This window comes from Alexandromys fortis, unplaced genomic scaffold (assembly GCF_014885135.2).
Source record: "Alexandromys fortis isolate MF-2015 unplaced genomic scaffold, M_Fortis_MF-2015_v1.1 scaffold_97, whole genome shotgun sequence".
NCBI lineage: Eukaryota > Metazoa > Chordata > Mammalia > Rodentia > Cricetidae > Alexandromys > Alexandromys fortis.
The window spans coordinates 5,697,723-5,769,421 of NW_026067981.1; the positions used below are offsets into that span (position 1 = coordinate 5,697,723).

The 71,699-nt window shown below is 46.7% G+C and overlaps 1 protein-coding gene across 2 annotated transcripts; it reads left to right on the plus strand.

Moving 5' to 3' along the window:
- Positions 1-9,730: 9,730 nt before the first annotated feature.
- On the plus strand, positions 9,731-51,397 carry Rxrg (retinoid X receptor gamma). Of its 2 annotated transcripts, XM_050158330.1 has the most exons (10): positions 9,731-10,065; positions 24,768-25,015; positions 35,240-35,384; positions 37,748-37,927; positions 41,285-41,445; positions 41,548-41,677; positions 43,195-43,327; positions 44,645-44,736; positions 46,035-46,140; positions 51,093-51,397. In XM_050158330.1, exons 1-10 carry the CDS (start codon positions 10,017-10,019, stop codon positions 51,238-51,240), a joined length of 1,392 nt encoding a protein of 463 aa, XP_050014287.1. In that variant the 5' UTR covers positions 9,731-10,016; the 3' UTR covers positions 51,241-51,397. The 2 variants fall into 2 exon arrangements, with proteins under 2 accessions (XP_050014287.1, XP_050014286.1); XM_050158329.1 differs by lacking the exons at positions 9,731-10,065; positions 24,768-25,015 and adding an exon at positions 29,139-29,364.
- Positions 51,398-71,699: the final 20,302 nt, after the last annotated feature.

The following is a 71,699-nucleotide window of genomic DNA, read 5'->3' on the forward strand; positions in this document are numbered from 1 at the left end:
ATGCAGTCTCCCCGAAAGGCTTGGGTGCCAGTGAAAGGCTTTGGGGAGTGATCGGGTTAGGAGTGCCCCGACTCTTCAGTAGTTAATCCATTGATGGATTTATAATTTGGTGGCATTACTGGAAGGTGGCAGGGGTTACCTGGAGCGGGAACGTCACTGGTGCTCTGCCTTTAGAGGATGTCTTGCTTGTCCCTGATAGAAAATAGGCGGTGATAGAGGGGGTCATTCAGTGTACGAGGCGGGCTTTGCATCCCAGAGTGAGCTTGTGGTGCTCAGAGGACAGCTGCAGGTGCTGGCCATTGCTACCTTGTTTGAAATGGGCTCTCTCTCTGGTCGATGAGCTCCTGGGGAATCTCTGGTCTCTGCTTCCATTCTTGCCATAGAAACACTAGGATGGCAGCTGTGTACTGTCAATGTCTGGGTCTAGGGAGGTTGTTAGGAGTTGAACTCAGTTCTCCCTCTTGAAGTGCTTTCCCCGCAGAGCCGTCTTGGGTTTTGTTTTTGACAGTAGTTCATACCCTGCCACAGAGAGACAACAATGTCATAGTCTAGACTGTCAAGTGTTAGGCACGTGAACAGTTTCATTACTACTGCTGATAGACTTGCAAACCTTCCTAGGGTGTAACTATCACAGAGCAGAACAGAACGGGCTTTGCCCCCACCCTAGCTTGTGCCATCTACATGAGCTGCCCAGTGGACCTTTAGAGGACTACACCACAGCTTTTCTTGACTCAGAGAGCTCATCTCTACGAGTTCCTAAGTGGAAATCAAGTGTAATAGCCATTTGCCTCCGTGTAAATATAGCTCTACAAGTGATGGGACCTTTGGGCTGTACTGAGGTTAATGGTGGCACTTCTGACGTCGCTGTCTGCCACACCCTGTTCAGCTGCCAGGCGCGGTAATCTGCCTCCTGCAGTCACCGGGTGGTATATTTAGAGCCTCTTCCCCAAGAGTAAGAGGGATCTGAAAATAGACCGCTTTGCTTGTGTGCGATTAGGTTGCAGCCTCCAACCTCCACCTGAGTGTGTGACTACACGCAGTCAGTGGCCAGCACGGGCAGTTCCCCGGAATCTGAGTGCCCACAGCTTCGGCCTAAGAGCGCTGCTGCACTTCAGCCATTCTCCCCGGATTTCAGGGACTTGAAGAAGCTTCTCCGAACTTGCATGTGACATCCACCTCTTTGGCTGAGATCTCTTGTGTCTGGACCCAGGCTGGGTTAGAGCGTTCCAGATTTGCGCCGACGCCCCCCTTTGGAGGGGACCAGATGTTTTCCCCTGGTCTCAGCTCCATTCTTCTCCCAGCCTGCTCACTGCTGCTCTGCGCCCTCAGAGCTGCCACGTGCACTGCAGCTGTGGTTGGGTTGTTTACGACAGGAGAGCTTTGCGACCACTACATGCCTGGGAATCGAGGGAAATAGGAGTTGTTGCAACTGTTCTTTCCACTTTAAAGAATTTACGCCAGCCCCATTTCATTAGGAGTTTCCTAAGACTCGTGGCTTCTAGTGAGATGCAGCAGGGTAAAGCCTGCTCTGTTAATAATTGCCGTCTCAGGCCTCGGAAATGGCTCAGTCCGGAAAGTGCTTGTATAAGCATGAGGGCCCATGTCCCCAGCACCCACATGGAGTACTGTGGTGCATGTCTGTCACACCAGAGCTGGGGGGGGGCAGAGGCAGGAGGATTCTGCGGTGTCTCAGGCTAGCCAGTGTACCCAGTGAGCGAGTTCTATATCCAATGAGAGACTGCATCTCACAAAATAAAGTGGACAGCAATAGAGAAAGACATTCAGTAATCACTTTTGTCCTCCACGTAAGCACATACACACACAAACACACACACACACATCCTTAGACCGCACACACAGAGACACAAAATAATAAAAAGATTATGATGTTAATAAAATTAAGCAAGGTGGAGAGCAATTGAATGGCTTACATAAGCATCTGCACATATATGTATACAAAGATGCACACACACACACACACACACACACTAGACCTAATACTAATAATCCTCACCATCATTTTACCACCACATACTCTATAGGCATTTTTATTAATCTATAAAGCAAAATGGTAGTAATATAAGTGTGAGACCGTCCATGTGTCCAAGAGGACTGCTGTTTAACAACCCGTTAGGGTTCAAGTGTAACTTAGAGCTATAAGGCACTTAACTTTTTTTTTCCAAAGAGCAACAGAAATGTTAAGTACTTTAATGGAAGATTTGACAGAGGAACTGGCCTTTAATGAGTAAGATTTTGACAGCAGAAGGAGTAGATGGGACCACGCCAGGCTGGGGTCATAGAGCCGATGAACTGTGGCTTAGAACCTGCTAAGTCTACACACCCAGTGGCTACAACAAACCACACCTCCCGATCAGCAGGCGTTTCTTGGGTTCTCCAGGCCCCACTATGCATTATGGCAAATAGAGAAAAAAGGAATCCTAGTGCTTTCCCGGGATTATTCCAGGGTGTTCTTTGCCATTTCTGCTGATGGTTTCCTCAGAGTGGATCCCAAACTCAACTGCACAGTAGAGTCCCCTGGGTTCTTGAACAGCTCCGAAACCCTGGCCTTCCCTCATACCAACCATATCATCTCTGGTGGTGAACATGTGCAGTGGTCTTTAGGTTTCCTGGGTGAGTTCAATGGCAGACAAGTGGCAATCCCTTCCTTACATGGGAACAATTCAGTCAGCTCATTTCACTGGTGACTGGGACAGCTGGCTGTGGTACAAACTAATAGCTGGCTTCTAAGCCACTAAAGACATTGTAGCTATAATTTGCACCCTTGGCATATTCAGGGCCTTTACATTTTTTTTGTAACTGAGATGGTTCTAACGAAGCTAATCAGCATTGTGCTGTGGCTACCTGGTATCTGTCTTCAGATTACCTCAGTTACTGAGACGACTGTGCTCCACAGAAGCCTGTGATTCCAGGACAATGAAATCTGGGCTCTAAAATCCGATGCAGCACTGGTGAGAGAGCTCAGTTGGGAAAGTGCTTACAGCGAAAGGATGAGAACCTGAGTTCGGATCCCCAGCCCCTGGGTAGAAAGCTGGGTGTGGTGGCGTATTGGCTCATACTGCTAACACTGGAGGGGTGGGGACAGGTGGATTGGTAGAGCTTGCTGCCCAGCCAGCATAGCCAAATTGGTGAGCTTGGTGTTGTCTCTAACAATAAAGGTGCAAAGGGATGAAGATACAAGAGATCAGGGACAGACCTCCACATGGCATATACATGCATATATGTGCTAACATATATGTACATGTCCATTTAAAAAATCCAACTGGAATCTGAGCATAGCTACACTCACTTCCTCACATTCAGCATCCTCGAGTTGACATCAGGAGATCTTGCTGTACTCAACATATGGTTACGTTGATCATACGGTTACTAGGTTTCTGCTACAAGTAAGTTTATGTTGTGGGGGCTCAGTGAGCTGCAGAAATAACTCAGACTTAGTTGCCAGTTGTCTAGCGTTTGCTATTCATTAAGAGTTTTCAGAGGCGTTTATGATGATGCAAGGAGAAGCGTGCTGATGCAATGGTGGTGCCAGCCACGGCTATGGCAGTCTAGAAGGTGGGGAGGGAGTGGGAGAGAGAGAGAGAGAGAGAGAGAGAGAGAGAGAGAGAGAGAGAGAGAGAGAATTCAGAGGGCCACCCAAAGGACTCAAGTGAATGGCCTTTAGGGACAGTATTTGAACAGAAAGCAGAGGTGGGGACTGCTCTGAACTGAGGGGCAGAAGGAACACATACACGAGGGGATTACGGAGTGTCACTGGAAAATGGCAATTCACTCATCTGACCAGCAGTGGAGGGAGACAGAGGCAGGAAAAGAGATTCTGCGCAGCACTCAACATTGGTGTGGTCCATCTAGCCCAGAACCACGGCGAGACAGCAGGAGAACGGAACTCTGGAACGCTGTCCATTCAACATGGGGGAGAGAATATATTACCCCAGCCTCTGCATCCCACATGTTGATCACTCCCTACTCAGTCATCAGACCTGTGGCGCTCACTGCCTGGCACCCTCCTCCTCACCTTCCTGCTTCTGTTCTGTTGAATCCTACCAATCTTTCAGATATGACTATAGTTCAGAAGTTTGCTATGACCTTTCAGTTTAAATCAGAGTCTTATGCTATAATCACCCATCTCATCCAATTTGTTTTCCTTCCTAGAGCTTACCATGGCTTCTAATGACATACGTGCTTGTGACTATTTGTTTAATATGTACCCCCCCCCCCACTAGACTGCTCAAGCTCCAGGATGTCAGGGACAACATCCAGCTTTTCTATTCATAGATCTCACCTGAAACTAGAAGCCAGTGGGTGTTGAATGAGTGAAGAAAAAAAAAACACAACAATATGTAGGAAGCTCTACTCTGGACCGCACATGTGTAATGGAAACTACTGTGATGGTTCACAGTGATGGTCAACTTGGCAGAATCTAGAATAACCCAAGAGACTGACGTCTGGGCATTTCTGTGGGAGATAATCTCCATCAGATTAATTCAGATGAGAGACCCACCTGGACAGTAGACTGGGCTTCTGAACTGACTAAGAGATAGACAGTGAGCTGAGCATTTATTCCCTTCAGACTATGACTATGGATGCAAAGACTAGTGATACAAGCACCTGCCTCCAGCACTTTCCGCCATGTACTTTCCCTTCAATTGTAAGCCAAAGTAAACCACTTTCCCCTGGAATTGCCTTTGCCGGTGTATTAATCACAGCACCAGGAAACTAAGACATGTATCAATAGTGAGAGGAAGAAGATGGCCTGGAAGAGTCACTCTGGCTAGGAGTCAGAGTTGGGGACATGGATTTTTAAAAAAAGATTTACTTAGTTTCATTTTATGTTTATATGTGTTTTATCTGCATATATGTTTGCGCACCATTTTTGTAGTGGATGAAGAGGCCAGAAAGAGCATCACAGTCCCTGGAACTGAGGTTACAGATGTTGTGAGCTGTCATGTGGGTGCTGGGAACCCAACCTGGGTCTTCTGCAAGAGCAACAAATGTTCTTAGCCTTTAGCCATCTCTCCAGCCCCAGCAATTTGATGTCATATCCACTCTGTCACTGATAGTGATGAAGCCACATTAAAAATGTGTGTCTGTCTGTGTATAATATAGAATATATATTTGAGTAATTGTCTTTTCTTCTCTAATTTCACCACCTCGATGTCAATTTTTTTCATTTATAAAATTGAGATAATAATTCTAGCATTTGGGAACACAAATTGGAACTCAACATGCTGTTATAAAGGTAAAGTTCACCAGCCTACCCCCTCACTATGAGACCAGCACATCTGGTTGCTGTACCTAATGTTTATTGGTAATCATCAAGTGAATGACTGTAGGTTTTCAGCTGTGTTTGCTGCAAAGTATTATTTTATATCACCATTGGTCAAAAGAAAAACAAACTAACCAGAGATAAAACTGTACCCTTTGATTATCAGGCTTTTAAATATAAGATTCATTGGCTGAGTTCACACTTAATGTTACAGGGCAAATGCATATCCTCATTTAATCAAAAGCCCTTCTCAGAGCTCTTTAATACAAGTTCAATGTTATCATTTAAGAGGACCTTTATCCTTGGCAAAAAGTAAACTCAGAATTTTCCTGAATGGATTAGCTAGTTCCTTCTACAGACAAGGAGCGTTTGGCCATTCATTTGACATCTTGATGAGAATTCCCTAACAGATGGAGACACTGGAATGACTGAAGTCCGTGTAGCTGTCTGGGGAGGGCTTCTGTCGGACATGCTGGACAGTCCGGATGCCGTTGTTACACCACTAACGGTTTGGGATGAAACACAGTGGAAGCTGTGAGACTGAAGGGAAAAGAATGCCCACATTTCTTTGAACCTGGCAGGAAGTTTCGGGTGGCCAGTGAGCCTCTGGGAAGGGGTCGCGGGGAAAGAGCCCTTATGTACTAGTGGTACACTGGCACTATTGCAAGTGTGGCAACCACTTTTTGATGCAGCATATTTATTAAATATCTATTAGCATTTGTGTCAGAATCACTCACAAAATCCACTGGCACTGTCTTGGCAGAGTTAACAGTTATGCTGTGACCACAAGGCCCTCAGCTCCACTGTACTGGGGATGTGGCGAGCCCATATCTAGGAAATGTCACCCAACTGCGAATTTTGCCAGACACAGACTAGGGGGAGATTTTCCTATACAGGTATGGGACTGAGCTGGAACTTGAATGATGGGTAAGAATTTGGCAGATGAAAAAAACTAAATGAAAATGAGTAATAAATCATACTGAAGGAACCCACAAAAAAAAAGGATAGAGCAAGAAAAAACAAGAAAGCATTAATTTCTTTGAATTTACTTGACAGTATCCAAGTGGACACATGCCCAGTTCTTGTCATACATGACCTACAAAACAAAAACAAAGTTCAGGAACTCCAATAGAATGGACAGCATGTGTATTCCCCTCCCCACCCAGAGTCCAGCTTGCTCCAGACCAGAAAGATGCCAAGTGGCCGAGCTGTATGGATCCAGGACTTCAGGTCAACTGTCCCATAGTGTTTTCCTCTACCTACCTCAAAGGTTCTATTGAGATACAATGGCGAGGACGCCATGCTAGCTTAAGAAATACGCTTGTTCTGGGAGTAAAGAAATGGTTTGATAGTTAAAAGCACTGGCTGCTCTTCCAGAGAACCTGGATTCAATTCCCAGCACCCAGATGTTTGGTCCATGGGATCCTATGTCCTCTTCTGATCCCTCCTGGTACTAGACACATGGTACACAGACATAACATGCAAGAAAACACCCATACACGTACAAGAATGAAAACATTTTACAAAGTGGCTTGCCTTTTCTGTGAGAAAAAGAAGTTGAAAACATACCTAACAGTGACAAGAGACTAAAACCACCAACAGATTGTCTGACATTAGTGTTGGGCTGGGCTCTCGAGTGGCCATTTTAAAAGACAGTTTCTGAGCATCAGATTACTTAGAAGAACCCTTGCAAGCCTGGAATCATCAAACAGCCAATTGAAACAATGTGTCTCCGTTCTTACAGGCATATCAACAGGCATAGAAAACGCGGTTTGCTCTTGATGGAGACGCTTGCTTCAGACACCACAGTGGAGAAGGCAGACAATTGGGAACAGGTGGTAGGGTAGATTGCGTTCCTGTTTCTCATCGGAGAGGAGAATGGAGGGAGCTTATTTAAAGAAAGTGAACTGAAGGGCCTCACGGAAGGCTTCATGCCATCTTCACTGCCATCATCAAATTAGCTCGTACATGTGGCACACGTGCCATGCTTCTGTCATAGTTTAAGTGGTGGGCATGTGTGGGTTTCCTGCATACTCACAGCCCAGGGAGATTTGGTAATTTACAGTCTCACTGGGCTATAGCAGTAGAGTTGGGATTTGCGGCAAAATTGGCCTCAGACTTGGCACCAAGGGACAGACTTTCTTGTGGTATAAGATGCTATCTTTGTTCTATTCCTCTCAACATTTTGATTAATGTCTTGGATAAGATATGGAAGGCCATCTGTTGTATTTTCCGAAGTCATGAAATGGGGATAGGCACAAGAGATACGCTGGCTAACAGAAGCATATTCCGGAATATCTGGAATGAGGAAGGAATGCCCTGTATTTAGAGGCATACAGGTAGACAAGGTAAGTAGGCCCCCAAACCAGTCATCCAGGAATTGGATGAGGGATGTATAGACAGGTGGGTATTCACGAGTGGGGTGGCTTTATAAAGTTAGTTCTATGGGAATTAACATGTAGAGCCCAGATGCTGGCCCATGTGAGCAAGCGGGCCTCCAGCGAGCTGCCCCGCTCTCCTGACACCAGCCAGCCAGCCCTTGGTTAGTGCTTTAAGACCCAGTGTCCGCCCACAGGGACACCAGACTCCACACAGCTCCTCACTGTCACCGTGTGACCCTCCTTCTTGACTGCTGTTGCTCTGGTCCCCTTCGTGGCTTCCTCTTTTGTCATCTCAATCACATTCTTGCCTCCGGCACTTTTCCCCTTAGTTTTCATTTTGGTTTCTTCTCGAGTTCAAATGTTGGTTTTATTCCATAGTACTCTGGTTTGATTGACCTCCCTGGCCATCTGTGTCCTGCGCAGAATTGGGAGAAGCCTTCGCCCTTCGTGTAAGCCCTCAGTTCTCGTCCTGTGACCCTGGCCTTTGGGGATAGTACTCACAGCGTGCCCATCACCTTCATATCACAGCTCGCAGAACAGTTTGACCCATAGTAGAGTAGTCATGCAAGTCTGACCTCCTTTCTCTTCCTTGAGGGTGTCTATAGAAGTGGCAGTATTGGAAACAAGGTGGTGCGCGTGTGTACACATTGATTGGTGTAGGTCTGTATGAAAGTGCGCATGCCCATGTATGCGAATGCAGAGGCCAGAAAAGAATGTCAGGTATCGTCTATCACTTTCAACCTTGCTCTTCTGAGACAAGGTCTCTCTCTGAATCCAAAGCTCACCATCTCTTCTCCAGCTAGGCTGGTGACTATCAAGCCCCATCAATCAATCTTCCTGTCTCTACCCCCACCCCAGTGCTGGGATTATAGTTGCCCATGGCCACGTTCAGCTTTGTTCCATGGGCACTGGGGATCTGAACAAACACACACCAAGCATCCTTACTCATGGAGCCGTCTCCCCAGCCCCCTGGATGTTTTGAATAGTCGTGAAATCTTCGTGATACATGCATGCAATGTCTGGGAGAACCGAGAGCGTCTAGAGAAGGCATGGCTGTGTTTGGCATGGTCTTTGTCAGAACTTCCAGATGATCCAGCGACAAACCCCATAGGTGTCTCTTCTGTGACTTCAAAGAGTAGCTGAGATCGTGTAGGCCGAAGCTGTGGGGAGAAGTGGGGTGGAGAATGCTAGTGTACCCCAGCACTGAAGGTATTCAAATCTACGCTGGGCAGTGCTTTCTCAGGGAATCAGTACATCAGACCCCAACATCAAAGGTACTTAGACTTCCCTCCGTGGCTTGGCTCTATCTAAGGGACTCTCTGGGTCAGTGAGAGAGCACATAAGATCCCTGAGCAGATAGCACAATGAGGTGCTCAAGGTAAAGTTATCCCTGCCCCCCGCAGTGAAACATCAGTGCAAATACCACTTTGTGGAGGCAACATCCCCTTCCTACCTGTAGAACACCTTCTACCTGTATGCTCCCTGTATGCCCTGGTCTTTTGACTACTCTGTCAGGCTTCTAATGTTAGAGCCCGGACCACTGTGACTGGCCACCCAAGCGGGAGGGGCCCAGCCCGAATCTGAAGGCTGCTCTATTTTAGTTTTTCGTCTTTGGGCATCTAGTCTCATGCTTTTCTAATTTTGTGCTTATGAAAGGGCTCTGTTCTCTCTTGGCCCCCACCCCCGCCCCCTTTCACAGATCAAATAACGAGTGCACTGGACAGAGAGGAGCCAGAGTGAGAAAATGCATTTTAATAAAACCCCATTGATTTTTTGTGGGTGCGAGTCAAGGAAAAGGCACCTAAAGAGTCTTCTATTGGCTGCCACCTCCCCCTCTCTCCTGACCTACTAGGGCACTCACACATCGATTGGTTCCCAGCTAATAGATTGTGCCACCCGGTAGGGACCTCTGGGGACTCGCGGGGAGCTGGAAGAGTCGCTCACAGCAGCCCAGCCCAGAGTTAATCAAACTAGCAACAGGATCTCAGGCGCGGTGGTGGCGGCGGCGACGGCGGCAGCGGCGGCGGCGGCGGCGGCGGCGGCAGCAGCAGCAGCGGCGGCGGTGGCAAGAGGCAAGAAGAGTAGCAGTGGCGGCAGCATTATGCGTGATTACTGACAGGCACCAGCTGCTGCCGCCGCCACAGCCTCTCAACACTATGTGGACTCTCGGATCTAGAGGCAGATTCCTGACTAATCCCAGAGGGCTGGCCCAGCCTGCGCTCCCCCGGCTGCTAGCAAGCGATGGCCACTCTTGTTAGCCCAAGTTGAAGAAAGCCGGGCTGTGCCTGGGAGTCGGGAGAGGCTGTACTACTCTTCAGAAGCGCGGCAGAGGAATGAACTGAGCAGCAAACATGTATGGAAATTATTCCCACTTCATGAAGTTTCCCACCGGCTTTGGTGGTAAGGACCTCACTTGGGCTTCACGATGTGAGTGGGAACCTGCTGGGGAGAGGCAGGGAAGAAACGGGATTAACGTAGCTTGGAATTGGAAGGCGGGCATGTATGTTCATAAGCATGTGCAGTGCGTGTACCGCGTGTTTCGTGGGTGCTTATCCGTGCAGAAGAGGGAATGGTCCCAAGGTGGAGGCATGTTTGCATATCAGAAGAAGGGCCTGGGGTATTCCGACAGTCTAAACCAAACAAAGATAAAAGCGCTCTACTATAACCCCGCACGTCCTGTGGGTGTGATAAGTGAGAGTGAGGGAAATTGCTAAGACGTACCTATTATTAATTTGTAATGAGAAAAAACAAGTGATGGAAAAGGTTTTCCTTGGGCAAAAAGTGCTACAAATACTTCGCAGCACGGGCAAGGTTGTTTTTACCTAAAAGCTGGTTTCTTTACAATTGAATTTTCAAAAAGGAAACATGCCCCTTTAATTTGCCACCCTGCTTCCCCTCCTGCGTTTTCCCCTTTTGATTTGCTAATAGCCTCTTCTCTCCTCCCCTGCTGCTGCCTCCAATTCCACAGCAAGGGTTGCTGTCATCATTTCCGCTCTGGGGGTCGAGATCTAGGGCTGGGGGTAGGGAAGGCCAGGCTCTTAGGAGACAGAACCTGCCAACGGAGGCTCTAGGTAGCCAAGCCAGGCAGGGTTCATGAGCTGCCTGCATGACCAGGCAAAAGTGTCTTGAGGACCCCCTCCCATCAGGGACAGGAGTAGTCCAGCCAGCCATGTGTAAATGCAACCAGCAGTCAAACCAACTGACTTCTCATGTGTCTGGTGGTGGCATGGAGTTCATGTTCCTGGGAACCAAAGTCAGGCTGTGCTGGATGGATTCTGGCAGGCATGGCAAAGCAGACAGATTTCCAAGGTCTTAGCAAGTGGAGGCCCTGCTCTCCTGACCTCCTCTGTGAACAGAGCCGATTTATCCAAAGGCCTGGGAAGAAAGTTTGCCACTGTACTAGACTGAATCCTCAGCGAGGCATTGTGACCCATGACTGTCCCTGGCTTGGAGGCTTTGGGTGAGGAGGTGTCTCATTCCTTCAGAGTGTACCCAGTGACTGTATGAGCCAAGCAGGGGCCAGGCGGTCGGGGTAGGCCCCCTTTGCACTGGGGCAGGCCCCTTAGGTGTGAACAGTCACGCTGTACTGTGTACAGTGGCTGAAGCATTAGAAGATTATTGATTGGGCCCAAAGGCAAGGAACCATGGGAATAGGTTCAAGGTAAAGCACAAGTTACTTAGGCTAGTTTGATGGCTGAGAGTGGTGGCCAATAATATGCCTGACATGTAGCCTCCAGGTTGTGGGCAGGTCCTTCTCCACTCCCATCTCACTTCCCTTCGGGGCTGAGAACAACTTTTCCCTCTGCACTGCGAGCTTGGTTGTTTGAGGGGCATGTTTATCTTCAGCTCGATTCTTGAGATGCTGGCTTCAACAAAGAAGAAGAAAGAGGAACTAGTCTAAGATTCTTTGGGGGCTGCTTGCTGGAACTGTGAAATATTAGCAACTCAAGGACCTTAGGGAAAGCTGAGGATGTCTCATTCGAATAGCCGCCAAGATGAGGCCAAAAAGAAGGCCAAGATTAGTCCAAGGTGACAGAGTGTAGAGTTGCAAAGTGTTTCCAGAGATGTCTCTGACTCAAACTGTAGAAGAATTGATTTGTAGCAAACAGAAGCATGCGTGCATGCACGCACACATACACACACACACACACATTCAGAGAGAGAGAGAGAGTGAGAGAGAAAGGGAGAGAAAGACAGACAGAATGAGACTGCCGACGTTGGTCCTTACTGTTTTATCATTTGTCCGTGTGATCTCAGGCAAGCTACTGAACCTCTCTAGACCTTCCTTCACATCTTCGATCTCTAAAGTGGGATTTGTAATTTCATTCTTAGAGTTTTGTTTTGAGAATTAAATAAGATAGCTAGCACATGAAAAAACAATTATCTGTACATTTGGTACCAAATACAAATAGATATTTCCATCCTTCCCATTTTGCTCAGAAGCCAACATGCAAATCAATTTAAATACCAGATATTATTGTAGAATAATGAATTGGAGATCTGGAGAAAAACGTACAACTAAATCTGCAAAATACCCACACATTTTGCTGGCTTCAATTTTAATAATTGTGGAGGCTCCAGTATTTAGTGTAATTGTTATATCAGATCTGCTATAACATGGGGAAAGGTTTTTTTTTTTTTTAAAGCTTCTAGTGGTACTTCTCATTGTCATCCCTAAGGAAGGAATGACTTATTTTGCTTGTTTCTGTTGATGTTTTTCATTTTTTTTTTTTGCATGAGTCAGTTAAGAGGACGCCTACATTCAGAGCCAAAGGACTCTGTCCCTTCTGTTCTAAGAACCTGCAGTGCAGGAGGGCGATACTGCTACAGGCTCAGGAAACCTGAGGATATCACCTGCGGCCATAATGCCTCTGCCTTCATAATTACAATGCTGGATGACTTTTGCCTTTTCACATAATAGCAAATACAGCCGCAGAAAGTTCTGGGGTCCTGTAAGAATCTCTAGGGCAGCCATGTCAGTGTTGGGAAAGAACATTAATGTCTGGGTCATGCTTATGATGTGGCTGAAGTTCAGTGCTCACAGGGACCTGCAAAGTGCCCACTCTCGTGCTTAGACTCCGACTCGGCTCTGGATGGTAGAAGTGTTTTCTTCTTGGCTAAGTCTTGGGTTTGCCAATGGAGCAGGAAAAGCCTTGTTTTCCCAGTATGCTTCCCCGTAGAAGATTCAAGACAAAGCTTGCAATACCCTACCTAAGTGTGCAGAAATCCCAGGGGAGAGTGACAAGCACCTACAAGACAGGGACCAGCTGTCAGTGTGAGCGCCCTGGCCTGGTCGAGCCTGCTTGCTGCCGGTTGCTGTTCTCTTTCTTTGAGAGAAGAGCAGGTGAAGACTTTGGGAGGTAAAGGACCCTCATAGCTAGAACATGACACAGTTGGCCCTTGCAGCCAGGCGTTTGGGCTGCTGGTCCGTGCTCTGCAGAGGTGCCTCACAGCTTTGGAAGCTGGCTCACTTACTTTGCAAGGATAGGGGCAGCAGTCTGCCTCACTCCAGCCTGGAAAACCAGGCTGATGATGGACGGGTGGCTGCTGGCACAGGGGCCTGACCATTGAGAAGGAAACTGCAGAATAGCTTATGAGCAATAATGAACTCTGGACCATTAACTGTGGCTTCTTAGGAACCCAATCACAGACTGATCTGGTTTTGGAAACTGCCCCCTATCAACTTGAGAATAGCCACAGAGGAGAATCAAGTTGGCAGCGTTTGTATACGTATGTATACACACATGTGTGTTTTCCAGAACACATTCTTTTCCCCTCTGCAGATGTGTGGGTGGTTAATTGAAAGCTATGGGCGTAAGTGGTTAGGGTTTGTGTGGGAGGAAAGACTGTGTATGAGATGCAGGAAGGAGCATATTTAGGATAAACTATTTTCTGAACATTTACAATATTACAAAGAGGTAGATTAATCAATCGTAATGAAGAGAAGAAACTGTGGGAAGAGAAATCTTTCATTTCTCCCAAGTTATAGCTTGAGAGCTGGGCCTTTAGCCCTGGGTGTTTGATGTCATGGCTACTGAAGGGAATGGCTGTTTCCCTTCCTGGGCAAAAGCACACAGAGTTCAGAAAATTGCAGACATTCATTTTTTTAGAATTCCTGGGCTTGTGTGGCTTGAGATGGACCCAATCCTAGCTCAGTCATCCTCACAAAAGTGACAATAATCGCCAGCATTTACCAGACACTTACTGTCTGGGGCCCTACATGCATGCATATGTTAGTGTTCTCTGGGCTCCTAGGAGATAAGACACTATTATCATTTTCCTCATTTTGCAGACAGGAAAGCAGAGCCCTAGAGATCCTGAGCAAACTGTCCAAGGTCATCCATCCTACCAGTGAGGAGCAGAGTTTAGGCAAGATCTGAGTCTAGGTGACTCAGGCCAGGGCCACTGAGCTTAACCTTCCCCTGTGTGACCACGCCCACCTGGGGCTAGAGGGAGGGCGGGCTAGGAGATAGGAAAGAGTCCTAGAAATGAAATGGATGAGTTATTTGTAAGAGCAGCTTACATGCCGATTTTTATTATTTGTAATTTGTTTATAGTTCACAGCTCTTATGTTTTCTCACCTTAGGAAGGAGGCAAATGACCACACAAAGGAACATCCCCTTGGCAGATCGCATTTTATTTAATATGTGCTGGAGTTTTCCATTCTGGGGCAAGGGTTGGCCGGACAGTGAGCAGCATCCACTTCTGCAGGCCACACTGCATCTGTGAGGAGCGCACACATGAGTCCTTGCAGAGAGAAGAGGCTAAAGCTGTGGCTGTGCTCCAGAAAGGCTGCAGATCCCTAGGGGATTTCTCCGGAGAAGTTTTATTACCATTTCTGATTGCTCTTCCATTAGTTGTGATCCCCAAACTCCCAGGTGTAAAATGCTTTCCTTCTGGTTTCTCTGTCACGGAGCTGAGTTCTCACAGTCAGACAGCATCCCATAGGCCATCTGTCCCCACCGTCCAGTGACTGTTGGAGATGCTTAGGAAAGCATATGTAGCTTGGCCAGGATGTAGGGATGGGTGGCATCTTCAAACTCAGTTCTTGAGCAACCCCGAGTGGGCAGGAAGAGGAACGGGAAAGGGAGCTAAACCACGGGGTCCTCCCCTTCCCTGCTATCCACTTTGAGTGGGTAAGCATTGACCTACAGTTGTAAGTTGTTAGTTGTAAGGGGTTTTCTTCTTTTTTTTTTTCCCTTTTAGCATGGAAAATTATAAATACTCTATAGAAGTCTCTTCCCACTTTCCACACAGCGTTTGGAGGCTGGTATTAAATGTGACTGGAATTCTGTATGTACATGTACTCGCCACCCCCTTACAAGAGGGAGGTCTGCCTTAAAGTGCCAGACTGCACACTGGGACATGCTGAAGTAAACACAACCTGGATTTGCTCCCAGAGGAGCATAGGTTCCAGACAGTCACAAGTTAGCACGTCCTTCCCGGGCAGATGCTCATGGGGCTGCCGCGAGCACTGGGCAGGGACCCTGCTAACCCCTAACTCCTGTTTTCTCACCCTGGAGTTAAAGAGCCCCGAGTCGGCTGCAGTGCCTAGAAGAGGACCAGGGGTATGCCCAGCAAGGATTTCAGGCTCAAGGTCACCTCAGGGTCCTGTTAGGATTTCAGAATTAATATTTGAATTCTAAAAATGGAAAAGGCTGTGATCTTTAAATCAAAAGAACATTTACAAGAAGTCAGAAGACTGGCAGGGAAAGTACTTAATAAATATTTTAGGCTGTTTGCCCGAGTTTCATTTCTGGGGCTCAGCATCTTTGCCTCTCTTTTCCATTTTACCAGTCATGAGGGTGATGAGGAAGCAGCCTCACAGAAGGCTTGGGGTACCGAGTACCTGTGTTTCCTCAGCTCCAGCAATGAGGAGAACAGAGCAGACGTCAGAGAGCAGGGAAGTGCTTTCCTTGACAGATGAGTGAATGCCTGCTCGCTCATTCATTCATTCATTCATTCATTCAACTTAAGAGCCACAAACTTGGTGTGCATAGGACATGTCCCCTGTTGGCCTCCTGGAGCATACACATGGGCTGCAAAGCCTTGAAAACATTTGAGGCTCCATTATTTCTGGAAAGTTCTCTCATGCAGAGTTTAAGTGCATGGATCTGAAAAATTTGGATATTTAGAATCCCAGAACAGATGAAGCCAGGGGTAACATTGTATAGAAATATACTTACTGCAATGTAAGATGACTACAGTCTTTAGAAAAGGCTACCCTTATTCAGAGACGGGGAGGAACTGGACAAGAAGCCCAGGGAGATAGAAGCCATGGCCGAAAGAGCTGTGGTGGGCAGAACTAATGTTCTAAGACATCAGCAATGAAAAGTTATTCCGTGGGCACCCTCAGCACCCGCCTCAAACTCCCATTTGCATACCTGGCTAGAAGAGCTTATAGAATACATGGTACCAGAATATGGACCTGGCTTCTGACAGACTTTGTTAGTGGGATTCCCTGGTTCATCTCATTTGTTAGGGGGCAGCACTATACTCTATGGACCAACCAGGCTTATAATTGGTCCTGGGTGGAAAAGTAGTTTGTGAGCAAAACTATCCAAGTAACGGCAGACAGACATGGTGCGAGGTTAGACCCCTGTTCTAAGTTACACGCAGTACTGGCTGCAGTAATTCACAGCAGGCTCTCTTGAAAGAGCCATTTTGTCATCAGGAACCTCTGTTTGCTGATCTGCCTAACGGGGGATAAGTCTTACCTTACAAACCTCTCTGTCCCAGACTGTAGCTGGAACAAAACAGACAGTGGCCTCCAGGGGGAATGGGTCTATCTAAAAGGTTTGTCATGGAGCCTGCAACATAGCACTCTAAAAGGTTTTTTTTTTTTTTTTAAAAAAAAAAGCCAGTAGTTGCTATGGAAATAGCAGCATAGACTCACAAAGAGCGCCATGACTATAGGGATTATTTAATGAGTACCATATGCTTGGTTCGAGGAATCAGAAGGCCTGGAGCCTTGCCCTGCGTGACCCTGAGCAGATCTATCTCTGCACTCATTCCCTCTTTTATAAACCAAGGTGGTTCTTGAAGTCTTATAAGTCTGGTTCCTAATCAAAAGCAATATAGTCTTATCAACTTATGACATAATCAGCCGGGCGGTGGTAGGTAGCACACGCCTTTAATCCCAGCACCCAGGAGGTGGAGGCAAGCGAATCTTTGTGAGTTTGAGGCTAGCCTGGTCTACAAGAGTTAGTTCCAGGATAGGCTCCAAAGCTACAGAGAAACCCTGTCTCGAAAAGCCAAACCAAAACAAACCAAAACAAAAACAAAAAACCATCCAAACAAAACAAAACAGAAAAAAAAAACCAACCTTATGACATAATCAATTAAGAGTGGTGATTAAACGGTCACCAGGCCCTGGGAAGATGGTAGTGGGTACTAGCAACTTTCTTTATGAGGATGAGGATGTGAGTTGGAATCCCCAGAAACCACTTGGACACAGTGTCTACCTGGAGATGGGAGGAGGAGGCAGGAGAGGGAGGCGGAGCCAGGAGAGGAAGCTCCTGGGCTAGCTAACCTGTCAAAACTAATGTAACTGTCATCACTGCTACCACCACCGCCACCGAAGAGAGCTTGCCTCAAATAGGTGAGCTTGAAGACCGACTTGAGGTTGTCCTCTGGCCTTCACACACGTGTACCCTGGCATGTTCTTACCTTCATACACAGTAATCTTTATACATTCACAAGGGATATTTAAAAAAAAAAAACCTGTTCATGGTATGAATTAGTTTGTATTTGCTGATTTACCAAAAAAATAAAGAAGGTTTGTTAAGCAAATAAGCCGGTGAGAGAAGCATTGAGCCTATTTAAGATACATCTGTTTTCAAGTAATTTAAAAAGCATAGTCGGGATGTCATTAGCATATTAACGGGGTGTTAATTACAAAAGAGTCTTTTAGCGCAGGTTTCTAAAATCCCCCACTTAGTAACCATTAGCTTGCAGGCACTTGGAACACAAACTATTCACGTGTGTGACTTAGAAGCAATAAAATCGTAATTTAAAAGTAATCTGCCAACTTGTCAGGAATTTAAACTGATTTTCCTCTCAATTGATCCGAATGAGTGAGGTTTTGCTATAATTATATGTAATGCTGGTAATAATGAGGCTGATTATCAATCTTTCCCTGCTTTTCAGCCCTCCATCATCACAGATTTTAGGGTGGGGAGTGGAGGGAGTCAGGAGAAATGGGGATGGGGAGGGGAAGTGGGGGAAAGAGAAAAAAGATGAAAAAAAAAAGAGCTCCTTCCCTCCCTCTTCAAGCACTGGAAGAAGCCAGCACACAGCCTTATCCTGAGCTGTGTAAGACTCAGCAGAACTCCCTCAGCGGCCAGGAAAGGCTGCCTGCCCCTGCAGCTGGCCTTAGCTGCATAGCCAATTAGCCAGTGCATCTTTTTGGCCTTGCCCTTACTTCCTTCTCAGTGGTTGCAAACAAAATGCAGGACTGAGCACCCCAGAGGCAGAAGCAGGGTCGTTTCTCCACGTTTTCCACTCTGGACAAGTTCTTGTTTCTTTTCTCTTAAAAAAAAAATCCAGGAAAGGTTTTGGTGGCAGAGGAGGTGTCCCCTCTGGGCCTGCTTCTAGGTGGGCCCCACATCAGGGGGAATCTCGTTTCTAATATCTTATTTTCCACACCTGTTAAGACGCCCAGCTCTACTCCAGTCAAATGGATATAAAGAAAAAAATCTTTCCATCTGGCCCAGATATTGATGTGAAAGTGCTTTGAAAAATCATTGCCAATAATGATTCAAATATAAAAGAGGTATTTTAGCAAATCCTAGTGCAGGATGGTTCTCCCGTGGAAGATTGTGCCAGGCAGGGGTCCCACGGAAGGGAACCATGGCTGAGGTTTGGACTATGAAGGGCTGGAGTCAGGACTAGGAGGATCCTGTTAGAAGGATTCAGATCAGGTTTCACATCTACACAAGTAGGGACAATACGAGAACCAGCCTCTAAGTGTACGACACACGTGTACGAGTGTGTCATAAACGAACCTCATCGATTCATGCAGTGAATATGTGCTAATAAGTTTTTTTAATACCAGCCTCCAAGTGCTGTTGGCATGAGGTGAGTTAATATATGTAAAATGTTGAGAACTCTGGCTCATGGCAATTCCTCAATAATCTTAGCTGTTATTGTTATTCAGGAGAGGAGACAACACAAAAGTGTCAATTAAAGCCCTTCATATGGCAGTCCCCTGCCCAACTCGCTGAGCAGCCTGACAGTGCATTCAGAGCCAAGTAGGGAAAGGATGTGTAAGTTTTCCTTAAACAAAGAACAAGCCAGGCATCCAATATTCTGATTGTCAGCTTAGGCACAATATCTTTCTACTGGATGAAAGGAGGGAGACTCGGGTATGGGACTGTCCCCACCGTGGGAGAAACCAGAGTGGGACAGGGTCCCAGGATGCTCCCCCTCACCCCAACTTATTGTGGAGAATCCAATTCTGAGAAACTGTCCCCTTCCCCATGGGTGGGCATTAGTCATTATCAATGGCTCGTGACAAGTCTCCTTGCCCTCCTGAAGAGGGCTGCCAGTGGGAAAACAAACTCTCCAGCCTGGCACAGCACCAAAGGGGTGGACACGCCAAGCCATTTGCTGCCTCGTCTGGCCAGTCAGAAAGACTACAGGCTTGACATTTTACTTTCATTGGCTGAGGACCGGTTGCTAAGCAACTCCTTACCTTGGTAAGAATTCTGTACATCTCAGTACTTCTCTCTTCTGTTTCTCAACAAGTATCTGTCTCTTTCTCTTTTTCCTTCTCTATTTCCCATTCCTTCCCTCCTCTCCCCCGCTCTGTCTCTCTCTTTCGTTTCTATATACACACACTTCATTTGTTGCTTAGAGATTCCACAAGTTTTGGTTTTGATGGATGTTAGGAACATTTATTTCTTATGCAAATAATTTCTGTTGATCTATTCTACGTCTAGTTATATAAAACAGTGAACAAATGCTTCGCTAGTCAATAATTAGTCAACAAATATCAATATCATTTTGAGCCCAGCGCCAGGAACCGCGGCGATTGTTTGCAGCAGGGGTGTTCAGCCCTCTGACATGGTAGCATGATGTTGTGGTCTGCATATGTGCTGGTTCCCATTCAGTTAGTCCAGGACGCATGTGGCCCATGCTGACTGGACAAGCAAAGAGGTGACCGACTGCTGGTCACCAGCAATTCTGAAGGGAAGTCATCAAAGGGGACCTGTGTGTCAGGCTGGATTATGAAACGATATGAGGGGGCCTAAGGATGGTATTGGGGTACCTGGGGTGACAGATGAGTACTTTGGGTAATTTATGAGACAGACATTTGGAAAATCCAATGTTAACAACCATGGTGTGCCTGTATCAATGCTTACTAGCTGAAACCCTTACCTGAGCGTTCACTATTCACTTGGATTGGACTGTTCTGCTTTTCTGTGCTAGATACTGAACTCCAAGGCCTTATGCACTGCAGGCAAGTGCCACCACTGAGGCACGCCCCCTGGCCCCCTGCTGCCCTTTGATCTTCCCCCAAACTAGTCTTTGGTGACTCTCAAGTAGTCCTTCCCCCACCCTCCCTGTGAGCCTGAGCCTTCCAGCTGCTGCCGCCAATGGACCATGGATCTCAGGCATTCTCTCTGGTTCTCTAAGGCAGGCATGGTTCTGTCATCCATACAGTTCAACAGAGAACTCCAGCAAGACTTGGCTTCTAAGGGGAGAAAGAGACCCAGGAGCAAGTACTATGGAGGCTACAGCGAGGAGGGGACCTGCACACCGAGGAGAGTAGACTCAGCCCTGCTGCAACATACAGATGTGGAACTTTCCGTACTCAGAACTCTGATGAAGGAACTCTTGGTTGCTTAAGAAAACAAAGTCCACATAGCTGAAAAGTAGAGCCCGAAGGTCACCCTATGGCATTTTTTCTATGTCAGAGGTTGTGTCTTCCCCTCAATAGGATTGTACCCGAGACCACAGTGCCACAACGTTTTTTGAAAAGTGGCAGTGTTCTTTCTGTAGTCTACATCTTCTTGTCCCTGTTTGGGATCTTGATGATACTCAGCATCTCAGACTAAACTTACCAGACAGCAGGGCCCCCTGAGTCAGTGATTAAACTCAGACCATCCCAGATGCCCATCGCCTGTCCTCTCTCTCCAACGCTTGAAGGCTGTGCTCTGGGCATCCCTCACAGAGCAGGGCAAAATGGAAGGATCATAGGGGTTTTAAGTACCAGCTCCTTGCTGGGAGAAATGAGGCCCGTGGGGGAAAAAATTTTTTTTCCTTGGCCTATTGTGAGGCAAGAAGAGGACCTCCCGAGGAATCTCCCACAGATAAGCCATTTTATAGAAAAAGCTGCTGATTGAAGAAAGAAAATAAACCCCATAGAATAGTCCAAGGACATTTTATAGGTTCCTGGGCACTTGGCATATTATAAGTGATATAAGTTTAAGATGCAGGATAAGGGAGCTAGCAAGGTAGACATGATGCAGAGGCAGGGTCCTCATTCAAAGTGAACCCAAACGAGCAGTTATTCATCTCTATTGCTATAACAAGATACCTCAGTCTGCCTAATTCATAAATAATGACTTTTTTTTTTTTACTTGTAATTCCTGAGGTTTCAAAGTTCAAGATCAAAGCCCTGACAGACTCGGTGTCTAGTGAGGGCTGGCTTTCTGCTCTGATCGTAGCACATGAATTCTGATCGGCTCAGAGGGAAGGAGTGGAAGAGATCTGGAAGGTGTCGTAGCGGGCATCAACCCACTCGTGGGGCGCGTCCTGAGGTGTTCTTCATCTCCTCCCTGCTGTTTGAGTTACAAACTGAGTTTGGGAGGGACATATGCATCCAGGTCATAGGAGAGTTCAACATCTTTGCTACAAGCAAATCTATCGCTGCTAAGAACTACTAGGTCATTGTGAGGGGCAGAGTTCCAAACAAAAAAATTTTTTTTGCAGGATATATTTGTCTTTTTGAATTTGATTTTATTTTTAAAAAATCTGGTTATGAATTGTCTACCCCTTCTGGGATGACCGACACATCAGAAGTAAGCCACATTAATGTTTGCTTAAAAGTAAAAATCGTATTTATTTGTCTGCTTGTGTAAGAGTATGTGTGTGTGTGTGTTTATCTTTTGCTTACACGTGACATGGCATACCTGGGAGATTAGAGGATGGCCTACAGGAGTTCGTTCTCTCCAGTATGTGAGTCCTAGACAAGATCCTCAGGTCATCAGGTTTGCCAGCAAGTGCCCTTACCCACCACAGCCTTGCTGGCCCTGGACACCTCTAAGACAACTGGGCACACGCACTGTTTCCTTCTGTCTCAACAAAGAACCCTTCCCACTACTGCAGTTCATAGTCAAATTGCCTTCATTTTTACTAGCGAAAGCAATAATATGCTTTGATTTTTATAGTGTTTGCATGTTACCATCTTAGTTTAGCTCTCAAACAACTTATACATTTTTCTACTATCTGTTTCTAGTGTTTCTATGCAGGTCAGTCTATCCATCCATCCATCCATCCATCCATCCATCCATCCATCCATCCATCCATCCATCCATCCATTCTTTCTCCCTCCCTCTCTTCCTTGTTTTTTTTTTTTTTTTTTTTTTTTTTTTTTTTTTTTTTTTTTTTTTTTTTTTTTTTTTTNGCCTGGAACTTAGAGAGCTGCCTGTTTCTGTCTCTCACGGGGGAAGTTTAAAGGTCTGCACCACTACATCTGACTATTTCTTTTCTCCTTTTGGGGAGGAGTTGATGTTTCTTAAAAATTGTTTGGTGCTGATTTTCACAGTTTTACGGAAATATGCTTTGTATTTGGTGTATTTGCCTCGTTTCCATGACAATAAACCTGGGAGGAAGCAGCTTGACAGAGAAGGATTGATTTGGGCTCCAGGTTCAGGGCATACAGTCCATCATGGTGGCTGAAGTATTGCAGTGTGACTAACCTCTGTCTGTGGGTGTATTGCAGTGTGACTAGCCTCTGTCTGTGGTGTATTGCAGTGTGACTAGCCTCTGTCTGTGGTGTATTGCAGTGTGACTAGCCTCTGTCTGTGGTGTATTGCAGTGTGACTAGCCTCTGTCTGTGGTGTGGGGCTGTTGGCTCAAAGCTAAGCAGATCAGAAAGCAGAGAACGAGGAATGAGAGAACCCATCTACCCTTGTCTTTTGCCCCCTTTTATTCAGTTCAGAACCCCCATCCATGGGCTTATGATGCTTACATTCAGGGTGGGGTTTCCATCCTCAGTTAAACCTATCTAAAAAAAAAAAAAAGGCTTAGAGCTGGGTGGTGGTGGCGCATGCCTTTAATCCTAGCACTCGGGAGGCAGAGGCAGGCGGATCTCTGTGAGTTCGAGGCCAGCCTGGTCTACAAGAACTAGTTCCAGGACAGGAACCAAAACTGCGGAGAAACCCTGTTTGAAAAAATCAAAAAAAAAAAAAAAAAAAAAAAAAAAAGGCTTACCAACGTGTTTTTCCTAGGAGATTCTAAATCTAGTCAGGTCAACAAGAAGCTTAGCTATTACACTCAGTACTTCTCTAGAATCAATTTATTGCTTTAAAAAAAAGTTTAAATGATTTCTTTCAGAATGATAATTTTAGACAAAAAGTGGGATGTTGGGCCCAGGCAGGAGTGAGTCTTGAGATTGTTCTCTTCATGAAACAATTGTTCTCTCTTTATTTTTTTGCCATTATTTACTTTGTATGTGTGTGTGTGTGTGTGTGTGTGTGTGTGTGTGTGTGTGTGTGTGTGTGTGTGTGTGTGTGTGTGTGTGTGTGTGTGTGTGTGTGTGTGTGTGTGTGTGTGTGTGTGTATGGGAGTCATGTATGGGAATCAGAAGACAGTTTGTGGGAGCCGGTTCTCTCCTTCCACTTTGTGGGTTCCAAGTTTGAGCTCCAATCTCTAGTCCTGGCAGTTGGTGCCTTTACCCACTGAACCATTTGCCAGCCCCTGAGTAGACCTTAACTAAGGAAGCAGAAGGGCCAAGAGAAACTCCAGGCAGACATGTTTAAGACCAATTCCACAGGTCATCTCTGACACTCCCCATTTAACCCCAGAACTTTAAGGAAGAGGTTGGTTCCTGCCTCCTAACCTTAGCATTTGTTGCTCAGAATTCTACTTGGGAGACAGAGTGTCTTCACAGGAGGTGTTCGGAATCGGGCAGCCTCTCCTGCAGGCCATACTCACTAACCCCCAGTTTTCTCCTTTTCTATCCCTATATACAAGGTACCATGGCTGACCTAAGGACAGCAATTTTGCATATTTCTTTGCATCTGGCCTTTCATATTGGCTACTCAGGGACCCAAGGACAGTTTTGGCGGTGGTGGTGGGGTTTCCCCTCGCTCTGTTTTCTAGGCTGCTTTGCAGAGACTGGAGTTTGTAATCCTGCTGGAGAGAATGCTTCATGATGGGCTCTCAAGATGATGGGAGAACACCCACCCATCGCTTTGATCTTTCACTGGTTGTTGGCTACAGGAAACATGGGTTCAACTGAACAGAGATAAATAGTTTATGCTGATCACCCAGCCACTGCTCCCATGCTCTCAGAATGTCTTCCACAGGCCCTTGTGGCATAGCATCCTGTGCCTGGATGTGAAAGTGCCATCCACAAGCCTGTGCGCACTTGTCTTCCTGGGCTCCGGTACCCACAGAGCCACTGAGTCATTCTAATTTGCATATGGGTGAATGAATTTTAGTCTTGCCTCATGCTCGGTTCTCATAGCTGTATGAACGTGGGTAGGGAATCTTAGCGAAGCTCAGGCCTCTCTTCACTCTGATCCTCACATAGGCGTTGACTTGCCCTTCCTGACTGGCCCAGGGACACAGTCCCAGAGATCTGGGGACTTGTGAGCCATGCCATTGCTATGCTCACTGTGCATCTCTTTCAGGCTACAAAGGATGCAGAGAGAAACTCAGAGAACTAAGACATTGATGATCCCCTCTTCTAGGCCAAGCCCTCTCCTATCCCTGTGCTTTGCCTGTCTGAGCAACTAGCATTTGTAGGAGTGGCCAAAAAGAGGGGAAGAACCCAGGAAACAAACCAGGGGTGCGATATGCCTCTGCCTCTCCAGGAGCCCTAGCTTTGCCTCCCTAACCTCTCTTGACCTGTGTTTTTTCTTCCACAGGCTCCCCTGGCCACACTGGCTCCACATCCATGAACCCGTCAGCAGCCTTGACCACAGGGAAGCCAATGGACAGCCACTCCAGCTACACGGACACCCCAGTGAGTGCCCCACGGACACTGAGTGCTGTGGGGACCCCCCTCAACGCCCTCGGTTCACCATACCGAGTCATCACCTCTGCCATGGGTCCACCCTCAGGAGCCTTGGCAGCCCCTCCAGGCATCAACTTGGTGGCTCCACCCAGCTCTCAGGTAGGTGTTATTTCTCCCCAAGGTTAGTTTAGCCATGTACAAGGTCCAAACCTACTCCTAGCATAGGTTGCAGACCAGACTAAGAGCTTGAGCTGGAGTCATAGGCAGATATTCACTGTGGGCTTTCTGAAGTTAGTGAATTGCCTCTATAGACTGCTCTCTTCAGGACCTCACCATCTGAGCCTTCAGCCTGAGGAGTCCCATGGACCGGTAGCAATCTGTGGTTCAAGAGACTGTATGCACAAGGGCACTTCTCTGGTGGCCTTAGTGGATGTGATTTCAGCATCTCTCTGGGGTGTTTGTAGACCCCTTTCAGTTTTCTTACTTCATAACAACTACCTAGGGCAATAGTCCCAACCTGTTAGTTGCTACCCTTTTGAGAGTCCCATATCAGATATCCCATATATAAAATATTTATATTATGATTCAGAACAGCAACAATGCAAATAATTTTATGGTTGTCTATTCTACAACATGGAATTTTAAAGGGCCACAGCATTAGGAAGGCTGAGAACCACTGCTCTAGGGGATTGGAGAAATGGCTCCACCAGTAAGGTGTTTGCCATGCAAGCATGAGGAACTAAGTTCAGATCCCCAGTCCCCACAAGAAGCAGGGTGTGGCATGCGTCTGTAATCCTAGTGCTGAGAAGGTAGAAACAGGAGGATCCATGAAGGCTTCCTGGCCATTTATGCCAGCCTCTGGCCTCAATACATATATGTATACACACATGCATACTTAGGTCCATACACAGAAATGAGTATCTAGGCAATGAGACACCATATGTTAAAGGGAATCCAGAAATGATCAGGGCAAGTCTTTGCTAAGCATTTTCAACTGAGAGGAGAAAAAATAGGCAGGCCCAGCCCCGGGAAAAAGCTAGAACTAGGTATATGCACATTCATATTGGCTCTGAGACTAGGAGGAGTCAAGGAGAAAACATGACCTAGATTCTGAGTATCTCCTGAGACGGTGGAGAAAAGGTGTGTGCACAGCAGACCTGCATCACTGTGGGTATGCATCACTGCATCGCGTGGCCAGATGGCTTTGCTTTTCTCTTAAGACTGGCGGCTTTCCCCTCTTGGAGTGGTTGGACACGGCTATAATAATGCTGTATAAAAATACAATCCCCAGGCTGGAGCGCTTGGTGATTAAGAGCGCTTACTGGTCTTGTAAGATCTTGGGTTTGGTTTTCAGAGCCCTTATGGTGGCTCACAATTGCCTGTCACCTTCGTTTCAGAGGGTTTAATACCCTCTTCTGGCCTCTGCAGACACTTCACGTGTGGAAGTGCAAACATACATGCAGGTAAAACACACATGCACATAAAATAAAAATTAATAGAATTCTTTAAGGAAAAGCAACCCCTAAGTCTTCAAAGCTTACAAAAATAGGAATTTACCTTCCACTCGAAGATGCCCATCCTTCATATGGACCTAACATGCTAGCAGGACTCTGTCCTTTGTGTCTTAGGCTAAAGGGTCAGCAGTTAATTGGGAAATAGTTCTTCCTGGTCTGTCTCGAACGTGCTGTCTCAGTTTCTTTTCCTGTTACTGTGGCAAAATTCCCTGACAAACATAACTCATGGGAGAGAGGGCTTGTTCAGGTGACAGTCCATTTATCTGGGGGAGCTAGCTGAGGCTGTTGGTCACATTATAACCATAGTCGAGAATCTGAGAGCAACATTGCCTTCAAACTTGTGCCCAGTATGCTTTCTCTACTATTGTACAGTCCAGTAACTGTATAATAGTGCCCTGTCTAGGGAATGGTGCTGCCCACAGTGGGCAGGTCTTCTCATCTCAATTAATGCAATGAAATAGACATTGTGGCCAAAGAAGACCATTAAGATGATCTTCGGTGGATGGGGAAATAGGCTGTGCCTATTCTAGTAGGAATTACTACAAGGACAAAGCCCAGAGGATACAGTGCCTTAGAAGTGAAGACCGAGGAACAATAATCCCATTTACTATACCTTCCGTTCTCTCTTAAAGAGCCAGGACCCCCATCTCCTCCTTCTGCTTACTTGCACGGGGCAGAGCAGTATTGATTGACTTTATGATGCTTGGCTTGTATGTATAAACATTATTATGAAAGTTTCTATGACAGTGTTTTTGATGAGGCTAACATTTATAGGTTACTCATAGGGAGAATGAGCAAACCAGTGTACCTACCCTACTTTGGACAGTTATCATCTAGTCACCTGAAGGTCAGCTTAGAAAAAAAGGCTGACAATCCAAATGAGTAGGATAAAACTCTTCTTCCTGATGGTTTATAGTCCTTCAACTGAGTAGGGCAGTGTGTATGCGTGCATGCGCATGTGTGCTCATTCCTGTGGATGGGCAAGTGTAAGGGCCAGAAGTCAGCTTTACATTTCTTCCTCAATCATTTTCAGCCTTCCTTTTTCAGACAGGGTCTTCCACTGAGCCTGCTGTGTAATCTCTTAGTTAGACTGGCTGACCAGTGAGTTCCTAGGACTTGTCCATCTCCATCCCTAGTACTGGGGATTCAGTTACACAACCCCACATCTGGCTTTCATCTGAGCGTCAGGATCCAAACTCATGCTTATACAGCCGGTCCTCATCCCCTGAGCCATCTCTCTGGTCCGGGATTTCTGCCTTTGGTCTTGAACTGAAACATTGGGTCTTCCTGGGCCTTCAGCTTGCTGGTCTTCACACTGTACCATCACCATTCCTGGAGTTTGTTTGCCGACTTAGCCACACAGATTCTGGCACTGGCCCATCTTCATAATCACGTGAGAGAATCTCTTATGCCCCTTTACCCCGACACCCAAGAAATCTTGTACAGGAGGTGCTTGCTACATCATGCAGAGAAACCATAGCATTTGGGTGAACTGCACGTGCAAGAGCAAAACTCAAGAGGAGCAGAGAAGGGACCTGTGTATTGCTGGATCATCAGTGCTAGGGCCTCAGAGACCTTGTGGGGGGTAGTCAGAATGTGGGATATGTGTGCCATTTCCTGCCTTTCAGAATGAGTGTGGTTTGTTTTATTCACTTTCTTTTCTACAAACACATTCAAGGGAGGAGAGTAGTTAGAGAGATATCGTGGTAGTTTGTTGTACGTGACAAAAGCAACTTATGGGAGAAAGGGTTTGTTCTGGTCTTTAGAGAGATACATTGCAGTGTAAAGGCGAAAGCTGGGTTTTGTGAAGGCCATTGCCATTCATTTAAATAAATGAGTCATAGTGGTTTATATCTGTAACCCTAATTCTTGGCCGCTTGAAGCAGAAAGATAGCTATAAGTTCAAGGCCAGCCTGGGAAGCTATATAGTGAGTTCAAGGCCAGCCTGGGCTACAGAATGAAAACCTGTTTCAAAGATACAAGAACAGGACTGGAAGATAGCACTGTTGGTAAAGGATGAGGACCTGGATTTGATCCCCAGAACCTACATATAAAACTGGGTGTGGTCGTGTGCTTATAATCTCAAACACTGCAGAGGCAAAGGTGGGTGGATCCCTGGGTCTCAGTGGCCAACCAGTCTAGACACACCAGTGAGCTCCAGGCCCCAGTGACACACCCTGTCCCAAGACACTAGGTAGATCGCTACTGAGGAATACTATCTGAGGCTGACTTTTGTCTACACACACACACACACACACACACACAATTAGTAAGTTCATAAATAAATACATATGTAGGTAAGAACTGTGAGGGCCTACAGTGCCTGTGTGTTATTTGACTCCACCCTAGTTTGGGGGTATGAAGCTACAAATGTGGCTGAACATTCAAAACAGACAAAAACCTAAGGAATAAACAAGATAATCTTAAATAATAATCACCCGATCTGTGACATATATGAAGACATATAAACCAGTGTCAGTTGAGAGAGTGCAGGACCTGTGGGTAGGGAGCAGGCAGCACTGTTTCTCCGAGGCTGCTTTTATAATAATCACACTTTTTAGTAATGAACACTTCTAATTAAGCCAAACTGGGCCAATAAATTCATCTTCAGAGCTGTGTGTCAGGGCCGCTATTCCTGGACCATATGCCTGTACAGAGGGATCGGGGTTGAAAGGTCAGCTGAGAGCTTTGGTCCTGGCCAACTGGGCTGTGTGCAGAGGCCGGGCCAAGTTTGGCTTTGGAAGCTATATTAAGCTTGCCAAGTGCTGGTGAAGCAGCCTCAGACAGCGAGCCGCGCTCTGGGCTCGGGCTCCGGGGCCACATGCAGCAGAACTTTGCCCAGTTAACCAGGTGACACCCTCAAAAGGTCTCGATGTTAGCTGCAGAGACTTAGGCTCTGGAGCCTTGGCTAGGGCTTGTTCCTACATCCCGTCTTCTCTGCTCAGCACTGAGTATGTGGGAGCTCGCCACTGAAGCATGCTCTTTCCGTGACCTGTGAGTACAATTCGGGAATCTCGCGGGGAGGAAGTGCTTGGTGTGGGAAAGCAGACAGGGTCTCCCACGCTGCTCTGTTATTATGCTCTTTGAACTCCTCTGAGTGCACTCTGGGTTTTCGATCTTGGGGACCGAGGAGAACTGAGCTGGCACGGATCAGACAAGGACCGTGTGACCTTTCACAAGCGACTTTAGCTCCCTTCTGTTTAAGTTTCATTTTCTCTGTGTGGGGCACAAATGCTTGTCCTGGTTTTCCTAAAGGGAGTTTAATGAATGCAAAGGAGATATGGATTTGAAAATGCTTCTTGAGGTCTGTAATGCCCTGTGGCAGCCAGAGGACATTATTATTATTATTATTATTATTATTATTATTATTATTATTATTATCATCATCCCTATTCCTATATCATGTATATATTGTACAAACTGATCCCTGACTCAAGCACACTATGTTGCTGAAAGGGTCTAGAGAACATACACATGATTCATATACATGACTGAATCACACACACAAATATATGATTTATATATATACACGTATATGAATTATACACACCTATATAAATTATATCTATACACACATGCACATACATGAATCATATACCCATGGGTTATATACACATATGTTACATATGAATTATATACATTTGATTTATATGCACATTGAATAGATATGAATTACATATAAGAATTATATATATGTATACCTATATGATTCAGTCCCTTTTGGGAGCATCTTGGTAGAGTGAGCAATTTTTAGATACCAGATCTAGATCTGAGAGGGTACCTGAACACTTTCACATAGTCATCTAGGCTACAGATCTCATTGTATGCGTGTTCATGTGTGTGCTCATGTGTGTGTGCAAAGCGCTGTATATTTGTCAGCATAAATCTGTTGGACAGACTCTGAAAAGGTCCCACAAATATTTGGTGTCTCCCTCCTCTCTCCCCACTGGCCTCTGCTGCCTGACCTGGGTGCTATCCCTATTGATTTGTTGTGGGGGGGAGGGGGCTTGGTACTTTATTGACAATTGAGTTCTTACTCTGTCAAATGTTTACATTTTTATAGAAAATATTTTCATAAAACTGCAAATATTATAGTTGGAATAGACTTAGAGAGCATCCAATCTGATGATAAAAAGAAACCTAACTATAAAATCTTCAAACAAAATTGTATTTGGAAACCTACTATACGTGTCAATTAAAAAAAGACTCGGTTAGCTGAGTATAATGGTGCTCACCTGTAATACCAGTGCTTGGGAGGCAGAGGCAGGAGGATTATTTCAGAGCTAGCTTGGGATACAGAGTGAGACTCTGTCTCAAGCAACATATCAGAGCCAGGCAGTGAGTGGTGGTGCACGCCTTTAATCTCAGCATTTGGAAGGCAGAGACAGGCGGATCTCTGTAAGTTTGAGGACAGGCTGGTCTACAGAGCGAGTTCCGTGGCAGGCTCCAAAGTAACAGGGAAACCCTCACTTGAGAAAGAGAGAGAGTTCAGATTTGGTGAAGCATGTTCAGAATATAAGTAAGCTCAACTTTTTCATGTCTAGGACACACACACACACATACACACACACATACACACACACAGACACACACACACACACACACACACCCCATATGAAAAGCACTGATCTAGTCCAGAGATGAGGAAAACAAATTCTGATAGGACCTGGTCAAGATCTCTAGTGAGAAAGAGTGAGGCCAGACCCACCACAAGATTAGAGATGGGTTCTACACCCCGCAATAGGATCAGAACCCTGAGCCTGGTCTGGATGGAGTAACTGAGGCTGAAGGCAGCTCAGAAGTGGAGCCGATGTTCTGAAATGGCTCCAGAGGTATTCAAAAAGCATCGACCACTGGCCAAATCTGCACAAATGAGACGAGCCAGTGTACTCCTGTCTCATTCTGAGGACGCAGCCAGCCTGTGTGTAGTGGCAGGTCAGACCGCCTGCTGAATTTCAGATCTAAAGTGCTTGTTTCAGCGGGGCTGCCTCTAATGGGATGAGACAGCTAAGGTTCAGGGACTCGGGGGCCAGCCAGCTAATAGGTCTGTATTGACAACAGCTGCCTTCCATACCCTGCACCATTGTCTCAGCCCACACAAATGCCAAGCCAGTCAGAGGGTGAATGGCGGAGAGGACATCAACTCGCTTGTCCTGACCCCTTTGTCCCACCACCACTGGAACTCATGAGAAGTGGGAAAGAGGCTGCTGACTCAGAATGGGGAGAGAATGTGTAAAACTGTCCTGTCCTCTGTGGCTTTCTGCAAGGACAGGAAACTGCAAGGGCAGGTGAGGACCTCATGCCTCCTGCCAGCCCCAGCCAAGTACACAATGGAGGAGGAATGACCCCGGGCACCTAGCTCCCGGTGATTGGCCTTGTGAGGTACCTAAGTATGTCTTTTCCCATCCTTCCTGTCTATTGCACCCCCTGCTTCACTGAGGCTGAGTTTGAAAGCCATAATCCCTCTGCTCAAAATTTCTAGTGGCCTCTAATTCCATCTCCCCAGACAGGCCACTGAGCCTCCGAGACTCTGTCCCTGCCCATTGCTCAATCTCATCTACCACCCACATCTACCCCGTGGGTACAGTTGCTGCACAGGTTCTTGGGTTTCCCTTCAGGCCGCATTCAAAGTCTTCACCTTACCCATCATCAGCCCACCCACCTGCTACCAATTTGGGGGCAGGTTTTATCCCAAGGGCTGTCACCTTCAGGAAGTGTTCCCTGATCTCACAGAGCATAATTTTTTTTCCTTCCTCAACTATCCCACCCAATTTTATTCGGCAATTCCCAGAGGCCGTACCTGCATATTCTTGCTGGTGGAACCTCCACAATGTTACTGAATGAATATAAAAGAAAAACCCATGGCAAGGCTATTGTCTTCATATAAGAAATAGGGCGCTATAGAGATGGTTCACTGTGTGAGAGCACAGGATGTACAAACATGAGGACCTGAGTTCAAATCCCGGGACGCACATACAAACCTAGATATGGTTGCCCATGAGCCTGTAATCCCAGTCTTGTGTGGGATGGAGGAAGGGAGATTGCTGGTGCCTGCTTGCCACCAGCCAAGCTCCAGGCTGAGCAAGCGACTGTCTCAAAAGAATAAAGGTGAATAATGGAAACAGACACTCGACATCTTCTCTGGCCTCTGCATACGCACAGGCGTACACACCTGAATAGCTCACACATGTGTACCCCCTCAACCCTACACGGAATAAAACAGGAAGGCCTCTTTGGGTTGTCGTGAGGACTTTCAGTAGTAGTTAGCATTGATCTGGCTTCCAGAGATGGTCAATGCATTGATTTCCCTTCTGTGGTTACTGCAGGGTGCAGCTGCAGAGCTAGGGGATGAGGTGGGAGGCAAAGGGGTAGTGATGTCTTCTTGAGATGATGATCTTTCTTGTCCACCTGAGGATGTGAGGACAGAGCTGTGACCAGCCATAAGGCTCACTCTTTGGGCTCATCTGATGGAATGGCTTCCATTTATATGGGTCCAAGTGTTAATTGATAGGTCCTTGGGGCACTTAGGAAAAGCCTAGAGCTCACAGTGTCCTGATTCATACCATGCCAGTGGTTCTTTTTAAAATTTTTTTAATTTATATTTTAAAATGGTTTATTTTTATTTTATGTACATTTGTGTTTTGCCTGTATGTGTGTCTATGTGAGGGTGTCAGACAATTGTGAGCTACAGACAATTTTGTAAAAATTTAAGCCCAGGTCCTCTGGAAGAGCAGCTAGTGCTCTTAACCACTGAATCTTTTTTTTTTTTTTTTTTTTTTTTGAGGCAGGGTTTCTCTGTGTAATTCTGGCTGTTCCAGAACTTTTTCTGTAGAACAGGCTGGCCTTGACCTCAAAGAGATCCACCTGCCTCTGCCTCTCTGGTGCTGGGATTAAAGGCATGTGCTAACACTGCCCATGTTAGCGATTTTTTTTTTAAACCTGTAAAGGTACATCCGTGTCATGAGTGAAGTGGTAAAAGTCCCACTGCAAGATCAGTCCTCAGACCCACCATGAGAGAACTTCCAGACACCAACCATGGGCATCATTTTCTTTCAAAGTTCCCAGGTGTGGAACGTGTCTGCACTACACAGACGCAGGGTGAAAGACTGGACATGGGCTCCAGATAGCCTGGCTTTAACCTCGCATAAAAAGTGGGAAAGAATTCTTCCATCACACATTTTCATCCATCATAAAAATTAATAAAATATTCACAGCCTTTAACCCAGAGCCTCTGTCTGTCTCCCATGCTCAATAAATATTTGCTTAGTGAATTGAAAAGCTGGTGGTTTTAAAAGGAACCTAACTTGACGCTATTATCGGCTGTGTTTTACTGGTCTTTCTTTCTCCACTGAAGGCCCAGAATAGGAGAGAAATCGCACCTCTGGTTCAATTTGGACTTCTAGCTACATGGTTAGACAACATAATTAAACTTTCATGGAGATGACAGGAAGTCCGTGGACCCTGTGTCAGCCCTCAGATATTTTCCTGATGTTTCTAGCAGGTTCACATATGCAGACTTGCACCACCTCCCTTCCTTCCAGTTGCCTGTGCATTGTGTGTGCGTGTGTATGTTTGAAGACACACACGTGTGTGAGCTTGCCTATGGAGGCCAGGGGACAACTTCAGTTGTTCTTTGGGTGTTATTTACATCTGTCTTACTGTTTTTGCTTTCTTCTTTCCTTCTCCTCTCCTCCTCCTCCTCAGCCTCTTCCTCCCTCCTTTTCTTCTTTTGATCCTGGTCTTTCATTGGTCCGGAACCTGCTGCTTTGCTTAGGTCAGCCCTCCAGAGAGTCCCAGGGATCCACGTGTCTTCACTTCCCAAGCCCTGGGTTTCTGAGTGCATGCCACCATATTTTAACTTTAAAAAACCTGTAGCTTTGACTCAGGCACTCCCACTGCACAGGAAGTACTTTCCTGACTGAGCCCCTCTAATATCCGTTCATAATTGTGCATATTCTGATTCCTTGAGGAAACCAAACATTTTTTGAGGATGAAGAAACAGACCTTCTAGGTTATATGTCTCTCTTAGTCCTGTTGAGAATGCTGCTGGGTACCCACAGGCTGTTTCTGACTGGATGACTGCCTCAGATTGGTTCAACTTGTTTTCTGATGATGGCAGACACTGAGCTCCAACTTCTTGGACACCTTAAGGGCCCCAGCATAAGTGGGGAGGAATTGTTCAACTTTGACAAGGAATGGGGACCAGGAAAGTCAAGCTGACCTACTCAGACATCCATAAGCACCAGCTCCACGCTGTGAGGGGTGGGGTGGGGAGAGGGGCTTACCAGGCATTGCGGAGACAAAGCATTGGGGCTAGCATCTTCAGTGAGTTCACAGAGATGAGTCAAGCATCTGCCCTTCTCTTCCATTTTTTCATGAACCTAAACTAGTGGTCTTTGTCTCAAAGCCCTGGGGAATGTCCAGTGATTGACTAGTGAGTGGATTTGCATTTTAGGGTAGGAGGAGAAGGCTTGGCTTTTAGCATCTGCATGTCTTGCCCAAGGGCCATAGCTCCTCCTGGTGCCCTGCTGAATTTGCTGTGAGTAGTTGATAAAACATTTAAAATCGCACAGCTGACATCGTCTATGTGTGCAGTACAGTTTAGCTCAAGTGAAACACATGAGTCAAGGGAAAACAGAGGTGTGCTGTGTTGCTCTGGTAATGCTTTAGCTTCTAGAAATGAATTCTTTCATCTTGTGCACCTGTCCCATGGTTTTACATTCATGTCACAGATGAGCAGTTGGGAAACTCTGTACTTGGAAGTTACTTCTTGAAATGGAGCTAAGTGCACGCTCCTCGCAAGAGGCTTGGGGGATTGGGCTTGCCCTGCCTATGTCTTATTCTATGTTTTTGCTTGCATCTCTTGCAGCTAAATGTGGTCAACAGTGTCAGCAGCTCTGAGGACATCAAGCCCTTACCAGGTCTGCCTGGGATTGGAAACATGAACTACCCATCCACCAGCCCTGGGTCTCTGGTGAAACACATCTGTGCCATCTGTGGGGACAGATCCTCAGGTATGGATCCCCTGAAATGGAGTTCCAGAGAAGGGTTCCCTCCTCTGCTCCATGTGTATACAGCACCCAGTGAAATGAAAAGACCCTTTACAGTGGTTCAGTGGGACCGGGGGCGGAGCTATAGATATTGTTCATGGGGTCCAAAGCCTGTAGTCTTGATGATTCTAAAACACATTTTCTATCTTGAAAGATTGGCTTCCATGGAAATGTTTCAGAGACTACTCTCTGGAGCAACACAATAGTGTGCATGTTTGGGATTGAGATGTTAAGTGATGATCAAATATCCCATGCTAAATTTTCTTTAATTTTTAAAAAAGTATTTCTTATAATCATCGAGTGTCCCAAATACATAATTATAAAACCAATAAAAAATTTCCATAATATCCCCATGAAAGAGAAACTCTTAAATGTTTAGCCTATGATGTTTTATCCTTTTACAACATGCTAGATCTTTCTTTTTTTTAGCATGCCATTATGGACATGAATGTGTTTCCACTGGCTTGTTCTCTTCCATTTTACCAAAATTGCTTTTTTCCCTTCCTCTCCATTCTTTCTGTTCCAGCTTCTTCCTCCATCAGTTTTTTTTTAAAGACATTTGAGTTTGAGAACGAGAATGACATGTGTGCTGGGTTCCTGCTTGTAAGACCAGCACTCAAGCACTCAGTGGTGAGGCAGGGGGATCGTGAGTTTGAAGTGAGCCTGGCTTACACAGTCTTCTCCTATTAAAATAATGAGAAGACAAAGCATGCCTGTCTATAGCAGGACATGAGGGCTGACTGAATGTGTCTCCATCTTCTCAGTTACTACATCAGGCTGTAACGTTGAAAGCTACCAGTACCTCAGACTTCCTCAGCTTCATGACCAACATTTGCCTGCTTTTAGAACTCATTTTCAAATCATAAAGACATGACTGGAGCCATGACAGAGTGTCAGTCACAGCCCAACAAAGCATTTGCTTCGTTTTGGTTGTTTTAATGGAAGGTGGTATAGGTCCCTTTGCGTGTAGTAAAGTCATGGGATGACTATGGTCAAATTAGGGTCCTGCTTCTCAAAGTTGAATATTCCAGAGATGAAACTATTAAGTTACCTGGGGCCAAGATGAAGGCCCATATTTATCATTACTGTGAATTCCAAAAATTAGCATAGCCAGTGAATTCCACACAGCGAATTATCGGGCAGGCTGTCTCACACCAGCACCTCATAGGATGATCTCCATTGACAGGGAGGCTCTAGGGTGCATGAAGTGACATTTGCAAGTTCCCAGGGACTTCCCATGCATTTTAGCATCAACAGAAATAAAACAGAATTAGATAGCTGGGTCTGTGACTACATGGAACCACATTTTGTATTCTAGAATCTGACCTAAAAGTGTTTTAAATGATCCACTTCACTACATTTCAAGTTCTGTGACTCCATCCGTGTGACCATAGCTGCCTAGTGTACAGCACAGAGGCTTCCCTTAAAGCAGTGGTGCTCAATTTTCCTAATGCTGCGACCCTTTAATACAGTTCCTCATGTGTGGTGATCCCCCAACCATAAAATTATTTCATTGCTCCTTTATGACTGTAATTTTGTTGCTATTATGAATGATCAGGTACCTGATATGCAGAATATCTGCTATCCCCTGTGAAAGAGTCATTTGACTCCTCCCAAAGGGGTCGTGACCCACTGGTTGAGAACCACTGCCTTAGCGCAAGCACTGTGATTGACTCCCGGTATCTGTATGGAGACAGGGGTGGCAGGCAGCTCTCTTGACAGAAATTAGCCATTCTGGCCAGGCATAACTGTAGGTCCCAGAGACAGTGACGCATGCAACCAATTATTCTAGATGAAGCAAAATTACTGTTTACCAGTAATGTATGTTCTCCCCAAGCTTGGGTATGCTGCTACGCTGTAAGGATTGTATAGCATTTACATCAAAGGCAGTAGCTCAGGATTGTTCACAGTTTATGGCACAAGATAATAAGTTTTAGTGGCTTCCTGAGACCTTGGGCTTCAATTTTGAGAAATATCAATTAAGCCAAGGTTCTTCCCCTGCTGGATACTAATACATGGCAATTAAACAGCTTTTTATTTGTTATGTACACTCAAATATTAATATTGAGCTGGGGTGGGGTATTTCCTTATCCAAATCCAAGAGATGTTTTGATAAAATAAATGTCAACAAAATCTGAGGTAAGGCATTTTCTAATGACGCTGTCTGGGACAAAAAAAAATGGTATTTATGCTAACTTTGGGTCCTGTGGTGCATTCTTTGGGAGTCGTTATTGGTGCTTAGGGGCTATAGCTGTCTCCTTAGCGGGTAGCCACGGGCTTCGTTGCTGTACGAAACCTGAGTCTATGGAATATTCTCTTGGAACCAGGCAAACACTACGGTGTGTACAGCTGCGAAGGCTGCAAAGGCTTCTTCAAAAGAACCATAAGGAAAGACCTCATCTACACCTGCCGGGATAACAAAGACTGCCTCATCGACAAGCGTCAGCGCAACCGCTGCCAGTACTGCCGCTACCAGAAGTGCCTGGTCATGGGTATGAAGAGGGAAGGTAGGTGCCCGCTGCTCCCCTCTACTCCAGGAGAGCAGCTTGCGGGCCAAGAGCTATGAAGACAGAAGTACAAGGAAGAGCTGGGCTGCACTGGACGCCGGGAGGGAGAGGTTTGATGTGGAGGTTAAGATGAGTGTAGGGACTCTCAAGGCTTACCTCCAGAGCTCAGCGGGCAGGAGACATCTCTCCCTCTGTCATCTCTCTCCTCTGGGAGCCCAAAGACGGGTACCCACACTGGGCCCTCTCGGTTTTCCTTCCAGTAAGAGGGCAGCAGGTCTCGGAGGTGTCAGAGGCCTTGTTCTCTGTGGCACCAGGGAGCATCAGACTGACCTTCAAGGTAGAGCTGGCTTCCTGCTCCAATCTTTGTCTCACTCAAGGGGAAAGGGCAGGTTTGCCGCTGCCCTCTAGGATTTATAAGCCCGGTCAGCTATAATCCTTTTATGTTGGCATATCCCTCGGTCTTGGTGGATTATTGGCATTTACAGGTCTGACGAACTGGCCTTCTCAGTTCCGGAGAATGTCACTGGGCATTTAAGCGGTTTCAACTTTTAATTTATAGTGTGAGTTAGTGGGCTCTCCTTGTGTCAGAGCGTAACAAATCTGAAAGTGCTCTTTCCTCGTTGGTGTTCCTGCTTTAAAAGATGGAAAGTCATCCTGCTAAGTAACGCAAATGAATTGAAGTGGGCAGTTAATCACTAGAGGGCTTTGTGCAGGTGCCCGCTGTTCCTGGGGAGTCTCCGTGGTTGTGCAGGAAGGATGGCCTCCTCTTGCAGGTAGAGCGACTCACTGAGTGGGTTTGCTCAACACCTCTTGTTATGGGGTTGAGGAAGTCACCAGAAGAACCAACGAAGCCCATTCTTAGAGGCGATGCCACCAACAAGGAAATCTGACAGGAGAAGGGCACCTTTTGGAATCACCCAACCAACAGGAACCAGTCCACAGATGAGGAAAGGACGCCGAGAGCCAAATGGCAACCCAAACTGTCTCCCTGCATCCACCCTTGCCTCTCTGTGGCTTTCCTCAGCTGAGACACCAGTGTGAACATGACGGCCGCATCAAGCCATTCCCCACCAAAACATCCAGATCTCACTAAGAGAAATGAAAAAAAAAAATCCTTGCTGTTTTAAGGCTATATATGGTATAGACACCCTTTTGTCCTGCTAGTCCGGGTGCCCTGGTGCCCTGGAGGCAGTGCAGAAGGGTCTTCAAGTGGGCTCCGGAGCTAGCCGGCCTGGGTCCCTAGGCTGCCATCAGCACTTCCTAGCTTTTGACTTCAGGCAGGTTATCCAGTTCCTGTTATCGGAAGGGGCTAAATGAGATATAATAACCTATATAAAGTATTGAATATGAAATATAGCTTCTGATTTGGAAAATCCTCCATCATGTTGACTGCTGGAGAACCTGAAAATAAACAGGAGCTGTTGACTACGTCGATGGGTGAAGCTGGTGATGAGCTAGGGTCCTGGGTTCTCACGGTGCTCTCTGTAGCAGAAGCTGAGGGTATCTGTCACGCAGCATAGCCTCCCATAACAATGCGCTGCTTCAACTATAGCAGTGCGGTTTATAGTACTGACCGGAGGAGAGAGCAGCCACTTCTTACCCTATTAATGGCAAATGAGAAGTGGAACACAGTTTGTGAAGCTTCAGGGTTTTTCCTCAAGTGTTACAAGACTGTTTGAAGAGTTGATTGACGATCACAAAAAGAACGTGACTCGGTTTGTTTCTCTTTTTAAGAATCAGGACAAATAAGAATGAATTGATTTCTTAAAGATATGTGCAAGAGCATTCAACTTCAGCCAGAAAATCCGACTGAGAGAAAAATATGCACTGTAGTTCCCGCAGGTTGTCACTGAACAGACTCAATGAGAAAGGAAGGGAAGCAGAGAGAGAGGAAGGCAGGGAGACTGTGGGAGAGACACGAGCCCCCAGGGCAGGGACACACAGGGAAAGGGGAAATAGATATTCTATGCGAAATTTTACATTGTTTTGATAATCCCCACAAATCCATCTCAGGCAACCACCGAATTCAGCCCCATGGACAGGGAGACCACGGCTTGGGAGGAGGCTGAGTGACAGACAGATCTGAGGGCATCTGCATGCATGTGGCAGAGGTGTCTTTGGCCCCCGAGTCGTGTTTGCTTTTCTCTCGCCTTCTTTCTCCTCTCTGTTCTTTTTCAATTCTTTCTTCTCACTTCCTTGTTTTCTTGTCTCTTTCCTTTCTTCCTTTTTTCCTTCCCTCCTCTCCTCTTCCTGTTTCTCTGGGCCATAATTAACATTGCTACCTGGTAGGGATTATTGGTGGTGGTTTTTAGGTCTCTTCTCTGGTCTTGAGTCATCCGTCTCATTATTCACAAGAGAGCCTCAGCGTGCAGCACCACAGATCCGGTCCTTCAGATAGCCTTCGTAGCTCGTCATATTCTCTGAGGATAAAGGCTCCTTAGCCTATGGGCAGGAAGCAGTGAGGGAGAGACCTGGAGGAGAGGCTGCTTGGGAAGGTGCTTTTAACCAAGTTAGATTAGAATTCGTTCCTTAGGGGGATACAAACCATCTTCCAATATCGAATTCTGCTCGTCGCTGCTGGGACTAAGCTGGAAACAGCAGCCTTGTAGACAGAAAGGAACCCAACAGAAACTCTTCCCCTTGGAAGGGCAGTGTGGGGTGTGGGGTCTGCCTGGTACCCTAATGTGTGGACCGAGCATTCTGAGAGCTAGCATGAACTTTACTGAAAACGCCAAGTTTGGGGAATGCAGAAGTAACTCCAGCCTACACCTCTGCCTATGTGCCCTCCCCCACCCATGAAATGAGTGCACATTCTGAAATGTCTTCTAGGTGACATCCTTCCTCCCCTTCACTTACTAAATCCCCACAGCTGGCTCCCTGAAGATCTTCCCTGACAAGTCGGATCAGGTGATGTTGTGTTCAGGCTGGTGCACAGGGGGCCTACCTAATGGGACGTGAATGCCAGGGCTGATACATAGAATCTGACAAGGGGAGGTTTTGCAGTAATGGGCTTGCTCCTTAACCATTGCGTGCTCACAGCTCACCAGAGGCAGCAGAATAGGAAGGAGGATGGACACAATGGAGATAGCAAGGAGATGGGGGCTCCTTTGAAGAAGGGTGGAATCGGGGCTTAAAGAAGCCAAGACGGAGATTGTCATTGTAACGCAATGGAAACGATTAAAGACCCATCCCTACCCTCACAAGGAAACAGCTTTGCTGTCTTCATTCCATCTGTCAGCATTACAGTGTCCCTGGTTCAATACCATGATGAGTCTCATATTATACAGGAGTCTCATACTATACTGGAGAACTGGTCCTTGGCCCTCTGTAACCTCTGTCGGTCTTGCCACACGCCAGCTGTGCAGGAAGAAAGGCAGAGAAGCCGGGAGCGAGCTGAGAGCGAGGCCGAATGTGCCAACAGTGGCCACGAAGACATGCCCGTGGAGAGGATTCTAGAAGCTGAGCTTGCTGTGGAACCAAAGACAGAATCCTACGGTGACATGAACATGGAGAACTCGGTATGTCGGATCCCATCCAGCCTCCCTTTCCTGGTTGAGACTGGACGTCACAGAGGGGTATTTAGAGTCCCAGGACCTCACAGAAACCCATTCCTTTTTCAGACAAATGATCCTGTTACTAACATATGCCATGCTGCCGACAAGCAGCTTTTCACCCTTGTTGAGTGGGCCAAACGTATCCCCCACTTCTCAGATCTCACCTTGGAGGACCAGGTCATTCTGCTCCGGGCAGGTAAGACATTGGGGTTCGTCTTGCCCTGAGACAATCCCCAGGGCTACTATTTTGAAATGACCCGTGGAACCCGGAAAGGAGCAGCTTGCAATTCTTGTTTCTCATGATCTCACTATTGGAGACCAGGCTGGACTCACAGAGACCTGCCTACCTCTGCCTCTCCAGCACCGAGATTGAAGGTGTGTGCCACTGTGTCCAGCCCTTCTTTTATGTCCTTTGCAGACCTGTACATTTAAATGGTCCTCCCATAGGACTTCCATTCCCAAATGAAATCTCATTCGTGGAAAGTAGGGCTTTTCTCCCATGCAAAAATTTCTGTAGTTTTATACTTTACATTTAACTTCAAAGATTTATAAATAACTTTATTGAAGATAATTTGAAGCGCATCTTACAGCTATAAGACTGGCAAATAAGGATATTTCCACCTTACAGGTGAATAAGAAAGCTAGAGATTTGGGGGGCTTGGAGAGATGGCATGGATGGTGTGTAAAAGTGCATGCTGTACAATCGTAAGGAACTGAGGCAGGCTCCCCAACACATGTGCGAAGAGGGAAGTTGGCTGAGGTTGCATGTGCCTGTCACCCGAGCTCTAGGGCTTAGGAGTGGCACGGAGATGGGAGGATTTCCAGGGCTTGCTGTCCAGTCAGCTTAGCTGAAACAGCAATCTGAGGGTTCACCGAGGGGCCCTGTGTCTTGAGAGTAAGGGAGAAGAGGGATGGAGTAGTAATGCTAAGTGTCCTCCTCTGGCCTCCACACATGCACATATGCACACATGCATATGCACACACACATACACACACACACATATGCACACATACATACACACACATCCAAGAGAGAGAGAGCAAGCTAGAAATTTCTGCCTAGGCCTGTTACCTGGGGCTCAAGGCTTCCTCCACCTCGAGCGTCTTTGTGCTGCGAGCTTGTCGCCCGTATCTGAGACACTGCAGTCTGTTGACATCTGCCGTAGCTCCTCGTTGTCACTGAGCCATCAGGGAGATCTCATGAGGACCGGCGGAGCACTGGGAACCGGTCCACTCGCGCATCCCTGTTAGATGCTGAGCGATCGCCGGGCGTCCCCCGAAAGCGACATACTGTGCTGTTGCTATAGATGGCACCGAAGAAACACAGCTAGGTTGTCAGGTCCTGGGACGGAGACGATGAGCTACAGTCACTGTCTCCGTCATTCAGCTAACAGTGACTGTTGTCTGGCAGAGCTTCAGTTCACATTTGTTGGCAACGGTGACAAAAAGAGTCCCCGTTCTCGAGCTGCCACTCTAGTGTGCATCTAAGAAGCTGCAGGGGTTTGTGCGGAGCCGCGACGTCAGGAGACTCTGGCCCTGGTCTTTCCTTTGTCACTAATTACATGTGTCACCCTGAGCTGCAGCTTAGCCTCCCCGTCCCGGGATTTTCAGTTCTGCTTCCTTTACATGGGATGATAAGCCATGCATTGCTGACTACCAAGGAGGCAGGCATGTGACTGATTTCCCCACAAGGTCTCCTCTCTACGCTTGCAGGGTGGAATGAATTGCTGATCGCCTCTTTCTCCCACCGCTCGGTATCTGTCCAAGATGGCATCCTGCTGGCCACAGGCCTCCATGTCCACAGGAGCAGTGCTCACAGTGCTGGCGTTGGCTCCATCTTTGACAGGTTGTGAATCCCCTCGGTTTCCAGTATTTGCACACAGTGTGTATATGCACATTGCGTATACACACACTTCTCTCTCTCTCTTTTTCTTCTTTCTTCCTCTCCCTCTCTGTAATGCTGATGTACAACAGACAGGTGCATATGACTATATCAAAACCATTTTGCTTTTGTACTGAGACAGTGTCTCGTTCTATAGCTCGGACTGGGTTTAAGCTTGTGATAATCCTCCTGCTTCAGTCTCCTGAATGCTGGAACTATAAATGTGAGCCCAGTTTCCAGAGATGATTAAGCACATGAAAATATAAATCTGGAGATGGAGAGAGAGGGGTTTGGGCAAAGGTGATTGTAATAAAATAGAACAGCATCATTGCCTGACAGATGAAGGGCTACACTCGTGCTTTTGACCTGGGTGGACCACTGACATCAGCTAGTAAGCCGCAGGTGAAGAAGTGGAACAACACATCCCAGGGGCCAGGGATGGAGAAAGGGTCTAGGATGCATCTTCAAGAGGACTGCTATGTTGGGCTTTTTTTTTTTTTTTCTGGACTCTTTCTCTCTGGATCCCAGATCTCTAGGCTACAGCAGAAGCGAGCTCAGGCACAAAGTGACACCGTGGATGGCAGAGACTCTCTCCCTTAAATGTACTAAAGTGCATTTTAATAAAGAAAAGAGTAATAGAAATACAATATAAAGTATATATAATGTAAAGTAAACAACGAATAAAGTAATAAGTAGATTGGTGACTTGAAGCTGAAAGAATGGGCTTCTGGTAAAGAGGAGAAAACAGTCAACTGAGTTCCAGTATTCAGCCCCCCCCCACCATGAGTGTTCTCTTTGGGAGACATACATGCTCACCTTACAATCTGTCTCTTCCCCGTCTTTTCCCTTGATGCTCTCAAGCACTTTAATGGTTCCTGGGCATACTTGCCCTTGGACCCGTGCTGCCTTCTTCAGGTTCTTCTACATGTACAGTGTACAGTGTTGTGGGCTGGCTTTTCCTGCTGTGTTTCCAACTCGTTCGAGATGCCTTTCTATTCCCTACTGGGAGGTTATTGCTTCCTGCCTGGAGAACTCTTGAACTCATTCACTCACTGGACTTTTCCATGAAACTGGTAGTTCCCACACCAGTTTCTTCTCCACACTGTATGTTCCTTAGGATGAGGGGCTCCATCGTCTTCATCCCTGCACCCCAATACCATGCCTTCAGCAGTGTCTAGAACCTGAGCAGGTCCATCACGAGCAGTGGCGGGATTTGTTTTGTTGGTCCTTGGCCTGGAACTCATGTTTCTCTCTTTCCCTGCCCTTGCTTCTCGTGAACAGAGTCCTCACAGAGCTGGTTTCCAAGATGAAAGACATGCAGATGGATAAGTCAGAGCTCGGGTGCCTGCGGGCTATTGTGCTCTTTAACCCAGGTGATTTCTGTTTGACTCGGCACGGGTGTTTGTGTATGTGTGCATGCGTGAGTGTTGTTCCTTTCTCAAGGCGAACCTCCAGGGCTCTGATGTTATTACCTACACCCACCGCCATATTTCCAAGCTCAGTTGAGACAGAGCAGCTTGAGCCCAGAACCCATCAGAGTGGAGAGCCTCCTCTTTACCACCTTCCCTCTCCAGAGCCATCCTGAAAGCATTTTAACTGGGTGTGGAGTCTCATTAGGTGTGTGTCGGGGGCAGCTGGAGATGAGAAATACAGCGACTCACTGTGAAAGAGAAGGAGGGGTAAAACATGGTCAGAGTCTGGGTATATCTCTAGGTAAAGTCTCTGGGATCTGCTGGTGGATTAGACGTAGGGTGTGGAGGAAAGACAGAAGTCAAATGTGTCTCAGGGTGTTTCATTTCCCAGAACAACTGTAGAAATGGAATTTCCATTCATTTGACATGGGTAAAACTCTAGGGGAAGCAAGTTCTAAGGGTGAGTGGGTTGGAACCAAGATTTTGTCTTTGGACAATGAACTTGGAGATGGACAGTAGACATCTCAGCGAAAAGGCTTCACAGGGGAAATCAGGACCAAAGATGTATGTATGTATATATGTATTATGTATGTATGTATGTATGTTTGTATAAAAGCTGCCTACCTCTGGCTGCACTGGGAGGCAGCCACAAGCCTGAGGAGAGATCAGTTGTGAGCAGAGACTGCAGAGCAAAGGGCTGAAGACTGAGAATCTCACAAGCTGGTGGGAGAAATAACTGTCAAAGGAGCCTAGTGTGTGGTCCCTGGGAAGGGAGCGGCATCCTGGAGGTCCAGATGCAAAGTCCTTCAAGAGGAGGAATCAACCAACTTCATCAAATGTTGCTGTGTGTGTCCAGTCTTCTGAAGTAGCATGTGACACAGGGCACCCTTTAGCTCCAGGATTAGGGTAACTCTGCCGCAGGCCATGGATGGGTTTGGTGTTCATGCCCCATCTCGCCACACAGTTACATTCAATATGTAGAAAGCATCTGGTACACGTGTGAACGTCACTTTTCAGCAGAGGGTTTGTTTCACTATCAACAGTTGAAAGTCCGTAAAGCTGCGCGTTCGTTAGGGAGATTATGCCCAGAAAGGACAGCTGTCCAGCACAGGTGATCTGCCTGCTTCCCAGCTGTCCCCATGCTCGAGTTCATGTGTCTCTCCTAACGCTAGGGGAGGTGGCCAGTATGACAGGGACACTGTCTGGAGGAGTGTCTGGCTGAGGCATTGACCAAAAGTTAAACCCATTGCTCTCTGCAGATGCCAAGGGTTTGTCCAACCCCTCTGAGGTGGAGACTCTTCGAGAGAAGGTTTATGCCACGCTCGAGGCCTACACCAAGCAGAAGTATCCGGAACAACCCGGCAGGTGAGAGAGTGATAAGAGAATGACCATGTTAACGGCCAGGCAGCTTCTCCTCATCCCCATTGACTGAGCGCCTCCTGTGCTGCAGGGGCTCTGTAGACCGACTGTGCTTACGTCAGCACAATGAAATAAAGGCTCAGGAGAGGTTAAGGTCTTGTCTGTCCATATCGCCACTCACAACCCTAGCGTTAGTGCTTAAAGCAATGGCTGTAGCTAGAACAGCATCTTGTCCCATCCGCCTGTGGGTTTGCTTTTCGCTGTTTTGTTACCAGCAGTCAGAGTTTGAAAACATTAAATGGGAAGTTCTAGAAGTGAATTCATGACCTTTCAGTGGTTTTTGTTACAATGTGCTACTTTGATGGTTATAATTTGTTTCTGTTGTTTATCTCTTACTGTTTCTAATTTATAAGTTTAATTTTCCATTGCTACATATGTATATATGTGCACATTTTCTGTGTCTATCTGTGTATATGCTTGGTTGTGTCTTCAGTTTCAGGAATGCACCCAGGGTATTGGGACGTGCCTTCCTCAGATTGGGAGGGGCACTCTATACATATCCTTAAATATTAGATGAACAAGGGAAGAAATGGGTTGATATGGGAATGTGTTCCCCTTTCTACCAAGTAACAGACTCAGAAAGGACATGTCACTTAATTGAAATCGCAGAACCGGTCACTAGTGGAGGTGAGATACGAACCCGAGTCTCTGAAGTGACATCATTGCTCTCACAGTCTCTGCTCCACGGTGACTGTCATGCAGTACAGAGGACAGGCTCCGAGAGCTGCTGGTCCCGGGCATCCACCTCTGTGACCTTGCTCCACTATCTGGAACATTATTATTTGGTCTAAGCAAACCTTTTAAAGGTTTTCTACAAAGCATGGTAAGCAAAGAATTTTCCCTTTCTGCTAATGATTAAAATGGGAAACTGTGATCCTCGTCTTATAGGAAACAAACGAAACAGAAGACTGCAAGAGACTGCATTAGTTTTATCTTTAGGATTAAGTGTATACCCCCAACACACACCAAAGCTTCCAGCCCCAGATACTACTAGACCTGCTGTTCTCCAAGCTGTTCTTTTTCTGGGACTAATTCTGGGTCCTGCTATTAATCATTAAGAACAAAAGCACATCCCAGAATAACCTGATTCTTTTTCTTCCCAATTAAAACAGCAATGTCTGCTTCATTCGAGGAAATAGTTGTTAGAATCAGGTAATAAAAATCTATTGTAAATATTCTGGGTAAATATTGCTTTGTTCCAGTGTCCGTGTGGTTCCATGTGTCTGTGCATAGACGTTGTATCTACAGATGTGAGATTGTGTCTTTCATCACCTTGGTTTCCTCCTTTGGCCATTCTAGGGATTTTTATCAGATTATTGAAAGGAAAAATACTTTCCATAGTTTTGTCATATTTTTGCAGTGTGATTATATTTTCAGTTGCTTAGTCATTGCCCCGTGACTGGCATCTAAGTGTTTCTAGATAGCACTTTTAAAATTTTAGAACTAGTGTTTTTCTTGGAAGAGACTGCCAAGGGCCTGGCTACCTCTAGGCCAGTGGTTCTCAACCTTCCTAATGCTGTGAACTTTTAACGACAGTTCTTTTTTTTAAATTTTCTTAATTGCTTCTTTTTTAATTAATTTATTTATTTATTGAAGATTTCTGTCTCTTCCCCTCCACTGCCTCCCATTTCCCTCCCCCAAAAAAGTCCCCCTCCCTCGTCAGCCCAAAGATCAATCAGGTTCCCTGCCCTGTGGGAAGTCCAAGGACCACCCACCTCCATCCAGGTCTAGTAAGGTGAGCATCCAAACTGCCTAGGCTCCCACAAAGCCAGTACGTGCAGTAGGATCAAAAATCCATTGCCATTGTTCTTGAGGTCTCAGTAGTCCTCATTGTCCGCCATGTTCAGCGAGTCTGGTTTTATCCCAAGCTTTTTCAGACCCAGGCCAGCTGGCCTTGGTGAGTTCCCAATAGAACATCCCCATTGTCTCAGTGTGTGGGTGCACCCCTCGCAGTCCTGAGTTCCTTGCTCGTGCTCTCTCTCCTTCTGCTCCTGATTTGGACCTTAAGATTTCTGTCCGGTGCTCCAATGTGGGTCTCTGTCTCTGTCTCCTTTCATCGCCTGATGAAGGTTAATATTCAGAAGGATTCCTATATGTTTTTCTTTGGGTTCACCTTCTTATTTAGCTTCTCTAGGATCACGAATTATAGGCTCAATGTCCTTTATTTATGGCTAGAAACCAAATATGAGTGAGTACATCCCATGTTCCTCTTTTTAGGTCTGGCTTACCTCACTCAGGATAGTGTTTTCTATTTCCATCCATTTGTATGCAAAAATCAAGAAGTCATTTTAACGACAGTTCTTTATGTTGTGATGACCCCCTCCCCCAACGCACACTGTTATGAATCGTAAGGTAATTATCAGATATATAACGACCAGCAGAGTGAGAACCACTGTTCTGCATGCTAAGAGAGAAGCCGACTCTCAACTGGAAGTTTGGGAAAGGGTTAGAGGCTGTGTCCCCTGTGTGTCCTGGGCTTGTCCAGTGTACCTTGAACAAGGGGTGACATCTGTCTGAGCTCATAGGTGGTTTGGCAGGTGCACAAGGGGAGTCACTTGGCTTGTGAGGCAGGTAACTAACCTTACACAGGCTGGTCACCTCGGACTTCTGACTTGCATGCTGGCACTTCCCTGCCAGGGCACTTGTCACCATGGTGGAGTGCTGCCACTTTGTGGACAGGATCGAGCAGTGCACCTCATGGGGCTCAAGGTCTTCGGGAAAGTTGGAAGCAGAAACTGCAGCAGAGTGCAGAACTTACACGCATCACGCACATGCAAGAAGCACCTTCAAAGGCTACCTTGCTGTGACACACCAGCCAGGATGCAGTGACTGCGTCGGCTGATGCATGTGTGCATTCCATGAGCTCGAGCCTTAGTTCCCAGTGACTGGGAGAATAATGACAGCCCTAATCTCAGTCTAGCCTTGCGCTACAAAGGCAAGCTTTTTGTCAGGGGAGTTGAGCAGGAGGGCAGCCTCCTTCTTGACACACTTTCCCTTTGCTGCAGGGGACATGACATTTTATCATCAAGAGTTCCAAAGTTTGTGTCGACAGTGGCTATATCTTGAATTTTTTTTTTCATGTAGCCAAGAGTGATCCCTGCCTTCCCTGAATTTTTTCAGATGGTGCCAATTTGTTTTTCTTATATTGATTATTTTTGTCTTATTTGCGTGTATGCTCATATAGGTGTGTCTTTGTATCCAGATGTGCACACATGTGCATGTAGAGGCCAGAAGCCAGTCTTTTTAGTTTTTGAGGCAGGGTCCTTTTTTATGTGAGTACTGGGTATCGAACTCAGGTCTTTGAGCTTGTATGGTAAGGGGTTTACTGATAGAACTATTTCCTCAGCCTCAGTGCTGTGGTTTGAAATATCATGTGACATGGATATAGAAGTATGCACATTTCCAAGGAACACCAAAACTCCAATTCGAAACTTCTCCTTGAAATGAAAAATTCAAGTCACATAATCCAATCAAAGAACGCTTCAAATCAAGGGACGGAGTGGACGGTGCAGATGCCACACGAACTCTTCCCACGTTACTTCTGCCCTTCTGCCCTTTTCTGGACTCACAGTGAATATCCCCATTATAGAATGTATGGGCAAATGCTAAAGCATGTGTGCATGAGAGAGGAAGGATGTTTGCACACACACGTATGTGAGATTGTGCGTGCACGGCGACCTGAGTATGCATATGCCTATGTGATGCGTGTGTGCACGTGTATGTATGTAAGTGTGCACGTGTAAGTGAGGGTATGCACAAGTCCATGCTGGGGGGTGTCTTTCTTGTTGCTGTGATAAAATGCTCTGGCAAAAGCAACTTGGGGAAAAGGACTTCTCTTGGCTTACAGTTCCTGAGAGATACTATCACGGTGGAGCAGACAAGGTAGGCAGAGAAGCCTAATGGCAGGAGCAGGAGGAAGCTGGTTACATTGTACCACACTCAGGTGGCAGAGAGCAAACATGAAACAGGGCCAGGCTCTATGCCCCCTCTTACCCGCCCCTCCCCTAGTGACTCATTTCTTGTAGTGAGGCTCCCTGTCCTAAAAGTTCCACAACCTTTCTACGTAGCGCTGCCAGTTAGGGACCAACAGGTTAAATACATGAGCCTATGGGAGACTTTTCACACTCAAAACACAATGGGGGTGGTGGTGAGAGTGGATGTAAGGGTTGTGTGCATGTGTTAGAGTAATGGGACAGGCACATATGTGGATCTCGGGTGTGTGAGCATGTGAGATCAATGTATGATATATATATATATATATATATATCCCAAACAGACTGGCTAAAGCTCAGAGGAGGAAGCGGGTCATATAATTAGTAGCGACTGGTCGATTGAAAGCTCAAACACGGTTTTGGAGGCAGATAGAGATCACACAGCCTACAACCAGCTAGACTGTGAAAAAAAAGCGAGGTCTCCTGGGAGCAGGGCAGGGTCTGTGGTCATGCCTGGTATGTGGCATGTCGGAACATGTGTTCATCTAGTGGTGATAGCTGTCCCAAGAACAGCACACCTCTTGTGCCACGCCTGGTTCCAAGGGCTCACACTAATCTTGGAAGGCTCCAAGGAATGCAGGGGAATGGCTGGCAAGGCAGGCAACGTCAGCCGTACAGTTCCATGATCGATGTGGTGTGAGGGCTCTTCTGAAACATGTCATAGAACTCAAGACTGCCAACATGCTGTGGGATCCTGGTTCTTCTTTAACATGAACCAGCCCTTTAGCTGCTTTCCGAAGTTTGTAGAAGCCCTTTGGGTTGCAGTCCTCCAATTCCTTCATCTCTGCTTCTAGACATCTCTATGGCAGCTTGGTGGAGACCCGTCAGTCAGTCTCTACCACCGCAGCCAGGTGCAGGTGCCTCTTGCCATTCCCTAGTCACAATGCCCCCTTGGCTTCCCTTCAGGTTTGCCAAGCTGCTGCTGCGCCTCCCGGCTCTGCGCTCCATCGGTTTGAAATGCCTGGAGCACCTCTTCTTCTTTAAGCTCATTGGGGACACCCCCATTGACACCTTCCTCATGGAGATGTTGGAGACCCCACTGCAGATCACCTGAACCTCCTCAACTGCAGCTGCCCCACCCAGGGTGACCGACTGCTGGGCTGATGTGTGTGGAGCCCTACCCTGCACACTGTCCCCTGCCTCCCACTCTGGCTTCCTTTCCTGTCCCCAAAATGTGATGCTTGTAATAAAGACAACCTTTCTACACATGAGACTTTTCTAGGTGGAGTTTTGTATGGGCGTTAAAGGTGACTTTTCTTTGCTATCTAAGAGGCTGAGGTCTTTCTGGAAGTTCTTGGGAAGAGTAACCAAGCCTCTGTACATATGATTGGTTTAAATTATTTTTTCACTTGCCATGGAAAGCAAACAAATGGAACAGAAAATAATAAATAAGATGTTGGCACTTCTTGGAGTGTGTGGTGTTTTATTGTGCAGCTGTGAGGCTCTCTGGGATGTGGAGGATGGGGGCCAGGATGGAGCCTAGCACTGGCTCTGTGGTCCAGAGCTGGGTTAGGAGCTAAGCTGGGCTGGAAGCTGCTGCTGGGAAGAAGGAGAAGGCATCCTTTAGAGATAGCTTGGCTCCTCTTTTCTTTCTCCCTCCTCCTCTACCTCCTCCTCCTCTTTTAGCCCCTATCAAGCCTGTATTCACAGATATGGAAAAGGAAATGGGGGCTATCTGGGGAGGAGTGTTAGGGTTTTACTGCTGCTTCTTTTGGGGGCGGGGAGGCAAAAAAAGAGGTCTATCCTTAATCCAAATGAGAGAACACAAAGACTTGTTCAGTGATTGCCTGCCTGTGAAAAAGGAGGCTGAGGTCTGACCTCCTGTCTAGCTACCCACTCTAAGCAGCAGGAACACAGACCCCCAAGCGCACAGCAGGCAACCAGAAATGCTTGAGAGGGATTGGACTTTTATGAACATAGACACTGATGCGTTTCTTGAGGCCTCTAAAGACAGAGTTCCATCTTGAATTTGCCCTTGAGGTTAGGAAAGAGGGAAACATTGCCTATGCCATCCATCTATGTGGATCAGCTGTTGTCCAACCTCTTTGTGATGCAGAGGTCTTTGGGGGGCTTCCCGAACAAATTGTCACCTGCCCAAGCACTTGACTCTGTTTCTTGTCATCTCTTTTGTGATGGTTGGTTTGATTGCCAACTTGATACATCTAGAATCCCCTAGGAAGAGTGTCAGGAGGGATTGTCTGGGTCAGGTTGGTCTATGGGCGTGGCTGTGGGGGAAACTGTCTAATGCTAATTGATATGGGAAGACCCAGCCCATTTTGGGCAGCACCATTCCCTGTGGTAGGGTCCTGAAGTGTGTAAGAGTAGAGAAGGTGGCAGGAGGTGGTGGTGCATGCCTTTTATTGCAGCATGCGGGAAGCAGAGGCAGGTGGATCTGTTTGAGGCCAAGCTAGTCTATAGAGCAAATTCCAGGACAGGCTCCAAAGTTACACAGAGAAATGCTGTTTTTATTTAAAAAAAAAAAAAAGAAAGAAAAAACAGAGGTGAGTGTTGTGTCAGGCTGCTTGTTGGTTCCCGGCTGCCCAGCCCCGAAATAATCACACAGAAACTATATTATTTAAAACACTGCTTGGCCCATTAGCTCTAGCTTCTTAATGGCTAACACTTACATATAATTTAATCCATTTCTATAATCTGTGTATCGCCATGTGGCTTACTGGGTAAAGTTCCCAGCATCTGTCTCCAGTGGGGCTACATGGCTTCTCTCTGTCTCTGCCCTACTTTCTCCCAGCATTCAGTTTAGTCCCCAACCCCACCTACCTAAGTTCTGCCCCATCAACAGGCCAAAGTAGTTTCTTTATTCACCAATGGTATTCACAGCATATAGAGGGGAATCCCACATCAGGTAAGCTGAGTAGTTAGACATGCATGCATTTATTTCTCTGGGTTCTCTCCTGCCCCCCCCCCCCCCCACTCCTTTGGTTTTTGGAGTCAGTGTTTCTCTGTGTAACAGCCCTGGCTATTCTGGAACTCACTTTGTAGACCAGGTTAGCCTCGAACTCACAGAGATCCACTGCCTCTGCCTCCTGAGTGCTGGGATTAAAGACATGTGCCACCACTGCCTGGCTTTCTCTCTGTTCTTGACTGCCATGTGACTGGTTCCTTCAAGTTCCTATCGTGACTTCCCCACGATAATAAACTGCAACCTAAATTGTAGCCAAATAAACCTTTTTCTTTAAAGTTGCTCTTCTCAGAGCAGGAAATGAATGTAGCTCACTTCCTCAAATGCTCAATTCTCCAGTGGACAGAGGAAAAGAAGACCCCAAAGAGAAACCATGGTAATGAGAGTGGGAGAAGAGCAGCGGAATGGACCATCTAACTTTGGATGGGACTGGGCACTTTGGTGAATAATAGGAGCTATTTTGAGCATCATCCTGGGTACTGTCAACAGGCAAGGCAAAGGAGCATAGTAGAGTTTGTCCAAAGTTGAAAAACAGAATAATAAAGCCATTTCCAATTCATTGTCTATGTGTAGGAGGCACAATTACAGAAAGAATTAGAAAAACCAGAATTATAAAACATGCAGGCTATTTTTTCTTCAAGGGAAGAAAATGACTAATGCCTGCTCACCCTGAACACTGGCGTGGATGTTGTCTAGTTGATCCTCTGCTAGCCTATGAGCCAGCCTTCACCTGAATACCCCCAGTATCCTGAGCATTGTCTTTCAGTGAATAGAACCCATCCTTATCAAAGAGGTTCCATGTGCTTTGCATTCTCAATTAATGGAACCCATCTTTGTGCTTACGACAAATCCTTGCTCCTAGGCCCTTCCCCTGAGCATGGTGTCTCTGTGACTAGGAACCCATTCTATAGTAAAGGTCACAGGTGCTCAGCTGAAGAGCTGTGCCTCTCAAGGGAGTTTCTCCGTAGCCATGTCTAAAGCGCTGCTGTGATAACTGTCCCATGAAAATCTTTCCCTAAAGTTTTACTTTTTTAAATATGTAAGGAAAATTAACCGCTTGGTCAGATTCTGGAAGTTTTTGACCCAGCACCTGCCAAAGTGATTCGGACCTGAGTTTTATTTTTTTCCTTACACGATTGTGTCCCTGTCAACTGTGACATCCGTAAAGACCCCAACAATCTACGGACTTTGGATATCTCATAATGCCAGTTGTTCCAGTAAATACCAGGGCTCCAGGCATCCACCTTCTTGATTTGTCCTTCTCAGGGTATCCATACCTTTAGCTTCAGTAATATCTTTTCTGCTTCGACTTGAGGGAGCCGAGGTAGTCTGTCTGAGGTCTTCTGTCCCAAACCTCAGCTCAGTGACTTAGTTTTGCCTCAGAGAGAAGGCCAAAGGCAATCGAGATGTCCTAGGATAGCTCTCTCCTCCTCCTCTTTTTCTGTTTTGTTTTGTTTGTTTGTTTTTCAAGACAAAGTAGCCCTGACTGTTGATTGTCCTGGAATTAGACCAGGCTGGCCTTGAACTCAGAGATCCTCCCGCCTCTGTCTCCTGGGTGCTGGGATCAAAGGCATGTGCTACCACCACCTGACAAGTTTTCTCCTTAATTTATGCATCTACAGCACAGCATTCCAGCCAGGCTAGCTCTTCCACCAATCAGCTGCTGCCTCTGTGTTTGCCTTTATTCTCTGCCTGACAGGACTCCTTTCCAGTGTTCCTGTTCCAGCCCCTCTCACCCTCTGAGTCGGCCGTCACCACCTCTCTGTACAAGCATTTCTCATCTCCCCACCTCTGCAGGTTTGCACATTATTTTGTGTCTCCATCTGAACACATTTCATACTGTGCTATATTAGGTATATTAAGTTCATATCCTATTAACTTTACTTGCAAACTCCTTGAGCAGAGATCATGTCTGATTAAACCATTTCCACAACAGCTTAGAGCCTAGCACCCAGTTCAAAGTTGGCATTCAATAATTTTTTTTTTTCCACAGCAGGTATTCAGATGGAGCACCACCTCAACTCCCCACCCCACCCCCACTCCAAAATCTGCCCAGTCTCAGAAAGCCCGCGAAATGGCGGAGATGCATGGGATCACACCTGCAGGGTATTTAAACGACCTCCCAAGGGAAGGCCATGGGGTTTTCAGGTACCGTCTCCCCATCTCCTCTGTGGAAGCTGGGAGACCATCCAGGAGTGTTTTACTCATTAAACCTGAACTTTTAATGATTATTTTTAAGTTTTATTTTTATTTTATGTGCATTGTTGTCTCTCCTGCCTGAGTGCCTGTGAAAAGGATCCCCTGGAACAGGAGTTACAGACATTTGTGAGCTGCCATGTGGGTGCTGGGAATTGAACCTGGGTCCTCTGGAAGAGCACCCAGCATCTTTAGCCTTTTTTTTTTTTGATTTTGAAGACACAGTTTCTCCGTAGCTTTTGGTTCCTGTCCTGGAACTAGCTCTTGTAGAGCAAGCATCCTTAGCCTTTGAACCATCTCTCCAGCCCCGACTTTTAATTCTTTTTTTTTAAATATTTATTTATTTATTATGTATACAATATTCTGTCTGTGTGTTTGCCTGCAGGCCAGAAGAGGGCACCAGACCCTATTACAGATGGTTGTGAGCCATCATGTGGTTGCTGGGAATTGAACTCAGGACCTTTGGAAGAGCAGGCAATGCTCTTAACCTCTGAGCCATCTCTCCAGCCCCGACTTTTAATTCTTAAGTCAGCTCGGTTTGATTGGCTGTGTCGGCAGAGAGGCTTAATATCATGGTGCAGAGACCTTTCAGTTGGCACCTCTGGTTTCATTCTCAATAGCAGGCATTCCATTGTAAGCAGAGCAGTCCCATTGCCAGGCCAGGAGGTGGAGAACTGGACTGTTGGCAGTCAAGCTACTTTTCAGGGTCATGGTGGGCAGTGAACGAATAAATTCAGGCAGGTTCTTTGCCTGAAGGGAATTCATACACAAGACAGACAGAAAACATTAAGATCAAAGCTAATAAAAAATTACGTATCTAGGGCTGAAATGATAGGAGATGGCTTGGTGGATAAAGAGCTCGTTGCACAAACATGAAGACCTGGAGACCTGACTTTAGTTCCCTAGCACCCACACAGAAGCCTGGCACCCCAACATGGTGAGGGGTATGTAAGGGTGGATTGTGGGGTGCAGACGAAACCCTGACTGGATGTATATTGTTGAAATGAGCACAGCCATGTCAAGGACCCCAATATCTCAGATCCATGGGAACTGGCAAAGCCTTCCCCAGGTCAGGCTAAGGGAGCTAGCCAAGCTGTCCTCTGGTCCCAGTGTAAACGCTGGCCGTGTGAGGAAATGGCCAGCCATAGCTTCCTCTCCAGTTTAACGCAGCCCGAGACTGCTCCCTACAGCAGCTTCCTACGAGGATTAGCTAAACTTCCTCCTGTTCAGCTGAATGCCATGGGCCCGCCTTCTCATCCAGCTGTGTACAAACCAGCCCCTTGATTCAGATGTATAAAGGAAACATGTTGAGTTTCTGGGGTACTTTCTGCTGGTTTTCCATCAGAGCAAGACATCCCACCGGATCCCAGCTTTGCAGTATGTGTTCCTGTGTGTCTGTCAATTCTTCATTCTCTCATAGCTGTGGTGAGATAAATCCCAGAAGCAGTGCAGAAGGTGGCAGTGGATCCCAGGGACTCACGAGCTGGCCAGCCAGACTCTAGGTTCGGTAAGAGACCCTTTCTCATGGTAGGGGGGTTGGCTATGAGAGAAACACACACACACACAGAGTCAGAGAGAGAGGGAGATGAAAGAGACACACAGAGACCCACACACATACACAGACACACACACAAAAACACACATACACACACAAAATGAAAATATAAAAGGGTAAATTGTGACAAAGAAAGATACTTCTGGCTTTCACACATCACATGTGGGTAAGTGTACCCACACATACTCATTCACATAACACACACACACACACCCCACTTCCAACCCCTAAAAGAAAGAATGATTTGTCTATAGCCTTTAAGTTTACAACGCACATTAAAAACTCGGATTATAATCTGGCCTTGGAGATGTAGGCAGGTAACCATGATTATATAGGTTTCAAAAAAATATTTTTGCTTGAAATTTTTAAGCATTTAAAATGTTTAAAAATAAGTACGTACTTATGGGACATCTATTCATTCTAAACATAAAGAAACAAAGATTCCTGAGGTCAGTGTTGATCCCAGGATACATGTGGACCTCAGGACGAGGGGCGTGGACCTCAGGATGAGGGGCGTGGCTACTCCCACTGCAGATGCTGATCTTCAAGACCTCTATGACTGAGAAGGATCTTCAGATTGAGGCGTTAGTAGATTCAAGGAGCACATACAACGTGAAACGGAAGGGCACTTCTTAAAGAAATGTGGAACTTGGACAAACCAACAGTTAGCCACCATATTCAGAACTTTCAGCCCCAGAGTATTTTCTTTGGTTAGTTCTCTTTCAAGCTTTTGTCTTTAAAAGTGGTTTAGAAAAGTGATCTCATGATACTATACTAAAAACTCATCTGATAACCACAGTAACCCAATGTGACCCAGATTCTCATAGTATCCCCATCTACCCAGCCTCCACTAGCACCGTGCTGGCCCTTCTGTATTCCTAGCTTTCTTTCCTACTGTATTTAATGCGTTTGGGATTGAGTAGGAGCTGACTATTTCCAAACATCAGCTCTCTTCTCTGAGTGATCATGTTCCCACCACCGTGTTTCTAACAGCCGGCTCGGCTCCAGTCCTCCCTCCAACTGACCTAAAGTTTTAGGCTATAATGTCGTCCCTCTTGGAGAAAGGGTCAGGCCTGTTATAGGATTAATTTAGGGCGTCGCTCAGAGGGGCTATGAGGGTCGTGGAAAGGCAGCTTAAATTCTTCCCATTTGCCTAAGGTGCCCAGAAAAGTCCATCAGGGGAAAGGGCCTCTGCCAGCTTGGGAAGAAACCTGGGGCCCGAACACTTTTCCGGCCAGAAGAGAGCCGCTCTCATCCTCCTGGAAAACTCCATGGAAATGTCTTCCGTGGAGGTTTCTGAGCACACAGCCATCTCTGACCACAGACCACAGCGGAACTGGCCCTGGGCCCAGAGTCCCCACTGGGGAAACTCCTTGGGCTGTGCAGCTGCAGCGCAGCCAGGATCTCGCCCACCCCTGGCTGGATGCTGCAGCGTGGAGATGAGATGGTTAGGCACGGGCTCCCTCTGCTGCTAGCTCACCGTATTAGTCGCGTCTATCTGGAAAAGCATCTTCCAGAGCCTGGGAGAGCCTCCAACCCTGGCCAGAAGTTCCTGAAACCTGTGTCACTCGGTGAAAAATTTGTTTCAGATTCTGAGGAAATGGGTCCCAAAGAGGAGTCAAGACGAAAGCATGGAGAGGCATAGGAGGAGGCACAGGAATACGAGTGCAGGTTGGAGAGGGTGAGTGACTCCTTCCTGAGCAGCTGAAGGAGACATGCTTCATATGTAGGGCTGGCTGGCTCTCCATGACCCAATCCACTATGACAGAAATGTTTCCATTGTCACTGACAGTCAGAGCTTTTCCCTGAACAGGAGACTTGGGAGTAGCTGAATGAATTTTGAATGGGAATCCGGTTTTCTTTTGCTCCCTTCTCGAATTAACCAAAGCCACAAGAATATAAAAGTGCTGGGACCAGCACTTCCCACATCCGAGGAGCCAGGTGCAGGAAGGTCAAGGAAGCTGGATTCACTTTGTAGTGCACCTAACAGGAAGCAAAGATCAGAGTTCTGGTGGGAAGAGGAGAGACCAGAAGGAAGGGCGGTCATGGGGCAGCCCATTATGGCCCCTTGAGCAGGTCCTGGAATGCCACAAGGCTTCAGAGTCCTGTACTGTATGATAGAAAATTATGATCAAATCACCCCTTAAACCTCTTTACCTCAGTGAATCAACAATGTCTGCCAGATCAACTGAGTTTGTGTTCCAAACCTCACTTGGAAGCAACGGACCACACCCAGCCCTGGAGAAAGCAGAAATATCCATTTCTTAGCACAGAATCTGAAGGACAAAACCAGATTAAACAAGATTATTTAACCCATATTATGGGTTCAGTGATTTTAGATGGCACTACTCTAAAGGTGCCACCCAGAGCTAGGGCGATAACCCAATCACTAAAATTTTTGCTCGGTTATCATGAGAACCTGAGTTTGAACCCCAGAACCCACGTAAAAGCAAAATCAGGATGTCGTGGTCTGCACTTAGAATCCCAGCACTGAGCAAGCTGTGGCAGATCCTGAAGCGTCACTGGCCAGTCAGCCTTTAGGGCTCCGTACGCATGACAGTGTTGGCTAACCTCAGGAGACTAGAACTGAGTTCGTAGCAAAATTACATTACGGAACAGAAATGAAATAATTGTACGGCTAGGGGTCACCAGCACACGAGGAACTGTATTAAAGGGTGGCAGCGTTAGGAAGGCTGAGACCCACTGTTAATGGCACGGACTACTTAAGCCACCGCTTCTCTTGCCTCCTAACCTGTTTCATATTTAAATCTCCTTACTTTGAAAGTGTACTTTACACATGTTTATATCTACATATGATTTGCATAGACATCACTTACTACAACTTCATGTTTGTAAAAGTGTATGCCGTTTGCCCTCTGTTTCAAGTGAGGTTTTGTTTAACTCAGTTCTGCACTTTGGCCTCCATCAATGGTGCAGTATGTAGCAAAGCTGATTTGTTTCATGGTCGCATAGTATTCCCGCAGATGCATAGATGGCCCGCAATACTCGCCTTTGTGGGTATTCTTGCCAGAAAATTCCTTTCCTGTATGGATTTTCCTTTGGGACACACAGGAAGAAGCAGGCAGGTCTCACTTACATGCACACATTCTGTTTCACAATGACCTCCTTCACTGTCCTCCAAACACCTCTCCTTCTCTGAATGAGAATGATCTCTGGTGGAAAGTGCCAAGGGAAAAATACCCTGCCCCTGACTAGACCTGAGGCCTGGGTCAGGAAAAACACCCTGCCCCTGAGTTGACCTCAAGACCAGGGCTCGAAATCCCACCAAACCCTGGGCTTGTCCCAGAATTAGACCACAAAAATCCATCAACCCCAAATCACCCTGGAAGGCTCCCCTGCACCAAGAAACCCTATATAAGTTCTGTACCCTGTTCAGTTTGGTGCTGCTTCTCACCCTAGGAGCAGCCACCCTCCTGGATTCTTCCTTCCCAATAAATCTCATGAGTTAGGTTTGTTGTGTGGTGTGACGTTCTTGACCAGCTGTAACAGAGTGGAGTGGAGCGGAGCTGTAACACTTCTCATCGCACAGCACAGCAGAGCACAGCAGAGCACAGCACAGCAGAGCACAGCAGAGCACAGCACAGCAGAGCAGAGCACAGCACAGCAGAGCACAGCAGAGCACAGCACAGCAGAGCACAGCAGAGCACAGCAGAGCACAGCAGAGCAGAGCAGAGCAGAGCAGAGCAGAGCACAGCAGAGCACAGCAGAGCACAGCAGAGCAGAGCAGAGCAGAGCACAGCAGAGCAGAGCAGAGCAGAGCACAGCAGAGCACAGCACAGCACAGCACAGCAGAGCACAGCAGAGCACAGCACGGCACAGCACAGCCGAGCAGAACAGAGCTATAACAACTTCACCGGGGAAACCCTCCACTGCAGGAGCAGAGTTGTTACACGTGCATTGGGAACCTATCCCTGGAGCAGGGCTGTAAGTTGCTATGCTTGCAGTGACATTGTGGTATTCCTTGACTCCCGACTGCAGGGTACCTTTTCATCCAAACTATAATGCTTACAAACGGCCCCATGGGTTCATATATTTGCACTCTTAGTCCCCAGCTGATTAACTATTTGAGAAGGATTAGGGGGTGTGCTCTTGTTGGAGGAGGTGTGTTATTGCGAGTGGGCTTTGAGATTTATCCACGCCAGGCCTGATCCTGCAGATCAGGATGTAAAGCTCTCAACTGCTTTTCCAGAACAGTGTCTGCCTGTGTGCCCATCATGCTCCCTGCCACGATGATCAGAAACTCCCCCTCTGAAACTATAAGCCAGCCCCAATTAAATGTTTTCCTTTATAAGAGTCGCAGTGGTCATGAAGTCTTTTCACAGCGATAGAACAGTGACTAAGACAGTGTGTCAAATATGTGAACATATATCTAACACATGTACACACATCTACATCTCCAGGCTTCATTTATACACAGTCTCCTTTGCATTGATTGTAATCCAAACACCCAGTTTTGTCAGTGTGCAACGTGAAAATTGCATGTCTCTGATATGTCTTTCCATGAGTTCTACAGAAGCATTGAGTTCCTTTTTTTCTCCTTGCCACCATTCCCACTTCTTCTTGGTTGCTTATCCTGAACGGATTAAAGAATTACATGTGGCCTGGAACCACACACCACACTCTTTCCTCTTACATACCCATGTCTGTGTGTATATGTTGTGTGTGGGGTACATGCCTATGCAACCCAGAGGACAACCTCAGGTAATCATTCTTCAGGTACAATCCATTTTTTTGAGACAGGATTTCTTAAAATTAGGATGACTGCCTAGCAAGTCCCCAAAACCACCTGCCTTCTACTTTCCACAACTGGGATTGCAAGCGTGTGCCACCAAGCATGCCTTCTTTATCATGGGTCCCAGAAATTGAACACAGATCCTTCTGCTTGCAAGACAAGTGCCCTACTGATTGAGCTATCCAGCAACTATTTTCTTATCTGGGGAAGTACATGGCATATATGTGAACCACTGAATGGCCTCACTGACTACTCTCAATGATCTCTATGGTGATTTCCTGACTCTTACAGTGTGGATTCAGATATGGGGTTTTGGGGTTGCCTGGGGCCTTTAAGAGAGTCTGCCCTCATGAGTGGGATATTTGTCTTTAGGAAGGAGACTCTAGAGACTTCCCAGACCTAACTTAAATCCATTGGAGAACCAGTGAGATGGGACCTAGAGGCAGGATGTAGCCTTGTAGCCTTCACCAGACATAGGGTCTGTCAAAGCTTGCTCATGGCCTCCCTGTCTCCAAAACCACACATCTTCGTTACTGTTCTATTGCTGTGAAAAGACACCATGACCAAGACAACTCTTACAAAAGAAAGCATTTAATTAGGGGCTTGCTTACAGTTTTAGAGAGTTAGTTCATGACCATCATGGTGGGAGTAGACAGGCATGGCTCTCGAGCAGTAACTGAGAGCTTTACATCCTCATCCAGAGGCAGCAGGCAGAGAGGGAGAGAGACATTGAGCCTGGCATGGGCTTTTGAAGTCCATGGCCAGTGACATGTCTCTTCTAACAAGGCCATATCTCCTCCAACAAGGACACTCCTCCTAATTCTAAAACAGGTCACCAGTTGGGGACTAAGCATGCAAATATATGAGCCTGTGGGGGTATTCTCCTTCAAACTAACATACCAAGGGAATGAGATTGCAGGGGTTCACTTGGTCCCTTACTCTGTGGCACTTTAAGTCTTTGCCACACTCAGCCATAAATGGGATGTCTTTGTGAAACCCCTCCCCTCCCAGCTTAGGGATCAATGGAGAAGAGGAAGCAAGAAGATTGTTAAGAGTCAGAGGTGATGGATGACTCCAAGGAAGCATCATCTTCCAGGTACAACAGGGCTGACGCACGTATGAACTCAGAGATTGTGACAGCACACAAGATCTGCACAGGATGAATCCCAGCACTGAGAAGAGGAAGTGGGACAAAGTCCCAGCCCTAACCAGGAAATTATTTGCAGTTGATACCTGCTGGGAAAGGGAGAATCAGTTTTCTCCAATGGAGGGTCATTGGATACATCCATGGATTGAATTCCAGAAAAGGTTCCATGACCAGGAATAGTTGGTCAATACAAAATGGACTCCATTTTGTGTGTGTGTGTGTGTGTGTGTGTGTCTTACTGAATATATTTTTTTCTGTTTTTATTTTTCTTTGTTTGGGAGAAAAGAAATAATTTGACCAAAATATATTGCATCAAAAAGTCCTGGAGCTGGGGAGAGGGCTCAGAACTTAACAGCTTGTTGCTTTTGCAGAAGACTTGAGTTTGGTTCCTGGCACCTGTATCAAGCCACTCCCCAGCTCCAGGGGGTCCCATACCCTCTTCTGGCTTCCACAGGCCCCTGCAGGCAAGTGGTGTCCACTCACATAGACACAGGCACATAAACAAGAATTTGAAAAGAAAAAGACTGTGCTGTTGTTCTGTGGCATTTCCCCACTTTTTCTCAGTGATTGCCAGAGGTTCCTCCACCAGTCTCTAGATCGTATCTCCCAAAGCAATAGGTGTTGCATGTAGCTTCTCCCAACCCAACACCATCGACCAGCTTGAGCTCAGTCTTCTGTTATGATGTGGTCCGACCCATTCGCTTCTCACTTTGTGGTTTGCTATTGTGGAGTCTTAGAGAGAAGTCATATAATTCCAATGCCCCATAACCATTTTTCTCATTAATATAACAACAGACTAGGAGCCCTGGTAATGAGAGATCTAAGAGACATCTGAGGCTGGAAATCATGACAGGCCTTTGGGCCCCTTTCCTTCTGGATTTAGACATGCCCAGGGACCAAGGCAGGCTGACCTGATGGCAAGGCTTCCCTGGTGAAGAATCCAGAGGATGGGTGCTCCTGTCGTGTTCCGTGGTGCTCTCGTGATGCCCCTGGAGCAAGTGTGACCCTGCCGAGGATTTGTCCTGTGGGTTCCAGAATCTCCAACTTATTAAGCTGGCGCATGCACAGGTACCCACAGCACGCGTGACCTCCACTCATCTGCCTGGCCACAGGAGTGGATGGTTGCTCTCCCCATGCCACCAACCAAATAAGTCATCTCTCTTCTACAAGGTAGAAGACTGAGTAGAGACGCCAGCAGGCTCTTGTCCACCAACTTTGCATGCACATGGGAATATGAGAGTAGGAAAAAAATGTAACCATTATTTTCATCAGCTTATTTCAGTAGCTTCCTATCATAGTTGATGAGAACAAGATTCGGAGAATGAGACACTTTTCCATGGTCGTAGAGCAAGTAGTGCAATCAAATTTCAAAACCAGCCTCTACAGTTCTGCTTAATACAAGTTCCTTACTCACAGCCCTCATCCTAAAACATAAAAACCAACCTGTGCTCTCTCTCCTTCAAACCGAAGACTTGCTGGGTCTTCAGTGGCTATTGTACACACCCTACTGACCTAACGGCTAAGGTCCTAGAGACCCAGAGAACAGAGGACTTTGCAGCTGCCAGCAGGTGAGAGAGAGGTGGGTATCAGTGCCCTCTCAGCATGCCCTGACTTTCTGCATCAGGGTGGAACACTTCCGGCTTTGAGCTGGTGTTGGGAAAGATGCTGGGCAGGATGGCAGAGATTCTTCTTTGGCTCAAGCCAAAACGAGAGCACAACACCTTATAAAAGCACTCATTTCAAAGGCCAGAGCCCACTCTAGAGTGAGCACCTTCAGAGTTTTGCCACCTCTTGCATCTGCTTTGTCTCTGTTTAGGGACAGTCCTGTCAACTACCAAGAGCTCTGAGCTGACATCTTGGGGCCACTCACCCTCGCCGGAAGAGAGGAGAGATGCCCAAGTTCTGGCAGGAACCTGTTCGCAGTGATCACAACTCAGGCTACTTGGATCCCAGCCACACCTGTGGGGATGGAACATTAATCCTGTGGCTGAGGCGAGGAGATACTGGCTTCCTGAAAGTGAAACACAAACATGGTCACCAGCACAGACGGGAATGACCTGGAAGACAAGGAGCCAATGGCCAATCCAGTAGACAATGCACCCTCAGAGAGTAGCGTTCTGCAGGCACCCCTCCTTTTATCCCCAAAGCCCTTCTGGGAAGTGGGGACTGTCACTATTCCCATTTCACAAAGTTCAAAATGTTATTTAACTCAATCACGGCTATTCAGAGTCATGGGCAAACTCCACAGTCAAACTCAGAAATGTCTCTTGTTTCCTCACATCTTTTTAACCGTAGCACGCTATTACAGACAGGATGGCTCGTGCAGGACAGGGACTCTGCTCTATAGTGTGAGTCCCTCCGCCTCCTCCGACATCCCAGGATCGCCAATGCTATCATTGCCTCTGGCTTAGTTCTCGAAACCACTCTTTCCACTCTCGGCACTGATACTTTCTTCCCTGGATGAAGCTGACCACCCACATGGGGCAGAGGGAGGAGGCAGAGACAATAAGGGACATCTATTTTGAGGGTGTCCACAGACAGAGATGCATGCTGTTTGTTTTTTTCAGCTGAATAAGGATATTCTCCCTACGCTGCCTGATTTCAAACTGGCTCAACCACTGTTGTTCAAACTTTCCAAGCAATTTCATCCCTGGGGTGGAATCGGAGCATGGAATGACATGATTTGGAGCAGAAGGACAATTTTCAGACAATTATAAGTGAGTGGAAGCAGGAGGTTCTAATGGAAGCTGTCTCTCAACCCTTAACTTTTAGCAGTTTGTAACGAAGAATTCTGTCTCTCAGGTTTTGGTGGTGGGAACACAATGCTAAGCAGCTGTCTGGAACGGCTTCTAGATGCTCAATAATTAGAAACAGCCACACCGACTCAGGAGCCCATGGGTTGCATTGCAGAGCATTGCTGTACATAAGGGGGGAAAGGAGGAAAAGGCTGGAAAAGAGCAAAAATAAAAATCCAACAAAATATGCCGATGTGTTTTTAAAGTGACTCCATTTCTCTTTCCAAAGTTGCACTGTCTAATGTCTAATATTAATAGCTCTCGTGTGAGGAAGGAGCTGGAAGAAAAGGCAAACTCTTCATAAAAGTGACGAGCAGGCCCGATCTGTTATTGGCAGCACGTGGTCAATCGAAGGAGACAGTGTGGTTAGGGGTAAGTCAGGTGACGCAACCAGGAAAGTTCATTTTGTCTACAAGAGGAAAAAAATGTGTTTTGAAACTTGGTGCAAAGGAGACCTGTCACGTTCCAATTTCCTTAAAAAGATTTAAAAGCTGAAAAATGCCCAGTTATTGCCCAGGACCTGAGACACGGGCTTCCTGTAGACAGATAGCAAGCTTTTTGGGTGCCAGTGTCTATTCGGTGGTTTCTTGAGCGTTTGTCTTTGGTCTTACAATGGGTGAGATAACATGGACCATGTGGAGAAGCTGCGTTTGCGCACATGGAGAGGGTGGGGCTTTGTAGGCACAGGGGTTCCTGGTATACAGCAGAAGCAAGGATACAGGGCAAAGGTGGAAATAGTATTTCCCACAGCATGGAAAGGGACTGGGTTTGGGGAAGAGAGGAAGTTTCCACTCATCCAAGTGCATCCGCCACAGCAGCCTCGGACATCATAGCGCCTGCCGTCTCTGCCTTTCCAGTGTGTCCAGGGCAGGTAAAGCCAGGCGGTGGGTGGGAGCCAGACTCCCGGTATTTACACCACCCTTGGAAGTAGTCTGGTGGTGGACCTGGATGGGACATGGCTTTCTGCCTGGCATGTGAGCCTTCTCTTGAAATGTCCCTTGAGGGGTTAAATCTACCTTTCAGATGAAGGATAAGGAATGGAGCCTGGGACTGTCTCAGATCTTGAACAAATCTTGGGTACATGCTCTGGGCACCCAGGGGTTTTGTGACTCTCCAGGAAGAATGAGGAGACAGAAAGCAAGAGCTGGGGGCTAAAGACTGTCACCTACACATGGGACACCCTGAGCTCTGGGGAAGGTGACACTTGCAATGGCACAGAATTGGCAAACAGGGCCTTCTTTAAAAAAAAAAAAAACTTCTCCCCAGTACCTAGAGTGCACCTGACATTAACAGAGGAAGCCAGAGAGTGTGTACCACCCCCACCCCTGTCCTGGGGCGCAGCATGAGGTAGGCTTTGTGGGAAGGCCCAGAAACGCAACAGTTACCAAGCATTTACTGTATCTACAAAACAGATAACACTCTGAGATTCTATGCTCAGTCACAGGTCAACGAACACATGAATTATAACATTATTTCTGCAAAAATAACTGTAGGGGTATTTACATACATCTATGAACACATAGGAAAATATATGAAGGATGTACATTGTTAGTGGTTGTCTCTGTGAGGACAGTGGGATTCAGACTGGTGTTTGAGTATACTTTCATTTGTTTTTTTAAAATATCTTTTAAATTTTTTTAACAAGATTTATTTACTTATTTTGTGTGTATGAGAGCCTTGTCTGCATGTTTGTTGACTATATGTGTGCCTTCAGAGGTCAGAAATGAGCACCGGATTGTTGGAACTGGAGTTATGAGTGGCTGTGAGAAACCATGTGGGTGCTGGAAACTGAGCCCCAGTCCTCTGCAAGAACAGGTGCTCTTAACTGATGAGCCAGTACTTCCCCAGCCTCTTCTCTTTGCCTTCTTAAAGTGAATCTGTGCTCTAATTTGATCTCCGCTGCTGTGATGAAGCACTTGACCAAAAGCAATCTGGAGAGGAAAGGGTTTATTGCCTTAGCATGTCTCAGGTCACAGTTCATCACGGAGGGAGTCTGGGAAGGAACTCAAGCAGGAGCTTGGAGCAGAAACCATGAGGCTACTCCTTGCTAGCTCACTCTTTGGCTCACTCACAAACTCGTGCTTGGTTAGCATTCCTATACAGTGCAGAGCCACCTGCTGAGGGAAAGTGTCACCTAAATGCGTTGGGCCCTCCTACATCACTTCAATCAAGACAACTTCCAGTCATGTGCACAGACTAACCAGATAGACAGTTACTCAAATAAGACTCTCCCCTCCCCAGGTGACTTTATGTCACACTGACAAAGATAAACAGGACAGTATGTATTTAATTATTATTTCTGAAACTCATTTAAAGCACCGGCCACTTCTGATCATCACACACACACACACACACGCACGCACTTAAAGGGTATAGACTGAGGAATGCACTCCTGGGCAGCTGTGTTGTTCTGCGAACTATTTCAGACAACAGCCACACAGACCTGGTGGGGCCGTCCTCTGCACCTACAGACTATATGGTGTGCATCCTCTTGCTGTCAGAACCATGATGTAGCCTACTGCTCCCAGGACCGTGATGGACAAAGTAACAGTCGCGTAAATCTGCGCAAGAGAAAATGATGCCATCTAGACATGCTGTAAACACACAACACGCAAGGCTTGGCAGTGTAACATGTACTCTGCTAGGCAGGAAACGCTTGTGGAAGTACAAGGAGTTCACTCAAAAGCATTAGGAAATAGCTGTAGTTTGGTAAATACACAAACAGTGGTATGGTCATGGAGGTGCATATGTCTTTACACAACTGGCCATGCAGTGGGCGTGTTCACACCAGCACCTTCACAAGCGTGTGAGCAATGCATTGTGCTTCAACATTACCTGGCTATGATGTGGGCAGGAGGAGTTTTGCTACTCCATTATCGTCCTGTGGGGCCCCCATTGTTGACCTAAGGGTTCTCAGGTGTCTATAAATATCCTTTTCCATTTCCTGCATTGCCCATGAGGATAGGAACTGCTTTTGAGATATCAAATTCTCAGGGCATCTGCTTTGTCTACTATTTCATGCTTTGGGTCTGGCACAGAGCAAGTGTTCAATAGATACATGTTGATTAGTTCTCAAATAAAAACTTGGAAAACATATACACCCCCCCCATCTGAGTATCTGGAGCAGAGATACACACTTATTGCATGAATTTAAATTTAAATGTTAATGAGTAAGGTCTGCTCCAATATAATCCAGACATCCACACTTTCAAGCATATTATAAAACAAACTATGATAAAATGTAAAGAGACCTAGTAAAGATTGAAAGGATGAAGGGAAAGGCTACAATGTCCTCAAGAGGTGATCATGGAAGGTTGTGTGGGTGTGGGGCAAGATTGAACATCCTTGCTCTCTTAGTTGCTTTGCAATGACTGTGATAAAAATTGCTTCATACCTTGACAAAAGCAACTTAAGGGAGAAAGGGCTTATCTTGGCTCACAGTCCCTAAGGCACACAGTCCATTGTGTGTGACAAAAGAGATAGATGGCAGACTGGTCACATTTCCCCCAAAAGTGGGAAGCGGAGCATGAATAGGAAGTGGGGCTCAGCAACAGAATGGCAACCCTCCCACCCCCACGAGAAGCTCACTTCCCCCAGGTGGTACCAACTCCTATGGCTTCTGTGGCCTTCCCAGATGGTACCACTAGCCAAGGACCGAGTGTTCAAACACATGTGCCTATGGAGATCATCTCACTTTGTACCATAACATCTGGCTGGCATTGTGCATCAGGAGACAGACTGGAGGCTGCGAGGAACGGTCATGCTGTGAGAGGAACAGTAGTAGCCAGAGAACACACAAGCAGCCTCAGGTCTGGCAGACAAAGGTCACCTGCTTACCATCGCCCTGGACATTCCTGTGTGGCTCAGAATCTTGTAGTAACCAGCTGAGGCTTTCTCCTTCCCAGGTTAAGCCATCCTGTGCTCATAACCAAGTGGGCTTTCTGATTGCCTTCATTGGGTGGCTAATTTGCTGCATGTTTCGTTAGACTCCTAGGAACTGGACTGTGCACACCAGCTAAAACGGCCACACACCCTCTGCTGTGGAGACTGGCACAAGGGCTGGGCACGAACCCAGCAGTCTACCCACTGCACACCAGCCAAGAGGCTACCCTGAGTTCTGCCAAGAGACTTCTGGAAAAAATGGAGGTCCTGCTCCAGGCTCCTTTCTGTGGCTGAAGTTTCTCTTCTCATCAAGTCTGTGGATAATGTCGCTGATGGCGGGGACAATGGGTCCAAAGGACTGGGAGGTTGTGGAGTAAAGGTCTGTAGAGAGGTAAGAAGCCTTGAAAGTGGGCTGGACAGTGCACGCGAACCAGGAGAGCGTTGTCTAGTGGGGATCATGAAGAGTAAGAACAGTGTCCAGGACAGGAGTAGTGATGAGGACCCCAGCCTGGAAGTATGGCCTACCATGACCCCAGGGAGGCCTTCTGCACAATGACTGTCCCATCCCTTCAGCTCCTCATATGTAGGGAAGGAGATCTGGCTCCCACAGCATCGATAGAGAGGAGGAAGAGGATGGCCCCCAGAATCTGTTGTTTCAGGGCCACACAGTCCTGGCAGAAGCTTCAGACACATTTCTCCTGGATTCCAGGAAGGAGTGCCTACCCTTGGCCCACTGAATCAGAACCTCTGGACGTGGGCAGGTTGTGGTCTCTTTAAAGCTCCCAAGCTAAGGAGAAGGCAGCACTCAACACCCCCAATGCTGCTTCCATATCTGGGAGGCAGGCCTGGAAACATGATTCGTCAAGGATGGTTCAGTCAGACTGGAACCCACATTTGTAAGGTCCGACCCAATCTCACATTACACTGAAGACACTAGGTTTGGCTGCACAAGGCTGCGCTGCCCACTCTAAGCTCCTTGGGCCTTTCTGACCTCGCTGTCATACACGGTCAATTTTTCCACAGCTTCACAGCAGGTCTCTTCTTTAGCCTTCTTTTGGGGGGAAAGTCAAGTGTTCATCTCTTTGCCTCTTTCAAGAAATCATCATGCCTAAGATGCTGTAGACCACAACAGATCAAGCTGCAGCCCATGGTTTCAGGACGATGACTGACTGCGGACTTTGAAGGAGCAGGAAACACAGAGGAGTTGAATCCCTTCCAGAGTGGAAGAGAACACAGTAGAGCAGGAAAGAGGATCTGATTTGACACCAGGCACATGAGCTTTGGCATCTGCTTTTGCATCTGAGCTGTGTTTCTTCATCTGTAAGATTAAGCGCCCAAGACTGCAGTGGTGATCACGAGAGTGTGTGAATGAACGGGGAAAGGGCCTGGGTGATACAGTCAGGACAGGCTAAGTTTGCTGCTGTAACACACAAGTCCCACAGTCTCAGTGCATAATGAAAGTCCCACAGTACATCATCAAGGATGGGTTAGAAAGGAAGAGGGTAGGGGGCTGCTGATAGGACACTGAGGCTCAAACTGCAGTCTCTACCATCATTTCAATGCCAGGCTCCAGGTTTCTGGTGCCAGGAGAGGAGACAATCACATGCCAGCTCTAAAACGTGCCCCTCACCAAGACACCCATTACTCCATGCACATTTCCCTGGGGCATTCCTAACTCTGAGAGACACATGCTTAGGGGAAGAAAGGGTTGAGAAATCACAATGTATGTGAAGACTGATCTAACAAGTGGCAGCAGGGGACCCCAACATAGTAAAACCAGAGGCCGGGTTTCATTTCCCGAGTTATACACCTACCAAGAGACATTTTTCTATCGTATGGTCTATTCTCCCTTTGGAGATATTTGCCTTTCTAGACAAATACTGAAAAAGAAACGTATCCAATGGGTTAAAAAGTTCTGAGCAGACACAGTGAAATCCCATGTCAAAGCTTTTCGGTCGAGAACTGCTCCTTGGTCGGGGCTCGTGACGCCTGTCATATTTCTAGGTGGCTTATGGCTGTCAGCAACAGTACTTCCTCTGTAAACAGTGGAATCTGAGCTATGACTTACGGAAGATATATTGCTCTTCCTTACATGCTTGTGACTTGGGGGTGTACGTTTACCTCCCGGGTCTCTGGGGTGTCATTTGCAGAGTTTGCCTGTCAACCAACCTCCTTCTGAAGCATCTTCATTATTTTCACTGGGGAGCCCTCGTTTTGGGGGGTATCCCAATTCTGCAGAAGTAATTAGACATCAAGCCCATGGAA

What these genes read in the sequence shown, in the direction of transcription:
- Rxrg (XM_050158330.1), top strand. Translation starts at nt 10,017, where the DNA reads ATGTATGGAAATTATTCCCACTTCATGAAGTTTCCCACCGGCTTTGGT. An exon ending in ACATGAACATGGAGAACTCG is followed by an intron (nt 41,446 to 41,547) that starts GTATGTCGGATC and finishes TTCCTTTTTCAG; the next exon opens with ACAAATGATCCTGTTACTAA. An exon ending in TATCCGGAACAACCCGGCAG is followed by an intron (nt 46,141 to 51,092) that starts GTGAGAGAGTGA and finishes GCTTCCCTTCAG; the next exon opens with GTTTGCCAAGCTGCTGCTGC.